This window comes from Manihot esculenta, chromosome 17 (genome assembly GCF_001659605.2).
Source record: "Manihot esculenta cultivar AM560-2 chromosome 17, M.esculenta_v8, whole genome shotgun sequence".
NCBI classification, from domain to species: Eukaryota; Viridiplantae; Streptophyta; class Magnoliopsida; order Malpighiales; family Euphorbiaceae; genus Manihot; species Manihot esculenta.
The window spans coordinates 17,120,010-17,192,098 of NC_035177.2; the positions used below are offsets into that span (position 1 = coordinate 17,120,010).

Here is a 72,089-nt window from a genome sequence, read left to right on the forward strand (position 1 = left end):
TCTCTGGAATACACTAAGATATCATCGATAAACACAATGACAAAGTGATCCAGAAACTCACTGAATACCCTGTTCATGAGATCCATAAATGCTGCAGGGGCGTTAGTCAACCCAAACGGCATCACTAAGAACTCATAATGCCCATATCTGGTCCTAAAAGCTGTCTTAGGCACATCTGCCTCTCTGACTCTCAACTGATGATACCCAGATCTCAGATCTATTTTCGAGAAACAACCTGCTCCAGCTAGCTGGTCAAATAGATCATCAATCCGAGGTAAGGGATATCTATTCTTGATAGTGACCTTGTTCAACTGTCTGTAGTCGATACAAAGTCTAAGGGATCCATCCTTCTTTCTGACAAAGAGCACTGGAGCACCCCAAGGTGAGGTACTAGGGCGGATGAAACCCTTATCTACCAAGTCCTGCAACTGTTCTTTCAACTCTGTTAACTCAGCTGGCGCCATCCTGTAGGGAGGAATAGAAATAGGTTTAGTACCTGGTAGTAATTCAATTTCAAACCCTATCTCCCTATCAGGAGGTAGTCCTGGCAAATCGTCTGGGAACACATCGAGAAACTCTCGAACTACTGGTACTGTGGCTGGTTCCCTCACCTGACTGTCTAGCTCTCTCACATGAGCTAGAAACCCCTGACAACCCCTCCTAAGCAAACGACGAGCCTGAAGGGCTGAAATCATACCTCTGGGTGTACCTCTCCTGTCTCCTCTGAAGACACACTCTGACCCATCCTGGTCTCTGAGACTCACTAACTTCTCTCGACAGTCCAACGTAGCACTATATGTAGATAACCAATCCATCCCTAGAATGACATCAAAATCCGTCAAATCTAGAACCACAAGGTCAGCTGGAAGGAATCTACCCTCAATAAACACTGGACTGAAACGACAGACTGACACTGCCACTGATGGGTCACATCTAGGTCCACTGACCCAGAGAGGATACTCTAACTCAGAACTGATCAAACCCAATCTCTCTATGGCTCTCGAAGCAATAAAGGAATGAGAAGCACCGGGGTCCATCAAAGCATACACATCTGAACACCCAATGATGAGATTACCTGACACCACTGTGTTCGACGTGTTCGCCTCCTCCTGTGTCACTGTGAAAATCCGTGCTGGGGCTATCAGATTTCCACCTCGGGAACCTGCTGCTGAAGTAGAGGCTACCCCTCTCCCTCTACCTCTGCCACTAGTCTGAGGCATGACTGGAGCTGCTGGCCGTACAACTGGCTGTACCACACTGCCTGAACTCATCTGCTGGGATGGTGCAAAAGTCATCTGCGGACAATCCCGAGCAATATGCCCTTCCTGTCCACATCGAAAACAAGCTGTAGATCCCAACCGACAAACTCCTCCATGTGGTTTTCCGCAGCGTCTGCAGACTGGAGCTGTGCCAGAGCTTGAGCCACTACCTATTCCCAGACCTGACTTGACTTTACTCCAGAACTTACTCTTTGTTCCTTTTGCTCTATCCCATCTTTTACTGCTTGGTGTGGGGACTTTAGAACCCGAAGCCTGTGCCTTTGACTGTTTCTGAATATTGGCACTAGCTTCCATTTTCCTGGCTGCATCTACTATGGTATGGAAACTCTCCTTTTCTGCTGGAAGAATCAAGGAAGCATACCTGGGATGCAGTCTCATAGTATATCTCCTTGCTTTCTTCTGATCAGTATCATAGGCTTGACCCACGTACTGAAGCAGATCCAGGAATTTATCTGTAAATTCATCAACACTCATCTCATCTGTCTGTCTCAATTGTTCAAATTCAATTACTTTCATCTCCCTCGAACTGTCAGGAAAAGCCCACCCTGCAAACTCATTGGCAAACTCTTCCCATGACATACTGTCCATTCTAGGTTCCACATAATTCTTAAACCATTCTCTGGCTTTCTTGCATTTTATTGTGAAACCTGCCATCTCAATGGCTCTCCTATCATCTGCTCCCAATTCACCGGTGATCATCCTAACTGCTCTGAGGTAATCAAATGGATCATCTCCCGTGTTATATTTCGGAGCATCCAATTTCAAGTACTCCGTCATTTGAACTTTACCTCCAAATGAGCTAGGTTCATGTCTGTCAACAACAGGGGCTACTGGTTCTGTTTGTGGTGGTGGAGGTACTGGTTCATTTATTTCTGGGTGTGCTGCACTTGGATGTATAGGGGAGGGTGGATACATAGGATATGGTGGATATGATGGGTAATAATGAGGATATGGCATATATGGCATGTATGTAGGATATGGGTCAAAGCGAGAGTACTCCGACATACCCTCCATCGGATACTCTGGATCCTGAAACACAGCTGGATAATCAAATCCTGAGGCCTGACCACCTCCCATAGATTCTCCCATACCTTCATCCATAGACGGATCAGTCTCCATAGCCTCCCTCTCTTCCTCTGATCTTCCTCCCCTAGCTGTTCCTCTTCTGCTCTCGTCGACAGACCTTCTCGGGTCTATTGACGTACCTTCCCTGCTAGATCTCTGAGACCTTGCCCTTGGCAATGCAGGAGGACGAGCAGCTGGTCTCTCATTCTCTGGTGGGACTCCAGTCAATCGAGCTGATCGACGAGTTCCTCGCATCTTTACTCTGGAAACATAACATATAACATACCACTTTAGCACATAAACATCACATATCAATCATACACATACAACACTCATAGCAAATCATAGCAGATAGGACTCAAGACCCTATCCTAGTGGACATGATTTCCTATTGTGCTTGACCACTTCTAACCTGTCTGAGCCCAACACTGTCTCTATAGGTCCGATCATGTGAACCTAGGGCTCTGATACCAATCTGTAACGACCCCAAAATGGACCGTCACCGGCGCTAGGATTCAGGTCGGCTTAAGGCCGCCAGAACCCGTAGCAAGCCTGCTATACTCTCTGTGTACCTGTAAATCTCATACATGATCATACATTTTTTGTGAAAATAAAACTCTTTTCTGAACCAAGGCTTAACCTGTGCATGCACTATCTCTGTACTCTGTACTCATGTACTCTGTACTCTGTATCCCTGACTAGAGCTTGCTCTAGATGGGTTACTCGTACCGGTTAAGCCTGGTTTTCACATACAGGAAAACATATATACATATACAGATCATGTACAAAACATACATCACTAGGTCACTAGGTCAAGCAACAACTATTACATCTCTTTAATATTACATGTCCACTCTAAGCTATTACAGATCTCTTTACTTTTCCTGTACTCTGCTGGACTGTCCCTGTACACTGTACACTGAACCTGCAAAACTGGGGGTAAGGGAGTGGGATGAGCTCTATAGCCCAGTGAGTAGAACAGTAAAACATCTCAGTAAAATATGATCTCATGGAATGCACCATATCACAGACAAGCCACATCAAGAGTAAACCTGTCACCACATAGTCCCAGTAACTCTGTGCCAGGGCGTAGAATCGAGCACCTGGTCTTCCTGTCATATATGTATATGTGTATATAACACCTCTATACTTACCATTGCCAGGGCGTAGTCAAAGGCTCCTGGACTTTGCTATACCTGCCAGGGCGTAGTCAAAGGCTCCTGGACTTCACTATACGTGCCAGGGCGTAGTCAAAGGCTCCTGGACTTCCTGTCTGAGACTATTGGATCATTCAGCATTTACTCACATCATCAAATAACAATGCAATGCAACATATTCGTGGACTAATGCAATCACCCTATGGCATAAACATGATGCATGAGATATGCTAAAAGCAATTTGTGGTTCAATTAAAAGTCATAAGTTTAGTTCCACTCACCTCCGGCTATCTGGACTGACTGACTCTGCAGGCTCTGAAACTCTGGAGCAGTACTCACTGCTGCTCTCTCTGGTTCCTCTGGTCTGTACCTATACAGATAGACTCAAATGAGGGACCAAACTACTGTATCAATACTTCTATATTAAACTCCCCAAGAAACCCCTGAAACTCACTTAACTAGCTAGGCAAAGCATGCAAAAGAAAAGCTGGACAGAACACTTTCGGCGGCAGGTTCGGCGGCCGAATGTCCTCTCCAGAGACGAAACTCAAGCACCTTCGGCGGCACCTTCGGCGGCACCTTCGGCGGCCGAATCCCCCAAACAGAGCCGAACATGCAAAAACACTCGGGGGCAAGCTGTGGCAACCAAGTCACCATGCAGGAGGTCGGCTGCCGAACCTGAGTTCATCCAGAACTCAGCTTCAACGGCAACCATCTCCTCCTTCCCTTGAACACTTTCTAACATGCATCCTTCACGACTTCAACACACATATACTCCAGTATATGTTCACAGGGGTCCAAAACTAGCTAATAACCCCAAACAACAAAACAAACATAACACATCAACATGTATACATACATAAATCATCAAAAACTACCATGACTAACCTAAGCATGCTTCTCCTTCCTTTAACCCTTCAGAAAACATCTAACCAAGGTCTAAAACTGCCCTTACCTCTGGAAACAAGAAGATACACACACTGAACAAAGGAAAAACAGATCAACCTCTCTTCAAACTCTCAAAATCTCAAAAGCGTAACTTTTGTTTCTCTCAACTCTCAACACCTTTGCAAGCACCTCAAACTGCTGTAAGAACAATCAAAAATATGGACAGATGAGTCATAAGAGACGTGGCCATTCCATGGCAAGAATCTGAGGCCAACACTTGTCAAAAAACATGACTCAGCTCACTAGCCAACTCAACCTCGGCTGCCCAATCACATGCAAGACCATGCAACGTTCGGGGGCCGAACTTGAACTTTGGAAGCCGAACATTGGGCACTTTCGGCGGCCGAACTTACCTTCGGCGGCCGAACTTGGCTCCTCTGCCTTGGCTCATTACAACTCAAACTATCACACTGTAAACCCAGAAAACACATCATAACACGTAGAAAACATAACTCCTACCCTTATATAGCATCCCAACACCCCGGATGCCATTAGACAACAGAAATTCCAGTGCCGGATTCTAGCCGGGTATTACACAGGTGAAGAAGAATCAGCAGGTGCAGAAAAATTTGCTGGTGCAGTAAATTCTGTAGCAGGGGCAGCAGCAGATCTATGAGATGGTGTTGCTGATGAAGATGGTCTTGAGGCTTGGTTCCTCAAATTTGCTTACTTCCTTAAGCTCTTGGCAGTGCGTTCTATCTCCGGATCGTAAAGAAGATTTTCTTTACGGCCAGCCCTGGTCATAAAGGAAAAATACGTTAGTTTAAATCAAGTCCCCGGCAACGGCGCCAATTTTTGATAGCGGTTGTCGAAGCCGTAAAAAATAAACCTATTAGACAATCAACAATTAATTTGCAGATAGTGGCAATAGGGTCGAACCACAGGGACTTGACACCAAAGATTTTCCTAATAATGACTAGGTAAATAAATAACAAATAAGTAAAAGAGGGGGGGTTTTGTTTTGATGATTAAATCTTAAAGAGCAAGACAAAGCAATAATTTAAATTAATGAGAATTTCCATGGGAGAAGGATTCTAGTTGAAGCATGGATCTATTTCAGTTTGTTCAGAATTGATCATTGATTGTTTAGTACTCCTATTTTAATTCAATAAACTAGTTTAGGATGTGGAAGACGCTTCTCACAATCCAAATTCCTCCTTAGTTCTAGTTCGATTAGGAAACGTTCGCTAATCAAACACTAATCAACAAATTGCCAAGGAACGTCCTTGGGGCATTTAGCATCGAACAACTGTTGACTGCATTAAGACTTAGAGAAACCCAATTCTATCCTTGCCAACCGCGTGGTCAAGTCTAGATTATGAAACTTGATTAAATGTGTGCTTAAATAATCTAAGCAATTACAGACCTAAATTATTCAAACAATTTATTACTCAAGCAATTTAAAAGCAATGGGCCCTTATTGATTATAAAAGCAAAGCAATAATTATAGAATGATCAATGTTGCATAAATATTGAAATCAAATAAGAGTTTAACAATGGAGTTTTAAATCTCCCAATTCATCACAAATATGAAATTTCCAACTTCAACTAGAAGATAATGGAGTTTAGCCACTCATGGTGGACAAAAATACACAATAGAATGAAGAAAGGAAGAGGAGAGGAGTATGCTGGATTTCTGCAGGTTTACCGAGAATGGCAGATGACGAAGAGATGCCCCTTGCTGGTTTGGAGGCTGCCCTTTTATAGCTGAAGAATTCCATCCTTCTAGGGTTTTGAAATCCCTTTTTAATTTGGCTTGTGATTCCTCTTTTGATGTTGAATTTAATTGCAACTGGAATTCCTTAGGTGAGAAACTCTTTCGTGGCTCTTGGAATTGTGTTGGTAGTGATTGAGTTGGATTTGGACTTCTGAAAATTCGAAATTCGGTTTCCTGCTGTTTTCCCGCCTCTACTGTCAATTTCTGCTGTCAAGGTGATTTGGGCAGATCACTTGCTCGATCTACCCCAATCGCTCTCTGGGATTCAGTCCAGTTTCTGTCTCTGTATCTGCGAGTGATTTGGCCAGTTTCTGCGAGTGATTTGGCCAAATCACTCTGACCCAATCACTTTTCCAGCTTTTTCTTCACTTTTTCTCCAACTTTCCAATTTCTTCCTTTTATGTAAAAACATAACAAAAACACAAATTAAGCTAGAAAAATGTGTAAATAAACAGTAATAAATATAATAAAAATGTGGTTAAATTATGCTTGATCAAAGCACGAGTTGAATTATCCCACCCATGACCTAGAGATGGCGGCAGTTATCTTTGCACTCAAGATGTGGAGGCATTACCTTTATGGGGTTAAATGCGAGATCTTCACAGATCACAAGAGTTTGCAGTACATCTTGAGTCAGAAAGAGCTGAATTTGAGGCAGAGAAGATAGGTAGAACTGCTCAGTGACTACGATTGTAGGATCCAGTATCATCCGGGTAAGGCGAATATTGTGGCAGACGCCCTAAGCCAGAAATCACTTGGCAGTTTGTCCCACATAGCAGCAGGGAGAAGACCAGTGGTGATGGAGTTTTATAAGTTCATCGACGAAGGGCTACAGCTAGAATTGTCTGGTACGGGTGCGTTGGTAGCATAGATGAGAGTGACACCAGTGTTTCTGGAGCAGGTGGTTCAGAAACAGCATGAGGACCCTGAGTTAGTAAAAATTGCCAGGACTGTTCAGTCAGGCAACAGTGCAGAGTTCAGATTTGACAACAAAGGGATTCTCCGCTATGGGAATCGACTATGTGTACCAGAGGACATCAATCTGAAAGAAGACATTATGAGGGAAGCTCATAATGCAAGGTACAGTGTTCACCCTGGAGCCACCAAGATGTATCAGGATCTGAAAAAGGTATATTGGTGGCCCGCAATGAAGAAAGAAGTGGCACAGTTTGTGTCCGCCTATGAGGTTTGCTAGAGGGTGAAACTAGAACATCAAAAGCCGGCTGGAATGCTTAACCCACTGCCGATTCCAGAGTGGAAATGGGAGAACATAGCTATGGATTTTGTAGTGGGCTTACCGGCAGCGTCCAACAGGTTAGACTCCATATGGGTGATTGTGGACAGACTGACTAAATCTGCTCACTTCATTCCTGTTAGGAGTAGTTATTCTATGGATAAGTTGGCACAGGTTTATGTGGAAGAGATAGTAAGGTTGCATGGAGTTCCAGTGTCTATAATATCAGATAGAGGACCTCAGTTCACCTCCAGGTTTTGGCGGAGTTTACAGAGTGCTATGGGCACAAGGTTGGATTTTAGCACTGCTTTCCATCCTCAGACTAATGGACAGTCAGAGAGGACCATCCAGACCATAGAGGATATGCTCAGAATGTGTGTGTTAGATTTTGGCGGTTCTTGGAGGCAGCATCTACCTTTGGTGGAGTTTGCCTACAATAACAGCCATCATGCTAGCATAGGGATGGATCCTTATGAAGCATTGTATGGGAGGAAGTGCAGATCACCTGTTTGCTGGGAAGAAGTGGGAGAGAAGGCTCTTGCAGGGCCAAAGTTAGTAGAGATTACCAGCAGAGTGGTGCCCATTATCAGAGAGAGAATCAGAACTGTTGTTAGCAGACAGAAAAGCTATGCAGATATCCGCCGGAAACAGATAGAGTTTCAGGAGGGGGATATGGTGTTGCTGAAGGTGTCTCCAATGAAGGGAGTGGTTCGTTTTGGGAGAAAGGATAAGCTAGCTCCACGATACATTGGACCCTTCGAGATCTTGCAGAAGATCGAAAATGTGTCGTATAAGCTGGATTTACCTGCTTCTATGGAAAGAATTCACCCGGTGTTCCATGTTTCTATGCTACGGAAGTTTGTGTCAGATCCGAGTAAGGTTCTTAGTGAGCCTGATGCAGAGATCCTTGGAGATATCACCTATGTAGAGCAGCCAGTGCGGATCCTAGACACGCATATCAGGCAGCTGAGGAACAAAGAAATTCTGATGGTGAAAGTCCTTTAGAACCACCACAACCTAGAAGAATGCACCTGGGAGACACGGGAGTCTATGCTCCAGCAATATCCATATTTGTTTTGAGGTTAGGTTTCCTCCTTTTATGTGTTTAATTGTTTGAGGAACATTCGAGGACAAATGTTCTTAAGGGGGGGAGAATGTAATACCCGGCTAGAGTCCAGCATCAGAATTCTACTTTCCGGTGGAATCTAGGATGTCGGAATCCGCTAGAAGGGTAAGAATTATGTTTTTCTAAAGTATTTTAGTGTGTTTTATAGTTTTAAAGTGAAAAGGAAATGAGTTTTTGAAAGAAAAGAACTAAGGAAGAAATGCCAGGTTAGGCCGCCGAAAGTGAGGTTCGGCCGCCGAACATGCATGAGTTTGGAATCACGATAGGCCGCCGAAGGTGGTCTGGCCAGCCACCTATAAAAGGCCCTCAGGCGGTGAATGGATAAGAATTACTTTTCATTTCACAAACAGAGGTGAGACCATGTCTTCCTTGGGTAATCTTCATTTTTTCTTCAAATCTTGCAAAGTTTTGATAAGTTTTAATGTTGTTTTGAAGCTTTTGAGCTAAAAACTCAAGTTTTGAAGTTTGGAGACTTTGGGAGAAAGTTGCTCCATATCTCCATGTTAGGATCGTCTATCCTCTCGTTTTTAAGAGGTAAGTGAAGATCCTTAACTTCTTTTCATGATTTGTGAAGGTTTTATGGAGTTTTATGGATAGAGATGCATGATTAGGTTAAATAGTTTTTTTGGTGGTTTATTGATGAAAGCATGTATATGTGTTGTGTTGTGTTGTTTGTTGGGGTTTTAAGGTAGTTTTGGACCCTTTTGTGCATATACTTGAGTATATGTATGCTTAAGAGTTGTGGTTTGCATGTTTGGATAAGGTTTGGAGGGGTTTGGCATGAGGCAGAGCAAGGTTATGCCTTACTGGAGAACCCAGTTTCGGCCGCCGAAGGAAGGTTCGGCCGCCGAACATCCTAAGGAGGTGGTTTCGGTTGCCTAAGCTTGCCCCCGAAAGTTTGGACTTTCGACTCTGGAGGGGGGTTTCAGCCGCCGAAGGTGCCGCTGAAGGTTAGGGACTTTCGGCCGCCGAACCTGCCGCCGAAAGTGCCCTGTTCAGCCTACTTTTGCATGTTTTACTTGATTGTTTTAGGATGTCTGAGGGGGTTTTTGGGGAGTATTATAAAGTTAGTTTTGAGTTAGTTTGGTCCCTCATTTGAGTCCACCTGTGTAGGAATGGACCAGAGGAACTGAAGAGAACAGCAGTGGGCACTGCTTCAGAGTTTGCAAAGTCAGTTCAGAGGTAGCCAGAGGTGAGTGGAACTAAACTTAAATCTTTTTAATTGAGAACTCGAATGCTTTTAGTATGTTTCATGCATCATGATTATGCAATAGGTTGATTGCATTAGAATTCACGAATATGTTGCATTGCATTATATGTTATTGATGTGGATGAGAGTGGATGATCCATTAGTCTCTGAGAAAGACCAGGTGCCCATTCTACGCCCTAGCACGGTATATGAGGAAGACCAGGTGCCCATTCTATGCCCTGGCACGAGTTATGAGGTAAGACAGGAAGACCAGGTGCCCATTCTACGCCCTGGCACGTGAGAGGCGTCGGGGCTATTGGTGACATGTTAATCCTTGCTGTGAATTGTCTGTGATATGATGCATTTCATTTGAGCATGTTTAATAACATGTTTTACTGTTCTACTCACTGGGCTATAGTAGCTCATCCCTCTCCCTTAACCCCAGTTTTGCAGGATCAGAGTGCAGGGGGAGTTTAGTGGAGGCATGAAGAGTAAAAGAGTTTTGTAATAACATAGTGTGGACATGTATTATTTGTAAAGCGATGTATGAGTATTGTATAGAGTTGAGTAGTGTGCTTGACCCATTTGTATTGTAAATCCCTTTTGTACACTTGGTCTGTTTATTTTTATGTAAATGTTTTGATGAGTGTGAAAAACCAGGCTTAACACAGTATGAATTTAACCCGTCTAGGGCATGGATGAGAGCTCTAGTAAGGGGTTACAGAGATAGTGCATGCACAGGTTGAGCCTTGGTACAGAGTACAGTTTTTTTATTTTTTTTACAGAAAATGCATGACCATGTATAGGATTTTACGGGTACTCAGAGAGTATAGCAGGCTTACTACGGGTCCCGACGACCTTAAGTCGATCCGGATCCTAGTGCCGGTGGCGGTCCGTTTTTTGGGTCGTTACAGATTGGTATCAGAGCCCTAGGTTCATATGGTCGTATCTATAGAGAGTGTCGGGCTCATAGAGGTTAGAGGAGGTCAAGCACAATAGGAAATCATGTCCACTAGGATAGGATGTTGAGTCCTGTCTATTTGATGTTGTGAAATGCCATGATGTATGCATGTGCATTGTTGATATGTGATGTTTTTATATGCTGATGTATGCTGTTATGTGTTGTTTTCCAGAATTAAGATGAGAGGAACTCGTCGATCTGCACGATTGACTGGAGTCCCACCATAAAGTGAAGGTACAGCTGCTCGTCCTCCTGCGTTGCCAAGGGCGATGTCTCAGAGATCAAGCAGGGAGGGTACGTCAAGGGACCCTAGAAGGTCTTTAGACGAGAGCATAAGAGGTACAGATAGAGGAGGGAGGTCAGATGAAGTGAGGGAGGCTATGGATGTGGATCAGTCAAGAGATGAAAGTATGGGTATGGACAGGTCTGAAGAGAGTATGGGAGAGTTTCAAGGAGGCGCTCAGGCCTCAGGGATTGGTTATCCACCCTTTCCACAGGGCCCGGGGTATCCGATGGGGGGTACGTCGGATTACTCTAGCTTTGCCCCATATCCTACTTACATGCCTTATATGCCTTATCCTCCATTTTATCCACCATATCCCATGTATCCACCTTCACTTTTCCATCCAAGTGCAGCATACCCAGAGCCAAGTGATACAGCACCTCCTCCACCACCAGAACCAGTAGCCCCTGTTGTCCAAGTACCTCAACCTAGCTTAGCTGGGGAAAGTAAAGTGAAAATGACAGAGTACCTGAAATTGGATGCTCCTAAATTCAATACAGGAGATGATCCATTTGAGTACCTCAGAATGGTGAAGATGATAACCGCTGAGTTGGGAGCTGATGATAGCAGAGCCATTGAAATGGCGGGATTCACACTGAAGTGTAAGAAAGCTCGAGAGTGGTTCAAGAATTATGTGGACCCCAGGTTGGACAGCATGTCATGGGGAGAGTTCGCCAATGAGTTTGCTGGGTGGGCTTTTCCTGACAGTTCCAGCGAGATGAAAGTCATAGAATTTGAACAGTTAAGGCAGACGGAAGAGATGAGTGTCGATGAATTTACAGATAAATTCATGGATTTGCTTCAGTATGTGGGTCAGGCTTATAACACTGACCAGAAGAAGGCAAGGAGATAGACTATGAGACTGCATCCCAGGTATTCCTCCTTGATTCTTCCAGCAAAGAAAGAGAGTTTCCACTCTATAGTGGATGCCGCCAGGAAAATGGAGGCAAGTGCCATCATTCAGGGGACAGTTAAACAGTCTAAGGCACACTCTTTAGGATCTAAGTTCGATTCCTCTTCTTAGAGTACAGCAGCTGCGGGCAGCAAGAGATGGGGAAAGGCAAAAGTTAAAAAGAACAAGTTCTGGAGCAAGATCAAGTCTGGTCTGGGAATGGGTAGTGGCTCAAGCTCTGGCACAGATAGTCCAGTCTGTATGAGATGTGGGAGATCACACAGAGGAGCTTGTCGGTTGGGATCTACAGCTTGCTATAACTGTGGATAGGAAGGGCATTTTGCATGGGAATGTCCGCAAGTGACCTTAATGGCACCATCCCAGCAGATGACTTCTAGCAGTGTGGTCCAGTCAGCAGCTTCAGCTATGCCTCAGAGTAGTGGCAGAGGTAGAGGGAGAGGGTTAGCCTCTTCTTCAGCAGCAGGTACCCGAGGTGGAGGTCCGGTAGCCCCAGCACGGATTTTCACTGTGACACAGGAGGAGGCAAACACGTCGAACACAGTGGTGTCAGGTAACCTCATCATTGGATGTTCTGATGTGTATGCTTTGATGGACCCCGGTGCTTCTCATTCCTTTATTGCTTCTAGAGCCGTGGAGAGTTTGGGTCTGATAATCTCTGGATTGGAGTGTCCTCTCTGGGTCAGTCAAATGTGACCCATCAGTGACAGAGTCAGTTTGTCGTTTCAGTCCAGTGTTCATCGAGGGTAGATGCCTTCCAGCTGACCTGGTGGTTCTAGATTTGACATATTTTGATGTCATTCTAGGGATGGATTGGCTATCTACCTTTTTGGTTATCCATAATTTTACAACTGTAGATAGTGGTAAAAGGATCGAATCCACAGAGAACTGATACTCACCTACTTTTTCTTATCAAGAATAAGTACATAAACTGAAAATAAATAAAAGGGGGGGGGGTTGAGTTTGATTAACTAAACTAGAATTAAAAATAGCAAAGTAAAGCAAATTATAAAGTAAAGAGAATTCAATAATGAGAAAAGCATGGTTGAAGAATTGGATCCACTTCAGTTGTTTGGGATTGATCATTGACACTTATATTCTTTTATTTGACTCAATAAATTAGTTATGGAGGTGGAAGACGCTTCTCACCACCATATCCCTCCTTAAGCATAGATTAACTAGGAAACGTTCTCTAATTAATCACTAACCAACAAGTTGCCAAGGAACATCCTTGGGGCTTTCAGCATCATACAACTGTCAATTGCATTAAGAAATAGAGAGACCTAATTCTAGCTACTCAAACGTATGGTGATCTTGCTAGATTATACAATTTCCTTGGTTTTGTAATACCCGGCTGGAGTTCGACATCGGAATTCTACCTTCCGGTGGAATCTAGGATGTCGGTCTTCTCTAGAAGGGTAGGATTTATGTTTTTCTAAAGTATTTTAGTATGTGTTATAGTTTTAAAGTGAAAAAGGAATGAACTTTGAAAGAAAAGAACCAAGGAAGAAATGCCAGGTTCGGCCGCCAAAAGTGAGGTTCGGCCGCCGAACATGCATGAGTTTGGAATCACGCTTAGGCCGCCGAAGGTGGTCTAGCCAGCCACCTATAAAAGGCCCTCAGGCGGTGGATGGATAAGAACGACTCTTCCTTTCACTGTCAAAGGTGAGACCATGTCTTCCTTGGGTTTTCTTCATGTTTTCATCAAATCTTGCAAAGTTTTGATAAGTATTAAAGTTGTTTTGAAGCTTTTGAGCTAAAAACCCAAGTTTTGAAGTTTGGAGACTTTAGGAGAGAGTTGCTCCATATCTCCACGTTTGGATCGTTCATCTTCTTGTTTTCAACAGGTAAGTGCAGATCCTGAGCTTCTTTTTATGATTTACGGAGGTTTTTATGGAATTATGGGAAGAGATGCATGATTAGGTTAAATAGGGTAGTTTTGGTGTTTTTGTGATGAAAGCATGTATATATGTGTGATGTGTTGTTTGTTGGGGTTTTAAGGTAGTTTAGGACCCCTTTGTGCATATACTTGAGTATATGTATGTTGAGAAGTTGTGGTTTGTGTGTTTGGGTGAGAGTGGAGAGGTTTGGCATGAGGCAGAGCAAGGTTCTGCCATACTGGAGAACCCAGCTTCGGCCGCCGAAGGAAGGTTCGGCCGCCGAACATGCTGAGGAGGTGGCTTCGGCTGCCTAAGCTTGCCTATGCTTGCCCCCGAAAGTTTGGACTTTTGGCTCTGGAGGGGGTTTCGGCCGCTGAAGGTGCTGCCGAAGGTTAGGGACTTTCGTCTCTGGAGAGGACTTTCGGCAGCCGAAGTGTCGCCGAAAGTGCTTGAGGTTCGGCTCTGGAAGGGACTTTCGGCCGCCGAACCTTCCGCCGAAAGTGCCCTGTCCAGTCCTCTTTTGCATGCTTTATGTGCTAGTTTTAGGATGGTTTAGAGGGGTTTTGGGGAATTTCATAGAGATGTTTTTGAGCTAGTTTGGTCTCTCATTTGAGTCCACTTGTGTAGGAACGGACCAGAGGAACCGAAGAGATCAGCAGTGAGCACTGTGTCTGAGTTTGCAGAGTCAGTTCAGAGATAGCCAGAGGTGAGTAGAATTAAACTTAATCTTTTTAATAAAGAAAGTGAATGCTTTTAGCATATTTCATACATCATGATTGTGCAATAGGATGCTTGCATTAGACTTCACGAATATGTTGCATTGCATTTATAATTGTTGGTGTAGGTGATGGTGGATGATCCAGTAGTCCCTGAGTAAGACCAGGACCCCACTCTACGGCCTGGCACGGTAGAAAGACCAGGACCCCATTCTACGGCCTGGCACGAGTTTAGGATGTCGGGACTATTTGGGGACATGATCACCTGAGATGATGTGAATTGTCTGTGTTGTGATGCATTTCATGAGAGCATGTTTATTAACATGGATTTTACTGTTCGACTCACTGGGCTATAGTAGCTCATCCCACTCCCTTAACCCCAGTTTTACAGGATCAGAGTGCAGGGGAAGTCTAGAGAAGGCTGGAAGAGTACAAGAGTTTTGTAATAGCATAGTGTGGACATGTAATATTTAGAAATCGATGTATAGAATTCAGTAGTGTGCTTGACCTATTTGTATTGTAAATCCTTTTTTATGCTTGGTCTGTTTATTTTATACAACTCTTTTGCTGAATGTGAAAAACCAGGCTTACTATATTGTGTGGACCCAACTAGGGCTTATGATGAGGGTTCTAGTAAGGGGTCTGTGCACAGAGTACTGAGTACAGAGTTCGTGCATGCACAGGTTGAGCCTTGGTACAGAGCAGAGTTTTTATGTTTTTACAGAAAATGCATGACCATGTATGGGATTTTACAGGTATTCAGAGAGTATAGGAGGCTTGCTATGGGTCCTAGCGACCTTAAGTCGACCCGGATCCTAGCGCCGGTGGCGGTCCGATTTTCGGGTCGTTACAGATTGGTATCAGAGCCCTAGGTTCATATGGTCGGACCTATAGAGAGTGTCGGGCTCATAGAGGTTAGAGGAGGTCAAGAACAATAGGAAATCATGTCCACTAGGATAGGATGTTGAGTCCTGTCTATTGATGCTGTGAAATGCCATGATGTATACATGTGCATTATTTGATATGTGCAGTTTATATGCTGATGTGTTATGCTATGTATTGTTTTCCAGAGTTAAGATGAGAGGAACTCGTCGATCTGCACGATTGACTGGAGTCCCACCAGAAAGTGAAGGTATAGATGCTCGTCCTCCTGTGTTGCCAAGGTCGAGGTCTCAAAGGTCAAGCAGAGAGGGCACGTCAAGGGACCCTAGAAGGTCTGTTGACGAGAGCAGAAGAGGAACAGTTAGAGGAAGGAGGTCAGAGGAAGTGAGGGAGGCTATGGAGGTTGACGAGAGCAGAGATGAAAGCATGAGTATGGACAGGTCTGAAGAGGGTATGGGAGAATCTCATGGAGGCGCTCCGGCCTCGGGGTCTGGTTATCCACCCCATTATCCACCCTTTCCACAGGGCCCGAGGTATCCGATGGGAGGTACGTCGGATTACTCTAGTTTTGCCCCATATCCTCCTTATCCTTCCTTTTACCCACCATATCCCATGTATCCACCCTCACCTATCCATCCAAGTACAGCATACCCAGAGCCAAGTGATACAGTACCTCCTCCACCACCTGAACCAGTAGTCCCTGTTGTCCAAGCACCGCAACCTAGCTCATCTGGGGGAAGCAAGGTGAAAATGACAGAGTACCTGAAGTTGGATGCTCCTAAATTCAATACGGGAGATGATCCATTTGAGTACCTCAGAACGGTTAAGATGATAACCGATGAGTTGGGAGCTGATGATAGTAGAGCCATTGAAATGGCAGGGTTTACTCTAAAGTGTAAAAAAGCTCGAGAGTGGTTCAAGAATTATGTGGAACCCAGGTTGGACAGCATGTCATGGGGAGAGTTCACCAATGAGTTTGCTGGGTGGGCTTTTCCTGACAGTTCCCGGGAGATGAAAGTCATAGAATTTGAACAGTTGAGGCAGACGGAAGAAATGAGTGTTGATGCATTTACATATAAGTTCCTGGTGTTGCTTCAGTATGTGGGTCAGGCTTATGACACGGACCAGAAGAAGGCAAGGAGATATACTATGAGACTGCATCCTAGGTATTCCTCCTTGATTCTTCCAGCAGAGAAAGAGAGTTTCCACTCTATAGTGGATGCTACCAGGAAGATGGAGGCTAGTGCTATTATTCAGGGGACAGTGAAACTGTCTAAGGCACAGTCTTCAGGATCCAAGCGAGAATCCTTTTCTCAGAGTACAGCAGCAGCGGGCAGCAAGAGATGGGGAAAAGCAACAGTTAAAAAGAATAAGTTCTGGAGCAAGAGTTAGTCTGGTCTGGGGTTTGGTAGTGGCTCAAGTGCTGGCACAGATAGTGCAGTGTGTCCTAGATGTGGGAGATCACACAGCGGAGCTTGTCGGTTGGGATCTACAGCTTGTTTTAAATGTGGGCAGGAAGGGCATTTTGCTCGAGAATGTCCGCAAGTGACCTTTATGGCACCATCCCAGCAGATGAGCTCAGGCAGTGTGGCACCGCCAGTAGTTTCAGCCATGCCTCAGAGTAGTGGAAGAGGTAGAGGGAGAGGGTCAGCCTCTTCTTCAGCAGCAGGTTCCCGAGGTGGAGGTCCGGTAGCCCCAGCACAGATTTTCACTGTGACTCAGGAGGAGGCAAACACGTCGAACACAGTGGTATCAGGTAACCTCATCATTGGGTGTTCAGATGTGTATACTTTGATGGACCCCGGTGCTTCTCACTCTTTTATTGCTTCGAGAGCCATAGAGAGGTTGGGTCTGATGATCTCTGAGTTAGAGTGTCCTCTCTGGGTCAGTGGACCCAAATGTGACCTTGTCGCTTCAGTCCAGTGTTCATAGAGGGTAGATGCCTTCCAGCTGACCTTGTGGTTCTAGATTTGACGGATTTTGATGTCATTCTAGGGATGGATTGGCTATCTACATATGGTGCTACCTTGGACTGCAGAGACAAGGTAGTTAGTCTCAGAGACCAGGATGGGTCAGAGTGTGTCTTCAGAGGAGACAGGAAGGGGACACCTAGAGGTTTGATTTCAGCCCTTCAGGCTCGTCGTTTGCTTCGGAGGGGTTGTCAGGGGTTTCTAGCTCATGTGAGGGAGCTAGATAGTCAGGTTAGAGAACCAGCCTCAATACAAGTAGTCCGAGAATTTCCAGATGTCTTCCCAGACGAGCTTCCAGGACTACCATCTGATAGGGAGATAGAGTTTGAAATAGAATTGCTGCCTGGTACCAGACCTATCTCTATTCCTCCCTACAGGATGGCGCCAACAGAATTAAAAGAGTTGAAAGAACAGCTACAGGAATTGGTAGATAAGGGTTTCATTCGCTCTAGTACCTCACCTTGGGGTGCTCCAGTGTTGTTCGTCAGAAAGAAGGATGGATCCCTCAGACTTTGTATCGACTACAGGCAGTTGAACAAGGTCACTACCAAGAATAGGTATCCCCTACCTAGGATCGATGATCTATTCGACCAGCTAGCTAGAGCATGTTGTTTTTCTAAAATAGAGCTGAGATCTGGGTATCATCAGTTGAAAGTCGGAGAGGCAGATGTGCCAAAGACAGCTTTCAGGACCAGATATGGGCATTATGAGTTCGTAGTAATGCCGTTCGGGTTGACTAATGCCCCTGCAGCATTCATGGATCTCATGAACAGAGTTTTCAGCGAGTATCTGGATCACTTTGTTATTGTTTTCATCGATGATATCTTATTGTATTCCAGAGATGCAGAGGAGCATGCCCAGCATCTGAGGATAGTTCTGCAGACACTGAGAGAGCATGGATTATATGCCAAGTTCTCGAAGTGTGAGTTTTGGTTAAGGAGCATTTCATTCTTGGGGCATGTAGTTTCAGCAGAAGGCATTGAGGTAGACCCCAAGAAGATAGAGACTGTAGTTAGCTGGCCTAGACCCACTTCAGTGATAGAGATTAAAAGTTTTTTGGGACTGGCAGGCTACTACAGGAGGTTCGTTCAGGACTTCTCAAAGATAGCTGCTCCGATGACCAAACTGACTCAGAAGAATCAGAGGTTCGTGTGGTCAGACCAGTGTGAAGAGAGCTTTGAAGAGTTAAAGAAAAGATTAACATCAGCACCGGTGTTAGCTCTGCCCGTCAGTAATGAGGACTTCACAGTGTTCTGTGATGCGTCTCGTGTGGGATTGGGTTGTGTTTTGATGCAGAGTGATAGGGTGATTGCTTATGCTTCGAGACAGTTGAAGAAGCACGAGTTGAATTACCCCACCCATGACCTAGAGATGGCAGCAGTTATTTTTGCACTCAAGATGTGGAGGCATTACCTTTATGGGGTTAAATGCGAGATCTTCACCGATCACAAGAGTTTACAGTACATCTTGAGCTAGAGAGAGTTGAATTTGAGGCAGAGAAGATGGGTAGAACTGCTCAGTGACTATGATTGTAAGATCCAGTATTATCCGGGTAAGGCGAATGTTGTGGCAGACGCCCTGAGCCAGAAATCCCTAGGCAGTTTGTCCCATATAGCAGCAGAGAGAAGACCGGTGGTGATGGAGTTTTATAAGTTCATCAACGAAGGGCTACAGCTAGAGTTGTCTGGTACAGGTGCGTTGATAGCACAAATGAGAGTGATACCAGTATTTCTGGAGCAGGTGGCTCAGAAACAGCTAGAGGACCCTGAGTTAGTTAAAATTGTCAGGACTGTTCAGTCAGGCAATAGTGTAGAATTCAGATTTGACAGCAAAGGGATCCTCCGCCATGGGAATCGATTATGTGTACCAGATGGCAGCAATCTGAAAGAAACGATCATGAGAGAAGCTCATACTGCAAGATACAGTGTCCACCCTGGAGCCACCAAGATGTATCAGGATTTGAAAAAGGTGTATTGGTGGCCAGCTATGAAGAAAGAGGTGGCATAGTTTGTGTCCGCCTGTGAGGTTTGCCAGAGGGTGAAACTAGAACATCAGAAGCCGGTTGGAATGCTTAACCCACTGCCGATTCCAGAGTGGAAATGGGAGAACATAGCTATGGATTTTGAAGTGGGCTTACCAGCAGCGTCCAACAGATTAGACTCCGTATGGGTAATTGTGGACAGACTGACTAAATCTGCTCATTTTGTTCCTGTTAGAAGTAATTATTCTATGGATAAGTTGGCACAGGTTTATATGGAAGAGATAGTACGATTACATGGAGTTCCAGTGTCTATAGTATCAGACAGAGGACCTCAATTCACCTCCAGGTTTTGGTGGAGTTTGCCTACAATAACAGCCATCATGCTAGCATAGGGATGGCTCCTTATGAAGCGCTGTATGGAAGGAAGTGCAGATCACCTGTTTGCTGGGAGGAAGTAGGAGAGAAGGCTCTTGCAGGGCCAGAGTTAGTAGAGATTACCAGCAGAGTGGTGCCCGTTATCAGAGAGAGAATTAGAACTGCTGTTAGCAGACAAAAAAGCTATGCAGATATCCGTCGGAAGCAGATTGAGTTTCAGGAGGGGGATTGGATATTACTGAAGGTGTCTCCAATGAAGGGAGTGGTTCATTTTGGGAAAAAAGGTAAGCTAGCTCCCCGATACATTGAACCCTTTGAGATCTTGCAAAAAGTTGGAAATGTGTCGTATAAGCTGGATTTACCTGCTTCTATGGAAAGGATTCACCCGGTGTTCCATGTTTCTATGCTACGGAAGTTTGTGTCAGATCCGAGTAAGGTTCTTAGTGAGCCTGATGTAGAGATTCTTGGAAATCTCACCTATGTAGAGCAGCCAGTGCGGATCCTAGACACGCAGATCAGGCAGCTGAGGAACAAGGAAATTCCAATGGTGAAAGTCCTTTGGAACCATCACAACCTAGAAGAGTGCACCTGGGAGACACGGGAGTCTATGCTCCAGCAATATCCATATCTGTTTTGAGGTTAGATTTCCTCCTTTTATATGTTCTTTTGTGTTTACTTGTTTGAGGAACATTCGGGGACGAATGTTCGTAAGGGGGGGAGAATGTAATACCCGGCTGGAGTCCGGCATCAGAATTCTACCTTCTGGTGGAATCTAGGATGTCGGTCTTCTCTAGAAGGGTAGGATTTATGTTTTTCTAAAGTATTTTAGTATGTGTTATAGTTTTAAAGTGAAAAAGGAATGAATTTTGAAAGAAAAGAACCAAGGAAGAAATGCCAGGTTCGGTCGTCGAAAGTGAGATTCGACCGCCGAACATACATGAGTTTGGAATCACGCTTAGGCCGCCGAAGGTGGTCTGGCCAGCCACCTATAAAAGGCCCTCAGGCGGTGGATGGATAAGAACGACTCTTCCTTTCACTGTCAGGGGTGAGACCATGTCTTCCTTGGGTTTTCTTCATGTTTTCATCAAATCTTGCAAAGTTTTGATAAGTATTAAAGTTGTTTTGAAGCTTTTGAGCTAAAAACCCAAGTTTTGAAGTTTGGAGACTTTGGGAGAGAGTTGCTCCATATCTCCACATTTGGATCATTCATCTTCTTGTTTTCAAGAGGTAAGTGCAGATCCTGAGCTTCTTTTTATGATTTACGGAGGTTTTTATGGAATTATAGGAAGAGATGCATGATTAGGTTAAATAGGGTAGTTTTGGTGTTTTTGTGATGAAAGCATGTGTAATACCCGGCTAGACTCCGGTATCGGAATTCCTACCGTCCGGTGGAATCTTGGATGTCGGAAGCCTCTAGTAGGGTAAAACCATGTTTTTATAAAAATGTTTTAATGTGTTTTATGATTTTAAGTATGAAATTAAATGAGTTTTTGCATGAAAAAATCCTTGGAGGAAAACCAGGTTCGGCCGCCGAAAATGAAGTTCGGCCGCCGAACATTACTTGCAGGCGGAGGCACGTTCGGCCCCCGAAAGTGGCCTGGCCAGCCACTATAAAAGGGTCCCTTAGGTCCGCACGGGCGAGCTTTTTCTCCCCCGTTGCCGGCCAAGGTGAGTCTCCGCCGCTCCTCCCTCGATCTTGAGTGTTTTCTTCAGATCTTTCATGGTTTTCACGGGTTTTAACTTCTGTTTTGAAGATTTGTGAGTAAAGAGCAAGTTTTGGGTACTTGGAGGTTCAAAGAGTTCAATCTCTCCATCTCCAAGCTAGGATCGCCTTTCCTCTCGTTTCTTCAAGAGGTAAGCTCGGATCCACCCTTGTTATGTGTTTTAAACAAGCTTTAAGTTGATTTATGGGTAGAAATGCATGTTTAGGCTTATTGATGAGTTTATGGGTTTTGATGCTTTGATGAACAATGTAGCTTGTTTATGTGTTGTTTGAAGTGTTGTAGATGGGGCATATGCTAGTTTGAGACCCCTAGGTGTAATGTATGTGAAGTATGCATGTTGTAGAGCAAGATTATGCATGATTAGAGGTTTTGGGAGGCAAGAGGTTCGTTTGAACCTAGTTTCTGCCCTTTGGCAGAAACCAGGTTCGGCAGTCGAAGGGAGTTTCGGCCGCCGAATCCCCTTTGTGGAGGCAGCATTCGGCTGCCGAAGTTGCCCCCGAAAAGAGACTTTTGTCTCTGTCTGGGTCTTTCGGCCGCCGAAGGTGCCGCCGAAAGTGCATGACTTTCGGATCTGTCCAGGACTTTCGGCCGCCGAAGGTGCCGCCGAAAGTGCCCTGTTCAGTCATTTCATGCATATCTTTATGTGATGTTTTCATGGTATTTTAAGGGGTTTTTGGGGAGTAGTTTAGAGTCATGTTCATATATGTTTGGTCCCTCATTTTAGTCCACCTGTGTAGGTTCGGACCCGAGGAACCGAGGACCCCAGCAGTGATAGCTGCTTCAGTGTCTGGTCAGAACTAGCCAGAGGTGAGTAGAATAAACCCTTAAGTTTTAAATTAATGAAATATAAATTTTCTAGCATGTTCATGCATCATGACTACCATGTGATATTATAGGTTGCTTGCATTAGATCTCACGAAGATGTTGCATTGCATTTTATGCTGTTAGATGCGGATGAATATTGAATGATCCATTAGCCCTTATGTACTAGGCATGGAAGTCCAGGTGAGCCTGCTCTACGCCCCTGGCATTATTCTATGGAAGTTCGGGTGTGCCTGCTCTACGCCCCCGGCATAATTGGTATGTATGATATGACATGGAAGTCCAGGCGAGCCTGCTCTACGCCCCTGGTAAAAATTAGACTTATGGAGGGCTATTTGGTGACAAGTTCATCCATGATGTGAATTGTTTGTGATGTGACGCATTTCATGAAAGCATAAAAATTTTAAGATATAATGTTTTATTATTCTGCTCACTGGGCTTTTTAGCTCACCCCTTTCCCCTAACCCCCAGGTGTGCAGGTACGGGATAGGCCAAGAGGTCAGGAAGAGTAGAATTATGCATGTGTTGTAATAGGTAGTTGTGGACATGATAAATGTTGTAATGTAAGAGTAATGTGAAAGTTATGTAATGTATAATGAGATTGAGGTTTAGAATTGTGCTTGACCATAGTGTATTGTAATCCCTTTAAATACATGATCTTCATGCTTATTGATGTTTATGTTTAACCAGCTCAACACAGGTTGCGCCACCCTTTGGGGGCATTGATGAGATCCCATAGAGGGGTCAATGTTATGTTATGATTATGTATAGGTTGAGTTTGGTTGATGTACACGAAAAGAAAAGTTTTAATTCTTATGTATGTTGTTGATCATGTTTGGGATAATACAGGTTTACAGGTTATGTCAGGCTTGCTACGGTTCCCGGCGGCCTTATGCCGATCTGGATCCTAGCGCCGGTAGCGGTCCGGATTTCCAGGGCGTTACAGCATGTATATATGTGTGATGTGTTGTTTGTTGAGGTTTTAAGGTAGTTTAGGACCCCTTTGTGCATATACTTGAGTATATGTATGTTGAGAAGTTGTGGTTTGTGTGTTTGGGTGAGAGTGGAGAGGTTTGGCATGAGGCAGAGCAAGGTTCTGCCATACTGGAGAACCCAGCTTCGGCCGCCGAAGGAAGGTTCGGCCGCCGAACATGCTAAGGAGGTGGCTTTGGCTGCCTAAGCTTGCCCCCGAAAGTTTGGACTTTCGGCTCTAGAGGGGGTTTCGGCCGCCGAAGGTGCCGCCGAAGGTTAGGGATTTTCGTCTCTGGAGAGGACTTTCGGCAGCCGAAGTGCCGCCGAAAGTGCTTGAGGTTCAGCTTTGGAAGGGACTTTCGGCCGCCGAACCTTCCGCCGAAAGTGCCCTGTCCAGCCCTCTTTTGCATGCTTTATGTGCTAGTTTTAGGATGGTTTAGAGGGGTTTTGGGGAATTTCATAGAGATGTTTTTGAGCTAGTTTGGTCCCTCATTTGAGTCCACCTGTGTAGGAACGGACCAGAGGAACCGAAGAGATCAGTAGTGAGCACTGCGTCTGAGTTTGCAGAGTCAGTTCAGAGATAGCCAGAAGTGAGTAGAATTAAACTTAATCTTTTTAATAAAGAAAGTGAATGCTTTTAGCATATTTCATACATCATGATTGTGCAATAGGTTGCTTGCATTAGACTTCACGAATATGTTGCATTGCATTTATAATTGTTGGTGTAGGTGATGGTGGATGATCCAATAGTCCCTAAGTAAGACCAGGACCCCATTCTACGGCCTGGCACGAGTTTAGGATGTCGGGACTATTTGGGGACATGATCACCTGAGATGTTGTGAATTGTCTGTATTGTGATGCATTTCATGAGAGCATGTTTATTAACATGGATTTTACTGTTCGACTCACTGGGCTATAGTAGCTCATCCCACTCCCTTAACCCCAGTTTTGTAGGATCAGAGTGCAGGGGAAGTCTAGAGAAGGCTGGAAGAGTACAAGAGTTTTGTAATAGCATAGTGTGGACATGTAATATTTATAAATCGATGTATAGAATTCAGTAGTGTGCTTGACCTATTTGTATTGTAAATCCTTTTTTATGCTTGGTCTATTTATTTTATACAACTGTTTTGCTGAATGTGAAAAATCAGGCTTACTATATTGTGTGGACCCAACTAGGGCTTATGATGAGGGTTCTAGTAAGGGGTCTGTGCACAGAGTACTGAGTATAGAGTTCGTGCATGCACAGGTTGAACCTTGGTACAGAGCAGAGTTTTTATGTTTTCACAGAAAATGCATAACCATGTATGGGATTTTACAAGTATTCAGAGAGTATAGCAGGCTTGCTACGGGTTTTGGCCACCTTAAGTCGACCCGGATCCTAGCGCTGGTGGCGGTCCGATTTTCAGGTCGTTACAGGTTTTTACATCAAGAGTTACTTGTGTTTGAATAATTCAAGCAATTACGGACTTAAAACTCTCCAGACTAATAAATTTTTACTTTGCAATCAAGAATCAATGGACCCTATTGATCTAAATAACAAAGCAACAATAGAATTACGCATGAAATTGCATAAATATTGATAAATAAAAGATAAACAATTTATATTCAGATCTCCCAATCCATAAACAAACTAAAGTTTCACCTAATTTTCAACTAGAAAAAGAGGATTCAGCCACTCATGGCTGAAACTAACATAAAATAAAAGAAAGAAAACAAGAAAGATGAAGAAGAAGGGCCGGCGGCAATGGCATGCGGCTGCTGGTGTAGTTTCTGTCGATGATGGAGCTCCCCACTTGCTGGTTTGATCCTTTATTTATAATTGATTTGAGCAGCCCTAAGTTTTCTTGTTTGGATTGGATTTCTTTTCTCAGTTGGAGTTGGATTCTTTGAAGGCAATTGGATTTTTTTGAGATTTGGCTTCCTAAATATGCGGGATAGAGTGCTGAGGAGTCTTGAAGATTTGCTGAGCTGTATTCACGTGTTTGGGAAGGAAAAGACTTATTGAAGATTTGAAATTTGAATTTCCCGCGATTTTGCTATCTGCTGTCGCAGACTCTGTTTGCCCGGGTTGTTTGGGCAAACAACTCGGTCAAACAGTCTATCCTGGTGCTGTCTGTCACTCTACCTTTATTCTGCGGGTCTGTTTGCCCAATTTGTTTGGGCAAACAGTCTGGTCAAATAGCAAATCATCCTTCTCCCATTTCAGTTGTAGCTTGGTTTGGGCAAATGGACTTGGGCAAACCAGGCTTGATCTTTTTCTACTCTCTTTTGGGCAGTTTTAAGACCATTTTTACTAAATTACCCTTTTACACCATTTCCTGCAAAATAAGGTCAAAACTACAAAATTAGGTAGAAAATGTGTAATTTAACATAAATAATAATATAAAAAATGGGTCTAAATTTGGCTTGATCAGAAGTCTATTTATGATGAAATACAAGCAAGGAAGGAATCAAAGACCAAGTCAAATTGGAGTTTCAACTCATAAAGTACTGATCTAGGGTTTCTCACCTATAAAAGGGTAGCAAGCAGCAACAGCACCACATCTTCTCCTTTTCTTCTTTCTTTTCTCTTTATGTATTCTTTGCCCACCATGAGTGGCTAAACACATCTTCCTCTAGTTGAAGTGGGGGGAAATTTCAGTTTAATTATGAATTGGAAGATCTAAAACTCCATTGTCAAACTTCTATTTTTTCAGTATTTATGCAACTTGTTCTTCATGTTATTATTGCCTTGCTATTAGAATCAATAGGGCTCGTTGCTTTTAATTGCGAAGTAATATATTGTTAGTTTTGAATGATTTAGGTCTGTAATTGCTTAGATTGTTTGAACAAAAGTAACAATAGGTTGGATGACCTAACTAAACCACACAGTTGGCAAAGTTGGAATTAGATTTCTCTATTTCATAAAGAAGTTAACAGTTGAAAAGTGAAGAACCCCAAGGATGTTCTTGGGCAACTTGTTAACTAGTGTTTGATTAGTGAACATTTTCTAATCAAACTAAACTTAAGGAGGAATTTGGTTGTGTGGAGCGTCTTCCACAACCTAAACTAAATTATTGAAATAAATAGAAGAATCAAAGTATCAATGATCAATTCCAAACTGAAATGGATCCTAAGCTTCAACTAGAGTCTTTTTATTATTGATTTACTCATCTTTAATCATTGCTTACTACTTTAGTTTTAATCTTAAGGATATCAACATCAAAAACCACCCCCTTTTATTTTACTTTTATTATTAATTTGCCCAAGTCATTGTTAGGAAAGTTCTTAGTATCAAATCCCTATGGATTTGACCCTATTACCACTATCTGCAGTTTTTAATTGTTGATTATTAATAGATTATTTTTTACGGTTTCGACAACCGCTATCAGACACCCACACATGGAATAAATAAGTCCTTGAGAGTAATTTTTCACCTGAAGATGTTCGTTCTATCCTCTCCATTCCTTTATCCCTCTTCAGGCGAGAAGACTCTCTAGCATGGCATTTCATAGGGAGGGCCTCTACATAGTTAAATTTGGCTATTACATTACCCATCACATTCTCTCCAGCAACTATGCATCTAGTTCTAATCTGAATCCTTCTAACCTTGATATTTGGAAATAACTCTGGAAGATTCCCTTACGTACTAAACTTTCAATCTTTCTTTGGATGTTGTTGAGAAATCGCCTGCCTATTAATGATCTCCTTTATCGTCGGCTTCCCCATATTTATCCTCCTTGTAAATGGTGTGGTGAAATAGAAACTGTCATGCATCTTTTCTTCCTATGCCCCAAAGCTATTGCGGTATGGATCAATTCTCCTTTACGTCTACGCTCTAGTCTTTTCGATCCCGTGGATATTATCTCCTACTGGTCTACAATTGTCTCCTTTTTCGATAACCAGCGTCAGGCAAAACCTTTGATTTAGTTCTTTGTTTTTATACTATGGCACATCTAGAAAAGTAGAAATGCTTTTCTCTTTAGTGACCTAAGGGAGTTAGCTTCCTCCATCATCTCAGCAGCTCCTAAGTACTATAAGGATTTTAATGAAGCTAATGTTGTGCAACATCCTGCTCCCAGTTTACCAGTGTTTATCCAATGGCACCCTCCCCCTCATGGTGTCGTTAAGTTTAATTTTGATGCATCTGTTAAAAAGAAGGATCTTGGAGGTGCCACAATAGTGATTGCACGAGATGAGAATGGCTCCTCAATAATATAGCGATACAAGATTTTCAAAGATTTTTTTGATCCTCTCATGCTAGAATGTCTTGCTTACAGAGAAGCAGCCCTCTTAGCTTATCATGGTGGTTTCTCGGAGGTTATTTTTGAAAGAGATTCCTTGATAGTGATCCAAGCTATTACTGGTCACATTAGTCCTCTGTGCTTACAGGGTTTGATCAAGGATATTAACGATTTATGTGTTTCTTTTTCTTCTATCTCCTTTAACCATGTTAAAAGGGATGGAAATCATGCTGCCCACTCCTTAGCTTCTCAAACCATCACCGATTCAAATTTTCATTGTAATTTGATGGTTCAAAACTCCTTTGTCTTTGGCAAAATGCCAATTTGATTTCTTAATGAATTACATCACCTTTAGAAAAAAAAAAAAGTATTTTTTAATTGAGTTCTTTTTATATGCATGAATTGATCGTGTTAGTAAAATTCACTGATTGCACGTAGATTTGAGTTCCCACATCTCCATTTTTCATTTTTTGATATAGTAATGAATTTGTAATGAAATTGTAATTTTTTTAAAATTGTTTTGAATGGTTTTCCTTCAAAGTAGAAGAATGATGGAAATGAGATCATATGGATAGGAAGCATGCTTAATTGAGGAGGAATGTAAAGTTCTGTTTTTTTTTTTTTTTTTCTGTATATATGCGTATGCCCTTTGAAGACCTACAAGAATAACTTTTTTAGGTTCAATTCTCCGGGTGTCTAATTTCACTATAATTCAAATTATAAAATTATTTTGGAGATCCTTTTCATATTTCTTACATCAATAAAATTCATTTTACTTAATTTCAATAACCTATAAATATTTTATGGTTTAATTTTTAATTTTAAATTTCGATTACAATTACATAATTTAAGTTTGAATTCATATTTAGAAATATTGAAATAAGAAACCTTCTCAGAGTTTGTAAAAATGTTAGAAATACATAAAATATTGAATATTTTTTTAGGTCTGTGTCTGTACTTTTCATTTAGACTAAAAATTGTCTTATTAGATGCGGATAGAATTTCTTTAAAATAAAAATATTTTTACGAAATTCATAACAATACAAGTAAGTGCATATCATTAATTTATTAGAAAGATGGCTTTAAAATCATAGTAAAAAATATTACAAGATTAAGAGTAGTAAATAAACAAATTTAATTATCGTTATAAATGACCATAATATTTAATGAACTAACAAATTAACTAATAAATTAAAAGTATTAATACAATATTTCATTTAAAAAATTCAGCTGGGTACAGTGGTAAATTTATGAAAATTACATATATAGATATACATGTAGGTCTTAGTAGATTCAGTTTTTATATATTTGCTTAAAATATATTTTTTTCCTTACTTATTATTAGTTGACTATACTATGTTTTCATTCTACATTTAGAATTTTATAAAATACTCAGATGCCAATTATAATTAGAGCTAATAATCATATAATAGCACAATTAGCAATTATAATTAGAGCTAATAATCATATAATAGGACAATCGCCAATTGTAATTAGAGCTAATAATCATATAATAAAAATTGACCACAAATTAACTTGCTGTTTTTATTTAAATTAAAATGATATTTTTGTGTTGAAATACTGAATAAATACAAATGAAAAGTAGTTTGTTTTCTACTTTACCACTTTCAATTTCTTGTGGTATTTTAATAAATTTCAAATTTTATTAAATTCTCCAAACACAAAAATTCAAAATTATTTTGAGTAGTTACATTTATAACAAATTTTCCCTTCTTAAGTTATAAAATAAAATCCTTATATTTAATAAATTTATAAGTGATATTATACAATTATCATTAAAAAAAATCATATATTGACATTCGAAGAAAAGACCACGTAATAAGAGTATGATCAGATGATATTTGATCCCACTGAGGAACAAGAAGACCCAACCATCTTGTTAGAACTCAGCCCTCTCAACTACAATATGAGAATCCATAAAAAGTTATCGTTAACGGTTACAATCCAATAGATTTCTTTACGTCTCTTTACGTCTGTGATCACGGATTTTTCGATCAATTAGCCAGCGAGATTTTTTATTAACAAGCCAACTACATTATTGCTAAATTTCTAGAAAATACTATAATTAATCTCACATTCTTATAATACAAAAGTTAAGGATTACGGAGACAAAAGCATGCAAATTCTTATCCAATTACTCTTGAATTTTAAGTATTACAATTCTCTCGCCCCTCTTTTCAGTTTACTGACTTGAGCGTCGGGATGACTGTCATAAACATGAATCATTGCATCTTCTCTTTTTTGCAGGATTAATCAATCACAACACAACTCTATTTTCTGATCGCATCAATAAATTTCAATAAACTAACTTCTTAACTATATAAAACTTTAAAAAAATAAATTATACATGAATGTTAGAGTAAATGCTATATATAAATATATAATTTGATGTGAAAAATTAAATTCATTGTTTTTTAAATAATTTTTACTAACCCGCATAAACTGTAGTAAATTGTGTACATTTTTCATTTTTTAAAGATAAATATTTCAATAAAACGATTTATTTTCAAAAAAGGAAAAAAAAAAAGGAGAGAGAGAGAGAAATTGGTCCAATTTTCATTCAGGTTCAGCAGAATAAAACTGAGTAGCGTCTTCCGCAGTGTCCAAATTTCTGAAACTACTGCTCAGGAGACGAGTGATTACCTTGATCTCCAAGTTTAATATATAAATGGATCTAATCTCCGATAGAAGATGAATGCAGAGAATATCAAAGATGGAAGGACTTCCACCTGGGTATCACTTCTGACCAACGGAAGAAGAACTCGTCTCCTTTTATCTTGGAAGAAAGGTGGAGGGTAAGCCAGTACCTCTCCAAGAATGCAATCTTTATGGTGATAAGAATCCATGGAAGTTGTTTGATGAGAACTCCAGTGGATCTTTTGTTAAGTTATCCTGACACGGAACAACTAGTCTTAAACTTTACAGCAGACTTAAATTGGGTCTAACTTTTTGCTGCCGACATCTGATGGAGACCCACGATAGTTTTTGGAAAAGGAATTTTCGAGACGCATGACTTTTAAAAGTGTGATGAAGGCTATGTTGGATATTTAACAAATTATTTCAAAAGAATCATAAAAATATTTTGAAATAAAGTTACATATTTTAAGTTGGTTAAAAAGATTTTTTCCACTTTAAATTATTTTAGTCTTTATCCTAACTAAATCAGATTTTTTAGCTGATATTGTGAATATCTTAAATCTTTATCTTAACTGAATAATATTTTTATCTGATATTGTAGATTTGAATAACGATAAGCACTATAAATAGCAGTGCATTTATGTGTTATGGGGTACACACAAAAATCAAATACTTCTCTTTTCTCTATACTGCTTCTTCTCTATTTCTGGGTAATTAATAATTGCTGCTGTTCTTGCTCCTGGGTTACTTGTAATTCAGAAGGCTTGTTGAATCCTGAAGGATACGCAACCGTAAGCGAATTATCCTTAAGGACAGTGATTATTATCACGCCTCAAGCAATATTCTGCTTATCTTTCATTTATTTTCTATATATTTTTCTACCATTTTCCAACAATCTTAAGGATAATGGCTGAAATTACTTCTCCTAACAATACTTCCATTACTAGACCTGCTGATCCTTCTGCCACTGGCATTCCAAGTGGTGTTCCTACTGCTTTGATGCAACCTGCCATGACAATGTCCAAGCCATTTCCAGATGTCTCCAAAATTGAACAGTTCAATGGTGACAATTTCAAACGCTGGCAGGAACGTGTATTTTCAGTTCTTGATATGCATGGAGTTGCTTTTGCTCTCACTGATGCAAAACCTGCAGAAACTTCCAACAAACAATGGGAATTATGGGTTCATGCTAATAAGGTATGTAGGTACACTATTATTAGCACGTTATCTAACGATCTCTTTGATGTTTATTGCTCTTATAAAGAAGCAAAACAAATATGGGAGTCCATAATTGCCAAATATACTGCTGAGGATGTTGGGAAACAGAAATTTACTATTGGCAAATTTTACAAATGGGAGATGGTGGATGATAAAGATATAAAGGCACAAATCAATGAATACCACAAATTGATTGAGGACCTGAAATCAAAAAATATAACACTTCAAGAGGAGCTTGTTGCTGGTTTGCTAATTGAAAAATTACCAACTTCGTGGAGCGATTACAAGCAACAACTCAAGCATAAACATAAGCAGCTGTCCCTTTCTGAGCTTATCACTCATATCATCATAGAAGATACAAACAAGAAAGAGGTCAAGAAAGCTAAGGAAAAAGAGATCGCTGCCAACGCCAACTTAATCCAAGACAAGCCACACTACCAAAACAAAAAGGTATGAAAAGAAATATGATTATAAACCAAAAATTAATAATCCTACTTTTAAGAAAAAAGGTAGTTGTTTTGTGTGTGGCAAGCCAGGCCATAATGCACCTCAATGCAGGAAAAGAATGGGGAGAAATGACAATACTGCGAAACCAAAGGCAAATTTGGTGGAAGCAGATGACATAATTGCTGCGGTCATTTCTCAAGCCAATCTTGTGGCTAACGTGAATGAATGGGTCATAGACTCAGGTGCTACGAGGCACATTTGTGCAAATAGAAGTGCTTTTTCATCCTACACTCAAGCTAGTGCAGGAGAAGATTCTGTGTTTCTTGGTGACTCAAGGACTATACAAGTTCTAGGAAAAGGCAAAGTGCTTCTTCGTCTCACATCTAGCAAATTTTTGAAACTGAATGAGGTGCTACATGTCCCTGAAATTTGAACTAATCTGATTTCTGTTGCTCTGCTTGGTAAAAATGGAGTGAAAGTTGCATTTGAATCTGACCAAGTAGTTATAACTAAAAATAACGTGTTTGTAGGTAAGGGATATTGTAATAATGGACTGTTTGTATTGAATGTTTCCAAGATTGTTAATGATGAAAATATTGATTCTTTTGCTTACTTGATTGATTCTTTTAAATTATGGCATGATAGGATGGGTCATGTAAGTTTACCTTATATTAAGAAGATGCATGCAATTGGACTTATATCTAATATTAATTATTCATGTTTAGATAAATGTGAAGTATGTGCTGAATCAAAACAAATAAAGAAAACTTGTGCTTCTATTTTTAGAGAAACTGAATTATTAAATTTAATTCATACTGATTTAGGAGATTTAAAACAAACTATGACTATAGGTGGAAAAAGATACTATGTAACTTTTATTGATGATTTTTCTAGATATACTAAAGTATATTTATTAAGAATAAAGATGAAGCCTTTGACATGTTTCTTGCATATAAAAATGAAGTAGAAAATCAATTAAATAGAAAAATTAAAAGAATTAGATTAGATAGAGGTGAATATGTCTTAATGATTATTGTGAAAAACATGGCATAATCCACAAAATTACCCCACCATATTCACCTGAATCAAATGGGATAGCAGAAAGAAAAAATAGAACTTTAAAGGAAATGATGAATTGTTTACTTGTTAGTTCTAATGCACCAGATAATCTATGGGGTGAAGCCATTTTATCTGCATGTCACTTACAAAATAAAATTCCTTATAAAAAAAAACTGGTATTACACCTTATGAATTATGGAAGGGTTATCCTCCAAACTTAAAATATTTAAAAGTGTGGGGGTGTTTAGCCAAAGTTATTGCTAGATCAACCATGGAATCAGAGTTTATTGCTCTAGATTTGACTGGTAATGAGGCCGAGTGGTTAAAAAACTTCTTGGCAGGCATTCCATTGGGAATGAAACCAACACCTTCTGTGTCTATTCATTGTGATTGCCAAGCTGCAATAGCCATTGCAAAAAATAAAACCTTTAATGGTAAAAATAGGCACATTCGGTTGAGACATAATGTGGTAAAGCAGCTGCTAAAAGATGGAGTTATATCTATTGATTATGTGAAGTCAGAAGTGAATTTGGCCGATCCTCTGACTAAACCCTTGGAAAAGAAATTAATAAATGAAATATCGAGGGGTATGGGACTACAGCCTGTTGGAGGAAGTCAACAATGATGGTAACCCAACCTATATGATTGGTGATCCCATGAAATAGGTTCATATAGGTAATAACAAATCATTAGTTGATTTATATTAAGCACTTTATAAAGTCCTACCTATGGTGTTAGTGCTAAAACTACAAAGAAAGTGAGGTTGAGTTAAAACTCTTAATTATTTCCATATCCTTTATAGGTGGTGTATAATCTGCAGTATACACTTGATGGAATGACCTATATGAGAGTGGAGTGGAGCCGCTCCTATGAAATTGAAGGCAAATTTCTAGAGCTCTCATGAACTTCCAGGCACGCGCATGGCTTATTAGCACAACACCGCGTCAAACAGCAGAATTGTGAAAGTACATTGTGATTGGTGAAAAGTTTAATTTATACTAAGAATTGTTTAGTTCATAGAAGTTTAAACTTCACTAAATATTCAGTAAATTATCTTTCACTTAATCAAATTTTGGTTCATAATCCAAAAGGCACCAAAATTAATACATTGTACTATACCTAGAAAATATTTTACTTAAATTTATGATCCAATTCTTTTTAAATAAGTGGGGGATTGTTGGATATTTAACAAATTATTTCAAAAGAATCATAAAAATATTTTGAAATAAAGTTACAGATTTTAAGTTGGTTAAAAATATTTTTTCCACTTTAAATTATTTTAGTCTTTATCCTAACTAAATCAGATTTTTTAGCTGATATTGTGGATATCTTAAATATTTATCTTAACTGAATAATATTTTTATCTGATATTGTGGATTTGAATAACGATAAGCACTATAAATAGCAGTGCATTTATGTGTTATGTGGTACACACAAAAACCAAATACTTCTCTTTTCTCTATATTGCTTCTTCTCTATTTCTGGGTAATTAATAATTGCTGCTGTTCTTGCTCTTGGGTTACTTATAATTCAGAAGGCTTGTTGAATCCTGGAGGATACGCAACCGTAAGGATAGTGATTATTATCACGCCTCAAGCAATATTCTGCTCATCTTTCATTTATTTTCTATATCTTTTTCTACCATTTTCCAACAGGCTATAGGCTGGTCACAAAGTTCGATATGGAAATTCCATCGTTTAGGGGTCAATTTTACATTTTAATTATTTTTTTAGATATTTTTATAATTTTGCATATTAGGGTTTTTTTTTCTATTATAAATAGCCTTTCCTTAGCTATTTGAAACTCGCTTTTTCAATTTTTAAAGAATTTCAATAAGACTTTTCAGCTTCTAGCCTATCTTTCTTTCATATCGTCTTAGCCAAACGATATTGTTTAAAACTCCTGACAGAGTCTAATCAGTCCTTTATCATATTTGTATCAAAGTGAAGTTCGTCCATGGCAGACAAGCAAGAGGTGCGACTTGCTACAATTAAGGCATCTTTGGCAGAATTGAGGGAGATAATCGGACAGTTAGCCCTGTAGTAAGGAATCAACCAACCCGCCGCCGCCGAACGCCCCCAGCCAGTTCCAAATCCTGTGGTTGCCAATCCTATATCTACAAATCCCTAACAGCATTATCAAGAAGGTTACAAGATAAAGATAGACCTTCAAAACTTTTCTAGTTTGTTGGATGTAGAATCTGTTCTTGATTGGTTGGCGGAGGTTAAACGTTTCTTCAAAATTATGAATGTGAAAGAGGATCAAAAGGTTCCGATTGTGACCTATAAATTAAAAGGGGGTGTAGTATCCTGGTGGAATTCGATTCAAAACGAATGCTATCGGAGGAGGCTGGAACCCATACGAAACTGGATATTGATGAAGCAGATGATTGAACAACGGTTCTTGCCTAGTGATCACACTCAGGTTTTGTATAACTGATATCATGACTGTGTATAGGGAAATCGAAGGGTGGATGAATATACCGAGGAGTTTTTGAGGTTGCAGGCGAGGTATGAAAAACTATGAGAACGAAGCCCAATAGGTTGCTCATTATCAGAGGGGCCTGAATCACAAAATTCATTATATGATGGGAGTAGCTGCGATTTTTACTTTGGCGGATGCCATTGAGATGGCAAAAAGGGCAGAAGAGTGTGTTGATTGGTAGCTACGACAACAGTATAACTGGAATTTTAATTATAGAAATTATGGTTCAACAAGGACGCAGCAATATAGAGGCAATTACGGCTGGCAGCCTCCTAAGGTTGTAAATTCTTGCAATCCTTAGAATACTATGGAAGAAAAGAGAGACAGTAAGGGAAAAGCAGTCGCCACTACAACAAAGAAATGAGGCAAAACCAATCCTTATCAGAAGCCAACGGGAGACATTTGTAAATTCTTGCAATCCTCAGAATACTATGGAAGAAAGGAGAGACTGTAAGGGAAAAGCAATCGCCACTACAGCAAAGAAATGAGGCAAAACCAATCCTTATCAGAAGCTAACGGGAGACATTTGTTACCGCTGTCGGCAACCTGGTCATCGATCGAATAATTGTCCAGAATGTAGAGGACTTAATAATGATTGCCGATATGTTAATGTGGTTGAGCAGGTGGCTAAATCTGAGGAGAAAATGGATGATGATGACGGATCTATTGCTGGTTCTGAAGATAGAGAGGTCACCTATGTGGTGAAGAAATTCTTATGCTCGACAAAACAGGAAAATGAGATGCAAAGGAGGAAGATTTTCCAGGCAAAGTGTTGAGTAGGAGAAATAGTTTGCAAGCTAATTATAGATAGCTGCAATTGTGAGAAATTGATAGCTACACAATTGGTGGAGGAATTGCAGTTGCCTACACAGCCGCATCCTTCCTCATACAAAGTCGGAAGGATTAAGGAAGGTCCGACAATTGAGGTCAATAGAATCTGCAGCGTGCCTATTTCAGTCGGTAAATCTTACACTGAACCTGTTAATTGTGATATTGTGGATATGGATTGCTGTGGAATTTTGCTAGGTCGCCCTTGGCAGTTCGATGTTGATGCTCTGCATAAGGGGAAGGAGAATTCATACATGTTTCACATGGGATCGAAAGAAGATTACTATTTTGCCTTCTGGTTCTGTGAAACATGCTAAAGTGGAAGGGAAGAATATTATTGTTGTTTCCACGGGAGTACAAAGGCTATCAGGCATAGTTGAGAAATCTAGGGGCATACTGGCTTTATTGGTAAGAGCAATAGGCACAGTGGAGGATGCCCCATCTTTACCACCACCCGTTAAAGAACTGTTGAAGGAGTTTCCCAGGATAGTGGAGGAATCCTCCAAGCTGCCACCTCTGTGGGATATCCAGCATCAGATTGATCTCATTCCTGGATAAAAATTACTGAATTGCCTCATTACAAAATGAGTCCAAAGCATAGTGAAATCCTCCAACAACATGTTGAAAAATTACTGAAGAAGGGGCATATTCGGGAGAGCATTAGCTCCTGCGGAGTACCTGCCCTATTAGTTCCAAAGAAAGATGGGACTTGGAAAATGTGCGTGGATAGCAGGGCCATCAACAAAATTACAATTCAGTATCAATTTCCTATTCCACGACTGGATGACATGCTAGATTAGCTATCCGGATCTAAAGTCTTCTCTAAGATCGACCTTAAAAGCGGCTATTACCATGTTCGAATTAAGGAGGGAGATGAATGAAGACAGCCTTCAAGACTAAGGAAGGCTTGTACGAGTGGTTGGTTATGCTCTTTGGTTTGATGAATGCACCTAGCACTTTTATGCGAGTTATAAACCAGGTTTTGTGTCATTTCTTACGCAAATTTATGGTTGTTTATTTTGATGACATCTTGATTTTTAGTCGCAACGAAGAAGAACATTTTTAGCACCTTCGTCAAGTCATGACAGTCTTAAAAGAAAGTGAGCTGGTTATTAATCTAAAAAAATGCATTTATATGACAGAGCACGTTCTATTCCTGGGATTCATTGTTAGTGCAGAAGAGATACATGTTGATGAGAATAAGGTAGAAGCAATATGGAATTGGCCCAATCCCAAAACTATTTTTGAAGTTTGTAGCTTTCATGGCCTTGCTACTTTCTATTGACGGTTTATCAAAAATTTCAGCAGCATCGTTACCCCTATCAAAAATTGTTTGAAGAAAAAGAGAGTGCAGAAATTTGCTTAGACTAACACTGCCAACAAAATCTTTGAAGAAATTAAAGATAAGCTTACTTCTGTCCCTATTCTTGCTTTACCCGATTTTGATAAACTATTTGAGGTTATTGTGATGCTTGTGGAATTGGGATTGGTGAAGTGCTATCACAGTATAAAAGGCCTATTGCCTTATTTAGTGAGAAATTGAATGAAACTAGGAAGAAGTGGTCTACTTATGAGCAGGGCTTATATGTAGTATTTCGGGCTTTTAAAACTTGGGAGCAGTATCTGATGGGGCGAGAGTTTTTTATTCACACAGATCATCAATCTTTGATCCACTTTAAAACTAAAAAACATGTGAATAAGATGCATGCTCAATGGGCAGCTTATTTTGGAGTCTTTCATTATGTCATAAAACATAAGACTGGTCATAGTAATAAGGTGGCAGATGCTTTGAGTAGGAGGGCTGCTCTATTGATTACAGTTAATCAGGAGATTGTAGGTTTTGAATTTCTAAAGGATTTATATGCTACAAATGATGACTTTACTGATATATGGGCTAAAGTCCAGGCTCACCAGTCTGCTAATGGATTTTTGATACATGATGGCTTTCTTTTTAAGGAAAACAGGTTATGCATTCCTCGATTTTCTCTGCGGGAAAAACTAATTTGGGAGGTCCATGGAGGAGTTTTGAGTGGTCATTTGGGACGAGATAAGACTATTGTTGGGTTGAAGGAGCGTTTTTATTAGCCACAATTAAAAAGGGATACAAGTCGGATGGTCTAAAAGTGCCCAATTTGTCAAACTCAGAAGGGTCATTCGCAGAATACGGGCTTATACACTCCACTGCCTATTCCAACATATCCTTGGGAGGACTTGTCTATGGATTTTGTTCTTGGTCTTCCACATACTTAACATGGACCTGATTCCATTTTTTTTTTGTTCACAGGTTCTCCAAAATGGTGCATTTCATTCCTTACAAGAAAACTAATGATGCTTCTCATGTTGCAAAACTATTTTTCTAGGAGATTATTTGCTTACATGGCGTCCCTAAGACCTTTACTTCTGACAGAGATGTGAAGTTTCTAGCTCACTTTTGGGTGACTTTATGGAAACATTTTGGAACTGAAGTTTGATACAGTAGTGCTGCCCATCCCCAAACTGATGGACAAACTGAAGTGGTGAACTGCAGGCTTGGCAATCTTCTGTGCTGCATCTGCAGTAATAAGAAAACTGCTTGGGATCTTGCTCTTTTCCAACCAGAATTTGCTTATAACAGTGTTGTCCACAGCTCCATAAAAATGTCACCCTTTGCAGTTATGTACAGGAAAGTCCCAGCGCATACAATTGATCTTATTGCCCTTCCTACAGATTCTCACAACAGTATTGCAGCAAGCAACTTGGCAAAGCAGCATGTGGATGTTTTCAAACAGGTACAACAATGCCTTGCAAAAGCCAATGGCAGATATAAAGCTACAGCTGATAAACATAGGCATTTCAAGTCCTTCAATGTCAGTGGCCAAGTGATGGTGTATTTATGCAAGGAACGTGGTGGAGGACAGAAAAAGCTTAACTCCAAGAAGATTGGTCCATTCTAGATCATTCAGAAGATTAATGACAACGCCTATGTTCTTGACCTCCCAAATGAGATGAAAATTTCCAAGACATTTAACGTGGCGAATTTATTTCAGTACTACCCTGCTGATGACAATTCGAGGTTGAGTTCTTTACAAGTGGAAGGGAATGACACGGAGCAACTAGATTTGGACTTTATGGCAGACTTGGACCGGGCCTAAATTTTGCTACCGACGTCCGATGGAGACTGTAATACCCGGCTAGACTCCGGTATCGGAATTCCTACCGTCCAGTGGAATCTCGGATGTCGAAACCTCTAAAAGGGTAAAATAATATTTTCATAAAATGTTTTAATGTATTTTAAGGCTTTAAGTTAGCAAGAAATTGAGTTTTGAATGAAAAAGACCATGGAGGCATTTCCAGGTTCGGCCGCCGAACATGGGATAGTTTAGGGGGGCAAGTTAGGCTTCCGAATGTGGCTCATGTTCGGCCGCCGAACATGCATGCGTTTTGGAGTCGCCTTCGGCTTCCGAAGGTGGCCTGGCTAGCCACCTATAAAAGGACCCATGGCCGAAAATGGGCGAGCTTTCTCCCCTATTTTCGGCCAACGGTGAGTCCATGCCCTCCCGTGGTTGATTTTGATGATTTTTCCTCAAATCTTTCAAGTGTTAACAAGCATTTACTTGGTTTTTGAAGATTTATGAGCTTAGAGCAAGTTTTTGGAGTTTGGAGGCCCAAGGAGCTAGATCTCTCCCACCTCCGAGTTGGATCGCCTCTCCTCTCGATCTTCAAGAGGTAAGAGTAGATCCTCACCTCATTTAATGTTTTAAACAAGTTTTTTATGAAAGTTTATGGGGTAGAAATGCATGTGTAAGTTAGTTGTTTGTTGTTAGGATAAATGTTGAGTTTTTGGGTAATGTATGTTGTTTGAGTAGCCTTATGTGTTTGTGTTGGGGTTTAGGATAGTTTGAGACCCCTAAATGCTGATTTACTTGTGTATGCATATTCTAGAATAGCTAAATCCATGTTTGAATGGTTTGGGAGGTAAAAGGTGCATGTGGAGGCTGAGTTCTGCCTTTTGGAAGAACTCAGGTTCGGCAGCCGAAGGGACTTTCGGCCGCCGAACCTGCCTGTGGAGGCAAGCCTTTGGCTGCCGAACCCTGCCCCCGAAAGTTGGACTTTCGGCTCTAGAGGGGAGTTTCGGCCGCCGAAGGTGCCGCCGAACATGCATGAGTTTTGTCTCTGGAAGGGACTTTCGGCCGCCGAAAGTGGCTGAGTTTCGGCTTTGGAGGGACTTTCGGCCGCCGAACCTGCCGCCGAAAGTGCCCTGTTCAGTTTTCCTTTGCATGATTTCTATGATTGTTTTAAGGTGTTTTAGGGGGTTTTTGGGGAGTAGTTTAGAGTCATGTTCATGTATGTTTGGTCCCTCATTTGAGTCCACCTGTGTAGGTTCAGACTCGAGGAACCGAGGACCCCAGCAGTGAGATAGTTGCTTTAGTGTCTTGTCAGAGCTAGCCTGAGGTGAGTAGAATGGGCCTTTATTTCCAAAGTAAATAAATAAAATTAAGCATGTTCATGCATCACGAATGCCATAAGATATATTAGGTTGTTTGCATTAGAATTCACGAATATGTTGCGTTGCATATTATGTTGTTGATGTGGATGAATGTTGGATGATCCTTTAGCCCTCACTATGATGAGATATGATATGATGAGATATGGAAGTGCAGGTGTGGCCTGCACTACGCCCTTGGCACAATGTAAGAGAAAGTCCGGGTGTGGCCTGCACTACGCCCCTGGCACGAATGGATATGTATGATATGATATGTGTAAGAGAAAGACCAGGTGTGGCCTGCACTATGCCCCTGGCATGATTGGATTATTTAGAGGGGTATTGGTGACAAGTTCATCCTTAATGTGATTTGTTTGTGATGTGATGCATTTCATAAAAGCATGAATGTTAAATTTAATGTTTTACTATTCTGCTCACTGGGCTCTAGTAGCTCACCCCATTCCCTTAATCCCCCAGGTTTGCAGGTACGAGGAAGTCCGGGAAGTTAGCTAGAGTAGGGAGTTTTGTGTATGTAATAGCTAGTAAGTGGACATGAGAAAGAATATGATGTAATGAATAGTATTGAACAGTCATGTAATGTAATGATGTTTATTGAGGTTTAGAGTTGTGCTTGACCCTAGCATGTATGGTTAATCCCTTTGCGTATACATGATCTACGTAATGTGTTAATGATGTTTATGTAAACTAAGCTTAATGTATGATATGTTACCCCATTGGAGCATTTGATGAGAGCTCCAGTGTGGGGTTTAATGTTTATGATTATGAGTTGTGCATGCACAGGTTAAGCTTGGTGAATGAAAGAAAGAAAGTTTAATGTTTTTATGTAAATGTTGATCATGTATGGGATTAAACAGGTATACAAGATGTATGTTAGGCTTGCTACGGGTCTCGGCGGCCTTAAGCCGATCTGGATCCTAGCACCGGTAGCGGTCCAGTTTCCGGGTCATTACAGATTGGTATCAGAGCCCTAGGTTCATATGGTCGGACCTAGAGAGTGTCGGGCTCATAGGTGTTCTAGAAGGGCAAGCACAATAGGAAAAATCATGTCCACTAGGATAGGATGTAGAGTCCTGTCTTGAATAATGATGTGAAATGCCATGATATTATGCATGCGCATTAATGATATGATATGTATGTGATATATGTGATGCGGGTTCATATGTTTCCACATGAACCAATTGATGCTAATGTTCTATGTGATGTGTGCTGTTTTCAGTAAGCAAGATGAGAGGAACTCGTCGATCTACACGATTGACTGGAGTACCACCTCAGGATGAGGGCACAGATGCCCGTCCTCCTGCATTGCCTAGGGCAATGTCCTGCAGGTCTAGCAGGGAGAGAGCGTCAAGGGACCCTAGAAGGTCTTTTGATGTGAGCAGAAGGGGAACAGTGCAAGGTGGAATATCAGAAGATATGGGAGATGATATGGATGTGGATCAGAGGAGGGATGGCAGTCTTGGTGTGAGCATGTCTGAAGAGGGCATGGGAGAGTCTCAAGGAGGAACTCAGGCCTCGGGGTTTGTTCAGCCACCCAAGTACCCACCCTTTTCGCAGAACCCCGGGTATTCGATGGGAGGTACATCGGATTACCCCAGTTTTAACCCTTACCCTTCTCATATGCCATACCTACCTTTCTACCCACCATACCCACAGTACCCTATGTACCCACCTCTATCCTTTTATCCAGGTACAGCAAACCCTACTTCGGGGAATGTTGCACCTCCTCCACCACCAGCAGAACCTATGGTCCCAGAAACCCAAGTACCTAAACCTAGCTCATCTGAAGGGAACAAGGTCAAGATGACCGACTACTTGAAGTTGGATGTTCCTAAGTATAAAACAGGTGATGACCCATTTGAGTACCTCAGGACGGTCAAGATGATTACAGATGAGTTAGGGGCTAATGATAGTAGAGCCATTCAGATGGTTGGGTTCACACTGAAGTGTAAGAAGGCCCGAGAGTGGTTTAAAAATTATGTGAACCCGAGGTTGGATAGTCTTTCATGGGAGGAGTTTGCTAATGAGTTTGCTGGATGGGCTTTCCCTGATAGTTCAAGGGAGTTGAAGATGACTGAGTTCGAACAGCTAAGGCAGACGGAGGAAATGAGTGTAGATGAGTACACAGATAGGTTCTTGGAGTTGTTGCCATTTGCAGTGCAAAATCTAGATTCTAACCAGAAGAAGGCAAGGAGGTATATCATGAGGCTTCATTCCAGGTATTCCTCCTTGATCCAGTCAGCAGAGAGGGAGAGTTTCCATGCCATAGTGGATATGGCCCGGAGAATGGAGGCTAGTGCAATAATCGAAGGAAAAGTCAGGCAGTCAATGGCACAGCCTTCTGGTTCCAAGACCCCCGGCGGGGGAAGGTTAGACTCCTCTTCTCTGAATGCAGCAGCTTCAGGTGAAAAGAAAAAGTGGGACAGAGGCCTTAGGAAGTCCAAGAAGAACAAGTTCTGGAACAAGATCAAGTCAGGTCTGGGTTTAGGAGGTGGCTCGAGCTCAGGTGCAGATAATGCAGTATGTATGAAGTGTGGGAAGCCGCACAAGGGAGTATGTCGGTTTGGGACGACAGCCTGCTTCAGATGTGGGCAGGAGGAACACATGGCACGGGAGTGTCCGAAAGCAGCTTTTATGGCACAGTCCCAGCAGACAGCTTCTGGTAGTGTGGCTCAGCCAGTAGCTCCAGCCGCGATGCAGGCCAGTGGCAGAGGCTGAGGGAGAGGGGCAGCCTCTTCTTCAGCGGGTTTCAGGGGTGAAGGTCCATCAGCTCCAGCGCGGATCTTCACCATGACACAGCAGGAGGCAAATGCATCAAACACCGTGGTGTCAAGTAATCTCATCATTGGTTGTTCAGATGTTTATGCCTTAATGGACCCTGGTGCATCTCATTCTTTTGTTGATCTGAGAGCCATCAAGAGGTTGGGTTTGATGGTCTCTGGGTTAGAGTGCCCCCTATGGGTCAGTGGGCCCAAGTGTGACCCATCAGTGGCAGAGTTAGTCTGCCAGTGTAGTCCAATTTTTGTTGAGGGGAGATGCCTTTCAGCCGACCTTGTGGTTCTAGATTTGACAGATTTTGACGTCATTCTAGGGATGGATTGGCTATCTACCCATGGTGCTACCTTGTACTGCAGAGACAAGGTAGTCAGGTTCAGAGGTCAGGATGGGTCAGAGGTTGTCCTCAGAGGAGACAGGAGGGGTACACCTAGAGGTTTGATATCAGCCCTACAGGCTCGTAGGCTGCTTAGGAGGGGTTGTCAGGGTTTTCTAGCTCATGTGAGAGAGCCGGATAGTCATGTCAGAGAGCCCGCCTCAGTGCCCGTGGTCAGTGAGTTTTTAGATGTCTTTCCAGACGAGCTGCCAGGTTTACCACCTGCTAGGGAGATAGAGTTCGAGATAGAGTTGATGCCTGGAGCCAGACCGATCTTTATCCCTCCCTACAGGATGGCACCAGCAGAGTTGAAGGAGCTTAAGGAGCAGTTGTAAGAGCTGGTAGATAAGGGCTTCATCCGACCGAGTACGTCGCCTTGGGGTGCTCCAGTGCTGTTTGTGAAAAAGAAGGATGGATCCCTTAGACTTTGTATCGACTACAGGCAGTTGAACAAAGTCACTACCAAGAACAAGTACCCGCTGCCAAGGATCGACGATCTATTCGACCAGCTAGCAGGAGCGGGTTGTTTCTCCAAAATAGATCTGAGATCTAGGTATCACCAGCTGAGGATAAGAGAAGAGGATGTGCCGAAGACGGCATTCAGAACCAGATATGGGCACTATGAGTTCCTTGTGATGCCGTTCGGGTTAACCAATGCCCCTGCAGCATTCATGGACCTCATGAGCAGAGTTTTCAGTTAGTATCTGGATCACTTTGTTATTGTCTTCATAGATGATATCTTAGTGTATTCCAGGAATGCAGAAGAGCATGCCCATCATCTGAGGATAGTTCTGCAGACCTTGAGGGAACATGGCTTGTATGCCAAGTTCTCCAAGTGTGAGTTCTGGCTGAGGAGCATTTCATTCTTGGGGCATGTTGTGTCAGAGAATGGGATAGAAGTAGACCCCAAGAAGGTGGAAGCTGTAGCTAACTGGCCTAGACCCACTTCAGTGACAGAGATCAAGAGCTTCTTGAGTTTGGCAGGATACTACAGGAGGTTCGTTCAGGACTTCTCTAAGATTGCAGCTCCTATGACCAGACTGACTAAGAAGAACCAGAGGTTTGTATGGACTGACCAGTGTGAAAAGAGCTTTAAGGAGCTAAAGAAGAGGTTGACTTCAGCACCGGTGTTAGCTCTGCCAACTAGTAATGAAGACTTCACAATGTATTGTGATGAGTCCCGTGTGGGACTGGGTTGTGTGCTGATGCAAAATGCAAGGGTGATTGCTTATGCTTCTAGGCAGTTGAAGAAGCACGAGTTGAATTACCCTACACATGACCTAGAGATTGCAGCAATAATCTTTGCACTCAAGATGTGGAGGCACTACCTCCATGGGGTTAAATGTGAGATCTTCACAGATCATAAAAGCTTGCAGTACATCTTGAGTCAGAGGGAGTTGAATTTGAGGCAGAGAAGATGGGTAGAGCTGCTTAGTGACTATGATTGCAAAATTCAGTACCATCCAGGTAAGGCGAATGTTGTGGCAGACGCCTTAAGCCGGAAATCACTTGGCAGTCTATCCCATATCACAGCAGAGAGGAGGCCGGTGGTGAAAGAGTTTCACAAACTCATTAATGAAGGTCTACAGTTAGAGTTGTCTGGTACAGGTGCTTTAATAGCCCAGATGAGAGTGACACCTGTGTTTCTGGAGCAGGTGGCTCAGAAACAGCATGAGGACCCAGAGTTAGTGAAGATTGTCAGGACTGTTCAGTCGGGCAAGAACGAAGAGTACAGATTCGACAGCAAGGGGATCCTCCGCTATGGGAATAGATTGTGTGTACCAGATGACGTGAGTCTGAAGGGGGACATTATGAGGGAAGCTCATAATGCCAGATACAGTGTTCACCCTGGAGCCACCAAGATGTACCAAGATCTGAAAAGAGTCTATTGGTGGCCAGCTATAAAGAGAGAAGTGGCACAGTTCGTGTCAGCCTGCGAAGTATGTCAGAGGGTGAAGCTGGAACATCAGAAGCCGGCTGGAATGCTTAACCCACTGCCGATTCCAGAGTAGAAATGGGAGAATATTGCTATGGACTTCGTGGTGGGGTTACCGGTGACGTCCAACAGATTGGACTCCATATGGGTGATTGTGGACAGACTGACCAAATCTGCTCACTTCATCCCTGTCAGGAGTGGCTATTCTGTGGACAACTTGGCGCAGGTGTTTGTTGATGAAGTTGTCAGGTTGCATGGGGCTCCTGTTTCAATAGTGTCTGATAGAGGACCCCAGTTCACCTCCAGGTTTTGGCGGAGTCTGCAGAACGCTATGGGTACCAGGTTGGATTTTAGCACTGCTTTCCATCCTCAGACTGACGGACAATCAGAGAGGACCATCCAGACAATAGAAGATATGCTCAGGATGTGTGTGCTAGATTTTGGCGGTTCTTGGAGGCAGCATCTACCTCTGGTGGAGTTTTCCTACAATAACAGCTATCATGCTAGCATAGGGATGGCTCCATATGAAGCTTTGTATGGAAGGAAGTGCAGGTCACCGGTCTATTGGGAGGAAGTTGGAGAAAGGGCCTTAGCAGGGCCTGAGCTAGTAGAGATCACCAGCAGAGTGGTGCCTATAATCAGAGAAAGGTCAAGACTGCTGTGAGCAGGCAAAAGAGTTATGCAGATATCCGCAGAAGGCAAGTAGAATTTCAGGAGGGGGATTTGGTATTGCTCAAAGTGTCTCCGATGAAAGGGGTGATTCGGTTCGGGAAGAAAGGTAAGCTAGCTCCACGGTACATCGGACCCTTTGAAATCTTGCAAAAGATTGGGAATGTATCGTACAAGTTGGACTTACCTACTTCAATGGAGAGAATCCATCCGGTTTTCCATGTTTCCATGTTACGAAAGTTCATGTCGGATCTGGGCAAGGTTCTTAGTGAGCCTGATGTAGAGATCCTTGGAGATCTCACCTATGTTGAGCAGCCGGTGCGGATCCTAGACACCCAGATCAGAAAGCTAAGAAACAAGGAAATCCCGATGGTGAAAGTCCTTTGGAATCACCACAACATCGAAGAGTGTACCTGGGAGACACGGGAGTCCATGCTTCAGCAGTATCCTCATCTCTTCTAAGGTTAGTGTTATGTGAATTGTATGTATGTTCATGTTTGATGCTATGCATGCTTGTTTGGTGAACATTCGGGAACGAATGTTCTTAAGGGAGGGAGATTGTAATACCCGGCTAGACTCTGGTATCGAAATTCCTACCGTCCAGTGGAATCTCGGATGTTGGAAACCTCTAGAAGGGTAAAATCATGTTTTCATAAAATGTTTTAATGTATTTTAAGGTTTTAAGTAAGCAAGAAATTGAGTTTTGAATGAAAAAGACCATGGAGGCATTTCTAGGTTCGGCCGCTGAACCTCAAGTTCAGCCGCCGAACATGGGATAGTTTAGGGGGGCAAGTTAGGCTTCCGAATGTGGCTCATGTTCAGCCGCCGAACATGCATGCGTTTTGGAGTCGCCTTCGGCTTCCGAAGGTGGCCTGGCTAGCCACCTATAAAAGGACCCATGGCCGAAAATGGGCGAGCTTTCTCCCCTATTTTCAGCCAACGGTGAGTCCATGCCCTCCCGTGGTTGATTTTGATGATTTTTCCTCAAATCTTTCAAGTGTTAACAAGCGTTTACTTGGTTTTTGAAGATTTGTGAGCTTAGAGCAAGTTTTTGGAGTTTGGAGGCCTAAGGAGCTAGATCTCTCCCACCTACGAGTTGGATCGCCTCTCCTCTCGATCTTCAAGAGGTAAGAGTAGATCCGCACCTCATTTCATCTTTTAAACAAGTTTTTATGAAAGTTTATGGGGTAGAAATGCATGTGTAAGTTAGTTGTTTGTTGTTAGGATAAATGTTGAGTTTTTGGGTAATGTATGTTGTTTGAGTTGCCTTATGTGTTTGTGTTAGGGTTTAGGATAGTTTGAGAGTTTAAGACCCCTAAATGCTGATTTTCTTGTGTATGCATGTTGTAGAATAGCTAAATGCATGTTTGAATGGTTTGGGAGGCAAAAGGTGCATGTGGAGGCTGAGTTCTGCGTTTTGGAAGAACTCAGGTTCGGCAGCCGAAGGGACTTTCAGCCGCCGAACCTGCCTATGGAGGCAAGCCTTTGGCTGCCGAACCCTGCCCCCGAAAGTTGGACTTTCGGCTCTGGAGGGGAGTTTCGGCCGCCGAAGGTGCCGCCGAACATGCACGAGTTTCGTCTCTGGAAGGGACTTTCGGCCGCCGAACCTGCCGCCGAAAGTGCCCTGTTCAGCCTTCCTTTGCATGATTTCTATGATTGTTTTAAGGTGTTTTAGGGGATTTTTGGGGAGTAGTTTAGAGTCATGTTCATGTATGTTTGGTCCCTCATTTGAGTCCACCTGTGTAGGTTCGGATCCGAGGAACCGAGGACCCCAGCAGTGAGATAGCTGCTTCAATGTCTTGTCAGAGCTAGCCTGAGGTGAGTAGAATGGACCTTTATTTCCAAAGTAAATAAATAAAATTGAGCATGTTCATGCATCACGAATGCCATAAGATATATTAGGTTGTTTGCATTAGAATTCACGAATATGTTGCATTGCATATTATGTTGTTGATGTGCATGAATGTTGGATGATCCTTTAGCCCTCACAATGATGAGATATGATATGATGAGATATGGAAGTCCAGGTGTGGCCTGCACTACGCCCCTGGCACAATGTAAGAGAAAGTCCGGGTGTGGCCTGCACTACGCCCCCGGCATGAATGGATATGTATGATATGATATGTGTAATAGAAAGACCAGGTGTTGCCTGCACTACGCCCCTGGCATGATTGGATTATTTAGAGGGCTATTGGTGACAAGTTCATCCTTAATGTGATTTGTTTGTGATGTGATGCATTTCATAAAAGCATGAATGTTAAATTTAATGTTTTACTATTCTGCTCACTGGACTCTAGTAGCTCACCCCATTCCCTTAATCCCCCAGGTTTGCAGGTACGAGGCAGTCCGGGAAGTCAGCTAGAGTAGGGAGTTTTGTGTATGTAATAGCTAGTAAGTGGACATGAGAAAGAATATGATGTAATGAATAGTATTGAACAGTCATGTAAGGTAATGATATTTATTGAGGTTTAGAGTTGTGCTTGACCCTAGCATGTATGGTTAATCCCTTTGCGTATACATGATCTATGTAATGTGTTAATGTGTAAACCAAGCTTAATATATGATATGTTACCCCATTGGAGCATTTGATGAGAGCACCAATGTGCGGTTTAATGTTTATGATTATGAGTTGTGCATGTACAGGTTAAGCTTGGTGAATGAAAGAAAGAAAGTTTAATGTTTTTATGTAAATGTTGATTATATATGGGATTAAACAGGTATACAGGATGTATGTTAGGCTTACTACAGGTCTCGGCGGCCTTAAGCCAATCTGGATCCTAGCGCCGGTAGCGGTCCGGTTTCTAGGTCGTTATAGAGACCCACAATAGTTTTTCGGAAAGGAAATTTTGAGACGCATGACTTTTAAAAGTGTGACAAGGGCAACAGACCTGTCACAAAGTTTGATATGGAAATTCCACCTTTTAGGGGGTTAACTTTACATTTTAATTATTTTTTTAGATATTTTTATAATTTTACATATTAGGAGTTTTTTTCTATTATAAATATTCTTTCCTTCACTATTTGAAACTCACTTTTTTCAATCTTTGAAGAATTTCAATAAGATTTTTCGGTTTCTAGCCTATCGTTTCTTTTATATCGTCTTATCCAAATGATATTAGTTAAAACTCATACAGAGTCTAATCAGTTCTTTATCATATTCAGTGGTTTCTTTTACCATTTCACGAAGCTGAAGAAGAAGAGTAAAGCTAGAATCAAAAGAACAGTCAGTTCAGGGACGTGGAAGGGTCGGTCTGTAAAAGAAAAAGCTAATTCTATAGGGAATATTAAATGGTTGAGGAAAGATTTTGTCTTTCAAATCGGCAAGAAGAAAGGTTCTGATTCTTCAGATAGCAATGGGCATTGGATTACGATAGGGTTTTCACTGAAGAATGCAGGGTGAGTTGTCTTTGTTTTGATGGGTCTCTCTGTTTTAGGTTATTGCCCTAATTGTTCTGATTTCTTTATTTTCCCTTTCAGGATAATAGCTTTGTATTGTGTAAAATTTGGAGAAACGACAAAAAGAAAATGAATTTTCATCTGATGAAGAATGTGATAAAGCCATAAAAAGGGTATGAAGCAGCCCAATTCTCCTTACAGAGGAAGCTTCAATTGCTGATTGTGTAGTCTCACCTCAAGAAGTTGATTCCTATCTTGATTACTTACTTTTAAACTTGCTTGAAGAACTATTGCGTACGTGAAGGAATCAATTCTTGCATGTCAGCTGCAGAAGAATCTGATCGTAGAACAACACCATGCTCCAAAAGCATAGTAGGATGGAATCCCATTTTTGTAGGATTATTTTTAACTGAGTACCATGTAGAACTTATTTGGACTAATAGTATATATGATTCTCTTTGAAGAAAATTCAATGAAAAATTAATAAATAGTGTTGTTGGTTATGGTTCTCATAAAAATATGTAATATTCATTTATTCCTGCATGATGATTGAAGAATTCAGGAGATGCCTTCTTTTTCCACTAAAATATTCATTTATTCTATAGATTGAGCTTTTATTACTGTGATGAAAAAATCAACATAAAACTTTGATTCGTTCTCAAATATACAACTATAGACTGTGAATCAGATTGTAACAAGTTACAAGTTTACTATCATTCTATTTCTTGGTAAGTTAAGTTAGCCATTTTTCTATCGATGATCTTGCTATATTTTTAGAAAGTTTACTATTTATTTACCTGTAATACCCGGCTAGACTCCGGTATCAGAATTCCTATCGTCCGGTGGAATATAGGATGTCGGAAACCTCTAGAAGGGTAAAACCATGTTTTCATGAGATGTTTTAATGCATTTTATGGTTTTAAGCAAGAAAGGAAATGAGTTTTGTATGAAAATAGCCTTGGAGGAAGACCCAGGTTCGGCCGCCGAACCTCAAGTTCGGCTGCCGAACATGCATGCGCTTCGGGAGTACTTTAGGCCCCCGAAGGCATAAGTGAGGGAAGTCCAGGTTCGGCCGCCGAACCTTATGTTCGGCCGCCGAACATGGCATGCATGCGGAGGCACGTTAGGCCCCCGAAAGTGGCCTGGCCAGCCACCTATAAAGGGGTCCCCATGTCCGAACGGGTGAGCTTTTCTCCCCGTTTTCGGCCAAGGTGAGTTCTCCGCCGTCCCTCATTGATTTTAAGCTTCTTCCTTCGAATCTTCATGATTTTCTTATGAGTTTTCACTTGGTTTGAAGATATTTGAGCAAAAGAGCAAGTTTTGGAAGCTTGGAGACCAAAGAGTTTATTTCTCCCCATCTCCAAGCTAGGATCGTCTTTCCTCTCGATCTTCAAGAGGTAAGCTTAGATCCAACCTTCCTTCTATGTTTTAAACAAGTTTTATGAAGATCTATGGGGTAGAAATGCATGTTTAGGTTATTGTTGAGTTTATGGGTTTATGTTATGTTTATGAGCAATGTGGATTGTTTGATGTGTTGTAGTTGGGGTTTAGGATAGTTTGAAGCCCCTAGAAGCTTATATGCTTGAGTTGCATGTTGTAGACTAGGTAAATGCTTGATGGAATGGATTGGGAGGCATTTGTGCATGTTGGAGCTGAGTTTCTGCCCCTTTGGGAGAACTCAGGTTCGACAGCCGAAGGGACTTTCGGCCGCCGAACCTGCCTATGGAGGCCAACTTTCGGCTGCCAAACCCTGCCCCCGAAAGTGGACTTTCGGCTCTGGAAGGGAGTTTCGGCCGCCGAAGGTGCCACCGAACATGCATGAGTTTCGGCTCTGGAACCCACTTTCGGCCGCCGAAGGTGCCGCCGAAAGTGGCTGAGTTTCGGCTCTGGAGGGACTTTCTGCCGCCGAAAGTGCCCTGTTCAGCCTTCCTTTGCATGATTTATGTGATTGTTTTAAGGTATTTTAGGGGGTTTTTAGGGAGTATTTTAGAGTCATGTTCATGGATGTTTGGTCCCTCATTTGAGTCCACCTGTGTAGGTTCGGACCCGAGGAACCGAGGACCTCAGCAGTGAGATAGCTGCTTCAGAGTCATTAGAGCTTCAGCCAGAGGTGAGTGGAATAACTCTTTATGTTTACAAGCAAATAAATAAACTTTGAGCATGATACATGCATCACGTATGCCATGAGATATACTAGGTTGTTTGCATTAGAATTCACGAATATGTTGCATTGCATAACTTGATGATGATGTGGATGGATGTTGGATGACCCTGTAGTCCTCGTATGTTATGGTATGATGATGATACGGTACGGTTAGCCAGTGAGGCCCATTCTACGCCCCTGGCACTATGTTAAGAGAAAGACCAGTGAGGCCCATTCTACGCCCCTGGCACTATGGAATGTTATGTTATGCTATGTTATGTTAAGAGAAAGACCAGTGAGGCCCATTCTATGCCCCTGGCACGATTGGACTATGTAGAGGACTATTGGTGACAAGTCCATCCTTGATGTGATTTGTTTGTGATGTGTTGCATTTCATGAAAGCATGAAATTTAAATTGAATGTTTATTTATTCTGCTCACTGGGCTTTATAGCTCACCCCTCTCCCTTAACCCCCAGGTTTGCAGGTACAGGGTAGACCAGGAGGTTAGCAGGAGTAGAGTCATGTAATATGTAATAGTTAGATGTGGACATGAATATGATGTAATGTAAAAGTATAGTTTAGAAATGTAATGTAATGATGCTTATGGAGGTTTAGAGTTGTGCTTGACCATAGTATGTTGTTAATCCCTTTCTAGTGCATGATCTTAAATGTTTAATGATGATTATTGTAAACCAAGCTTAATGTATGTTATGATACCCCATTGGAGTATTTGATGAGGACTCCAGTGAGAGGTTTTATGTTATGATTTGTGCATGCACAGGTTAAGCTTGGTGAAAGAATGAAAGAATGAATGAAAGAATAAATGAAAGAATGAATGAATGAATGAATGATTAAATGAGAAAGTTTTAATTTTTATGAAATTGTTGATCATGTATGGGATTAAATAGATATACAGGATGTATGTTTGGCTTGCTACGGGTCTCGGCGGCCTTATGCCGATCTGGATCCTAGCGCCGGTAGCGGTCCGGTTTCCGGGTCGTTATATTATCGGTGTTTATCATTAATAATAATTTGATCCATGTATTGGAAAAAGGTTAAACTATTCACTAGTTATATGATTCGTTTAGATTTTTTTTTTTAAAGAAAAAAAAAAGCAAGGGGTCAACTAAAAATTAGTCTAGTTCAGAAATAACAGAAGCGTCATTCAACAACAAGAATCTCAAGCTGGTAGATGGTTGCTCCAAGATTTCAAGCGAGACTCTAATGCGCGATGTAAACAAAAATCTCAAGCTGGTAGATGGTTGCTCCATAGCAAACCTACTATATATTATGTCATATCTGATATAATCCCAAATATAATCTTAAAAATATACAAAAATATTTTTATCTCATCAACCAAAACTCTATATGTGCATACAAAAATAACTGAAAATATAAATCCATACTAGAGCTCTCATCAAATGTTCCTGTATGGTCATCATTATATACCTTAGTTTGGTTCAAACATAACTTAAACTTAAACTTTTTGTACAAAAAAATCATAAATCAAGGATTATAAAAGAAAAATTCGGACAAAATACAATTCTAAACCATTGTATTACATTTCCGCAACTATAACTACTACATCAGAACTATACCATAAAACACTGCTAACCTCCCGAGCTAGTTCTAGTCCTATAAACCTGGAATTAGGAGAAAATGATAAGCTAGTAGAGCCTAATGAGCAGAAACATTATCATAAAACAGTTTAATAAAATATATGATCGAATGAATGCGTCATAACACAAACAATTTACATCAAGATGAACTGGTCACCAGTAACCCTTCATAATTCTAATAATGTCTGGCCCACAACGGGTACTCCTTAGGACTTCCTCTTAAATATAACATAACATATCCATAGTCTTAGGGGCGTAGAATGGGCACCTAATTTTTCTCTTACATAGTGCCAGGGGCATAGAATGGATCACAACCTGAACTTCCATATTCATCATAACATATCATAACATACTCGGCTAGTGGATCATCCAACATCCATCCACAACAATAATTAATTATGCAATGCATCATATTTATGAATTCTAATGCAAAAGAATCTAATCATATATACTTGGCATTCGTGATGCATGAGCATACTTAAAACGTTTACTTTCTTTAAAATAATAGTTTAATTTAGTTCTACTCACCTCTAGCTGATACAAGCTTAGCTTTGAAGCAATTGTCTTACTATTGGCCTTTAAGGTCTCCCAAGCCCAATCCTACACAGATGGACTTAAATAAGAGATCAAACATGCCTTGTATACCTCTTAAAACTACCCCAAGGAACTCCTAAATTTATATAAGAAAACATGTGGAAAATGAGCTAAAATTAGCTGGACAGAGGACTTTCGATAGTAAGTTCAGCCTAAAGTCCTTCTACAGATCCGAAGTTAAACTTTTAGAGACACGTTAGGCAGTCAGAAGGGCAGTCAGAAGGGCAGCCTTCACAGGCAAGTTTGACGACTGAATCTGCCTTCGGTAGCCAAATCTGGGTTCTTCTGCAATGTAGAACTCGATTCTACCTCAGCCAACAACCCTCAAAATGCAACCAAACTCACATACAACAACTCAAAACTATACATTTACAACTCAAAACACAAAGAATTAGAACTAACTTAAACTTCAACATGCATCATCAAAACAGGAAATCATTCAATATCTACAATTTTGAGAACTTAAACCCCAAACTTGCAATGGAAACAGTTTAAAACAACTTTCAAATCTCTTAAGAATTTCAAACCGAAAAGAAAGTAAGAGTTTCAACTTACCTCTTCGAAGAAAACACAACCATAGCAAGTGCGAATTTGAAGAAAAGGAAGGGATGAGCTCCGAAGAGTCCCAAAAGTTAAAACTTGAAAATCAAACTTGATTTTTCAAAATAAAGGTAAAAATCTATGAGAAAACTGGTTAAAAGATGGATTTGTGAAGGAAATGTGTAGTAGACTCACTTTTGCTCGAAATGGAGAAAAACCTTTCTCCCTTTCGAGTTGAGACCCTTTTTATAGGTGGGTCTGTTAGCCAACATTCAGCGACGACCGAACACTATTTTTTTTAAAAACACATCACTATAAAAATTTAACAAAATACAAAAAAGAATTTACAAACAGATACAAATCCTTTTGTAATTGTTACAGATTCACAAAAAAAATAATAAAAGTCTTTTTTTCTAATAAATGAGTTATACGTCCGTTTGTGAATCTGTTTGAATCCATTTAATTTTATAAACTGTTTATATATTTTTTTATAGTCTTTTAATTTTACAAATGGATTACACATCCGTTTGTAAATCCATGTGTATCCATTTAATTTTACAAACGGTTATATTTCTGTTTGTAAATCCATGTGTATCCATTTAATTTTATAAACGGATTATACATCCATTTGTAAATCCTTCTGTATTCCATTTAGTTTTACAAACAGATTATATGTTTGTTTGCAAATCTATATGTATCTATTTAATTTTACAAATGGTTATATTTTTGTTTATAAATGTGTTTGTATCTATTTAATTTTACAAATGGATTACAAGTACGTTTATGAATCCATTTATATTGTATTTAATTTTACAAATGACAGACTCGTCCGTTTGTAAATCTATTTGAACTATTTAATTTTAGAAATAGATTACATGTCCATTTACAAATCTATTTGTATCTGTTTAATTTTACAAACAGTTACACTTTGATTTGCGATTCTGTTTGTATATATATTTAATTTTACAAACAGCTCAAACATTTATTTGTGAATCTATTTATACCCATTTAATTTTATAAACAACTCAAACATTTATTTGTGAATCTATTTATACCCATTTAATTTTATAAATAAATTGCACGTTTGTCTGCAAATTCATGTGTATCTATTTAATTTTATAAATGATTATACTTCTATTTGTAATTCATTTGTATCTATTTAATTTTAGAAATAAATTATAAGTCTGTAAGTTTGTTTGCAAATCCTTTTATGTCCAAACAGATTAGACGTCTTGATGACTGCCGGGCTTCATGCGCCCCAGATTGGGCCAAGCCCAAAAGAGATGAAACTAGCCTAAGACTCCCAGAAGCCCATCTCGTTAGGTCGGCCTAACACCTTTCAGACTTGACTTAGACCCAGAGAATAAATCGGACCACCCATGGGCCCAGGTCTCACAAGAATGAATCCAGCCCGGTGACGTGACATGAGGAACGACATCAGGTCCAGTCACTTCACAGCTCTGCCCGCATGCGCGCCGGAGGATTTAAATGGCGTCTGGCATGGAAAGGGCGCCTGACACTTTCGTACGTATGGACTTGCAGGACAGATTCAGATGGGACTGTAGCAGAGAGACCGTTAGGCGTCACTAGCAGAAAAAGGGAAGGAATAAGAGGAGAGGAACTCCCTCCTCTCCAGCCAAACTTAGACAACTACTGTAAACCCTATTCTCTAGATCTCAAAACATCACGTCTATTTAAGAAGATATCTGTAGCCATTTAATTTTACAAACGGATTACACGTTTATTTGTAAATTTTTCTGTGTCTGTTTAATTTTAGAAATGATGTACGCGTTCGTTTGTGAATCTTTTTGTATTCATTTAATTTTATAAACGACTTACACATCCGTTTGTAAATTTATTTTGTATCTATTTAATTTTACAAATGAATTATATATCCATTTGAAAATCCTTGTGTATCCATTTAAGTTTACAAACAGTTACACTTTTATTTGTAAATCTATTTGTCTTTAATTTTACAAACAGTAATTGAAACAGAATATATATTTATTGTGAATCTATTTGTATCCATTTAATTTTACAAATAGCTAATACATCCGTTTATAAATCTATTTGTACCTATTTAAATTTACAAACGGCTTACATGTCATTTGCGAATCCGTTTATATCCAATTAATTTTACAAACATTTTACACATTCGTTTGTAATTTGTTTGTGATAATTTAATTTTACAAAGCTGAGCAGTTCCATTGGCGAGAAGCATTGCACAGACCACCTTTAGACAGTATATTGTTTTTGGGCAATTTAAAAAAATTAAAATTATATATTGGATCTTTATTGAATTTATATTTTAATTAATTTTTAATTGAATTTTAGTGTAATACTAAATAATAATTTTTAATTTTAATTTCAATTCATTTTATACCCAATTATATTTCAAATTTAAATTTTATAAATTTATCATTTAATTTAATATCTAACATTATTATTAAAATTTTACTTCAATCTTTATTTTAAATTTTGATTAAAAATAAATAAAAAAAATTAATAAGCCAAAATAAACATCCATCAGCTGTAATTTGTGTTCCAACGTGTTATGCCTTCTGTTTCACTACCCATCTCCATAGCCAACCCATAATATTATGAGACCTTTTGCCAATTTGGAGTTGGGAAGAAAAAAATTTGTCAATTTAGAATTGGGGGAAAAAATTTTACGGATTTGAGGTTTGACCGCAACGTGGCGGTCAGAACCTGTCCCTAGTGTGCTCGCTCTTCAAAAGAGTGTCAGGTTGAATTGAAATTTTTTTTTTTTAAAGCAGCCTAGCTTATTACATAAGCGCCGGGTTGAGTCAGCTGGCAGAGAATCTCTCTGACTGTTAAGAAATTCAGAAATTTACTGCAACCCAAACACGCAGCGAAAAAATTAAAATCTCTTTTTCAACGAACACCCGCTATGGTATCCACACGAACGTCTCTTATCCTTTTAGAGTACTAGCTCTCTCTGATAGATATGCTATGGGTTTCAATCTGCAGCTTCAAAATGAATTCTAAAAAAAAACGTCTCCCCCACAATTCGCAGCAAGAGTTATATACGTTTTAAATCTTTCAGTTTTCCCACACTTCTTTTTGCAAAAGAGTTGTGTGTATAACCCACTATCACAATCTCACAAATACTCTAATATCTTACGTGATAGTTTATTTTAATAAGGAAAACCGAAGAATTTTTTATCTGTAACAGTTACAGATAGACTGCAGATCTTTTAAATATTATTATCTCATAATAATATTTAATATTAATAATAATAACATCTTTATTATTATTAATTATATTAATGGGCTTTTAGCCCATTAATATAATACATCAACAACGTTCTTTTGTGTGTAACCTAATAGGCTCATATTAATTGGCAATAGGCCCAGTCCCACAAGGCCCATAAATCATAAGCGGTCTCTAAGAACACATTATGACTACTCAATTAATATGAGGATCGATAGTCGATAAAGCCTATTAAATAGAACATGTATTAATTCCTTTGTCACACGATATCTAGTTTGAACATAAGTCATAGTCAATGTCAAACTTATAATATTCAAACTTATGATTTCTCGATCTCTAAGTAGACTGATAAATTCAAATGATATTGATCACACTATTAATTCATTTGAGCACAGCCATACATTTCTCAGTTTCACTTATTGAGGGGTCCAAAAGATATCTCTCTCAAAAAGAGGGACAAATTCTATCTTGATTGTTCAATATCCTCTACATAATTTCTATTATGCTCAATCATAACATTTATGATTGTCTGATTAAAGACAATGTTTGGTTATGTCAAAACATAACAGTCCTTATGTTGGAAACTATGACAATCTCAATGTAATACCCGGCTAGACTCCGGTATCGAAATTCCTACCGTCCGGTGGAATCTCGGATGTCGGAGACCTCTAGATGGGTAAAACCATGTTTTTATGAAATGTTTTAATGCTTTTGATGATTTTAAGTAAAAAGGAAATGATTTTTTGCATAAGAACAACCATGGAGGAAAGCTCAGGTTCGGCCGCCGAAACTCAAAGTTCGGCCGCCGAACATGCATGCGTTTCGGGTGAGCCTTAGGCCCCCGAAGGCATAAGTGAGGGAAGTCCAGGTTCGACCGCCGAACCTCAAGTTCGGCTGCCGAACATGGCATGCATGCGGAGGCACATTCGGCCCCCGAACGTGGCCTGGACAGCCACTATAAAAGGGTCCCTTAGCCGAAAACGGGCGAGCTTTTCCCCATTTTCGGCCAAGGTGAGCTCTCCGCCGTCCCCCACCGATCTTTGATGTTTTTCCTCTATATCTTTCAAGTTTTTCATTTGTTTTAACTTTGTTTTGAAGATTTGAGCTTTTGAGCAAAGTTTTGGAGCTTTGAGGTTCAAGAACTCAAATCTCTCCCAACTCCAAGTTTGGTCGCCTCTACTCTCGATCTACAAGAGGTAAGAGTCGATCTCTAGCTTATATTACGTTTTAAGTAAGTTTTATGAAGTTCATGGGGGTAGAATGCATGTTTAGGTTATAGTTATGTTTATGGGTATAAATGTATGTTCATGAACAATGTGGCTTGTAATGTGTGTTTGATGTGTTGTAGTTGGGGTTTAAGGTAGTTTGAGACCCCTAGAAGCTTGTATGCATGTTTTGGTTGAGCTAAATGCATGTTGGTTTGAGTTTGGAGGCATTTGTGCATGTTTGAACCTAGTTTCTGCCCTTTGGGAGAAACCAGGTTCCGCAGCCGAAGGGACTTTCGGCCGCCGAACCCTCTTATGGAGGCAGCCTTCGGCTGCCGAAGCTTGCCCCCGAAAGGAGACTTTCGTCTCTGTCTGGGAGTTTCGGCCGCCGAAAGTGCCGCCGAACATGCATGATTTTCGCCTCTGTCTGGGAGTTTCGGCCGCCGAAGGTGCCGCCGAACCTGCCTGACTTTCGGCTCTGGAGGGACTTTCGGCCGCCGAACCTGCCGCCGAAAGTGCCCTGTCCAGCCTTCCTTTGCATGTTCTTGCATGGATGTTTTGAGATGTTTTAGGGGGTTTTTGGGGGATGTTTTTAGAGTTATGTTCTAATTGTTTGGTCCCTCATTTGAGTCCACCTGTGTAGGTTCGGACCCAAGGAACCGAGGACCCCAGCAGTGAGTCAGCTGCTTCAGTCAGTGTCAGAGCTAGCCTGAGGTGAGTGGAATAACTCTTATGCTTTTAAATAAATAAATCAGTTTTGAGCATGTTCATGCATCACGGATGCCATGTGATATTTTAGGTTGCTTGCATTAGAAATCACGAATATGTTGCATTGCATAAAATGTTGTTGATGTGGATGAATGTTGAATGATCCATTAGCCCTCATATGTTATGACATGATGATATGATATGGAAGTCCAGATGTGGCCTGCACTACGCCCCTGGCACTATGTAAGAGAAAGACCGGACGTGGCCTGTACTACGCCCCCGGCACCATGGAATATGTATGTTATGTTATGTTATGTATAAGAGAAAGATCAGGTGTGGCCTGCACTACGCCCCTGGCATGACTGGATTATGTAGAGGGCTAAATGGTGACAAGTTCATCCTTGATATGATTAGTTGTGATGTGATGCATTCCATGATAGCATGTGTTTTAAATGCTTTATGATTCTGCTCACTGGGCTCCTGTAGCTCACCCCTCTCCCGAATTCCCCAGGTTTGCAGGTACGGGTTAGACAGAGAAGTCAAGAAGAGTAATGAAGTCATATGTATGTAATAGTTAGAATGTGGACATGACAGATTGTATAATGATGTATAGACATGTAATGTAACGATATTGAGGTTAGAAGTGTGCTTGACCATAGTATAATGTAATCCCTTGTTGAAGCATGATCTTAATGTTATTGATGTCCATGTTTAGCCAACTCAACACTTGTTATGCCACCCATTGGGGGCATTGATGAGATCCCACAGAGGGGTCAAGTTTATGATTATGTATAAGTTTAGTGCATGCACAGGTTGAGTTTGGTGTATGATAGAATGTATGAAAGAAAAGTTTTAAATTTTTATGTATGATTGTTGATCATGTATGGGATTAAACAGGTTTACAGGTTTCATGTCAGGCTTGCTACGGGTCCCGGCGGCCTTAAGCCGATCTGGATCCTAGCGCCGGTAGCGGTCCGATTTTCGGATCATTACAGAATGGTATCAGAGCCCTAGGTTCATATGGTCGGACCTAGAGTGTCGGGCTCATAGATGTTATAGAAGGTCAAGCACAGTAGGAAAGATCATGTCCACTAGGATAGGATGTGGAGTCCTGTCTTACATGATGATGTGAAATGCTATGATATGAATGATATGCTATGATGTGTGATGCGGGTTCATGTGTGCCCACATGAACCATATGATGCTAATGTTTATGTGATGTGTACTGTTTTTCAGAAAACAGGATGAGAGGAACTCGTCGATCAGCAAGATTGACTGGAGTACCACCCGAGGATGAGGGCACGAGCGCCCGTCCTCCAGCATTGCCTAGGGCAATGTCTAGTAGGTCTAACAGAGAAAGAGCAGTAAGAGACCCTAGAAGGTCTTTGGATCTGGGTAGAAGCAGATCAGTCAGAGGAACAGTTCAGGGAGGAGCATCAGAGGACATGGGGGATGATATGGATGTAGAGCAGAGGAGGGATGGCAGTTTGGGAGTTAGCATGTCAGAAGAAGGAATGGGAGAATCCCAAGGAGGCACTCAGGCCTCGGGATTTGTTCAGCCACCCTACTACCCACCCTTCTCACAAAACTCTGGGTATTCGATGGGAGGCACATCGGACTACCACAGTTTTAGCCCTTATCCCACACAGATGCCATACCCACCCTACTACCCACCATATTCACAGTACCCAATGTATCCACCTCCACCTTACTATCTAAATCCAGCAAACCCTACCCCAGGGGATGCTGCACCTCCTCCTCCTCCAGCAGAACCAGCAGCCCCAGTTACCCAACCTCCTAGACCTAGCTCAGCCAGTGGGAGCAAGGCCAAGATGACTGACTACATGAAGTTGGGTGCTCCCCAGTATGAAAAAGGGGATGACCCGTTTGTGTATCTGGAGAGGGTCAAGGTGATCACAGATGAGATTGGGGCTGATGATAGTAGAGCCATTCAGATGGCTGGGTTCACACTTAAGTGCAAAAAGGTACGAGAGTGGTTCAAGAATTATGTGAACCCGAAAGTGGATAGCATGTCTTGGGAGGAGTTTGCAAACGAGTTTGCAGGATGGGCTTTCCCAGATAGTTCAAGGAAGCTGAAGATGATAGAGTTTGAGCAGTTGAGGCAGACTGATGAGATGGGTGTAGAGGAGTTCACAGACAGATTTTTGGAGTTGTTGCCATTTGCAGGGCAAAACCTTGACTCAGACCAGAAAAGGTCAAGGAGGTATATCATGAAACTCCACTCCAGATATTCCTCCTTGATCCAGTCAGCAGATAGGGAGAGCTTCCATGCCATAGTGGATATGGCCCGGAAAATGGAGGCCAGTGCCATCGTTCAGGGGACAGTTAAACAGTCAGTGGCACAGCCTTCTGGTTCTAAGACCCCAGGCTCTTCTTCAATGAGTGCAGCAACTTCAGGTAGCAAGAAGTGGGACAGAGGTCCCAGGAAGTCTAAGAAGAACAAGTTCTGGAACAAGGTTAAGTCCAGTCTGGGACTAAGGAGTGGCTCAAGCTCGGGTGCTGATAATGCAGTTTGTGCAAGGTGTGGCAAGCCACACAGGGGAGTATGTCGGTTTGGGATGACAGCATGTTACAGATGTGGTCAGGAGGGGCATATGTCTCGAGAATGTCCAAGAGCAGCCCCGATGGCACAGTCCCAGCAGACAGCTTCAGGTAGTGTAGCGCAGCCAGCAGCTCCAGCCACGACTCAGGCCAGTGGCAGAGGCAGAGGGAGAGGGGCAGCCTCTTCTTCAGCGGGTTTCAGAGGTGAAGGTCCATAAGCTCCAGCACGGATCTTCACAATGACACAGCAGGAGGCAGATGCATCTAACACCGTGGTGGCAGGTAACTTAGTCATTGGTTGTTCAGATGTGTATGCCTTGATGGACCCTGGTGCATCTCATTCTTTTATTGCTCTGAGAGCCGTCCAGAGGTTAGGGTTGATGATCTCTGAGTTAGAGTGTCCTCTCTGGGTCAGTGGACCCAAGTGTGATCCATCAGTGGCAGAGTCAGTCTGCCAGTGTAGTCATGTGTTTGTTGAGGGAAGATGCTTGTCTGTCGACCTTGTGGTTCTAGACTTGACAGATTTTGACGTCATTCTAGGGATGGACTGGTTATCTACCCATGGTGTTACCTTGGACTGCAGGGACAAGGTAGTCAGGTTAAGAGGTCAGGATGGGTTTGAGGTTGTCTTCAGAGGAGACAGAAGGGGTACACCTAAAGGTCTGATATCAGCTCTTCAGGCTCGTAGGTTGCTTAGGAAGGGATGTCAAGGGTATTTGGCTCATGTGAGAGAGCTTAGCAGTCAGGTTAGAGAGCCTGCCTCGGTGCCAGTGGTTAGAGAGTTTCTAGACGTCTTCCCAGACAAGCTGCCAGGTTTACCACCTGCTAGGGAGATAGAGTTCGAGATAGAATTGATGCCTGGAACCCGACCAATCTCTATCCCTCCCTACAGGATGGCTCCAGCCGAGTTGAAAGAATTGAAAGAACAGTTGCAAGAGCTGGTAGACAAGGGCTTCATCCGACCGAGTACCTCACCCTGGGGTGCTCCAGTCTTGTTTGTCAGAAAGAAGGATGGATCCCTTAGACTTTGTATCGACTACAGACAGTTGAACAAAGTCACTACCAAGAACAATTACCCTTTGCCAAGGATCGACGATCTATTCGACCAGCTAGCAGGAGCGGGTTGTTTCTCCAAAATAGATCTGAGATCTGGGTACCATCAGCTGAGGATCAGAGATGAGGACATGCCAAAGACGGCTTTCAGGACCAGATATGGGCATTTTGAGTTCCTTGTAATGCCGTTCGGGTTAACTAACGCCCCTGCAGCATTCATGGACCTCATGAACAGAGTGTTTAGTCAGTACCTGGATCACTTTGTTATTGTCTTCATAGATGATATCTTGGTGTATTCTAGGAATGCAGAGGAGCATGCCCATCATCTGCGGTTGGTTTTGCAGACCTTGAGGGAACATGGCTTGTATGCCAAGTTCTCTAAGTGTGAATTCTGGCTGAGGAGCATTTCGTTCTTGGGGCATGTAGTGTCAGAGAATGGGATAGAGGTGGACCCCAAGAAGACAGAAACTGTGGCTAACTGGCCTAAACCCACTTCAGTGACGGAGATCAGGAGTTCCTTGGGTTTGGCAGGTTACTACAGGAGGTTCGTTCAGGACTTCTCGAAAATAGCAGCTCCTCTGACCAGACTAACCAGGAAGAATCAGAAGTTTCTGTGGACCGACCAGTGCGAAGAGAGTTTTGAAGAGCTTAAGAAGAGGTTGACTTCAGCACCAGTTTTAGCTCTGCCATCTAGTGATGAGGACTTTACCGTCTTTTGTGATGCGTCCCGTGTGGGACTGGGTTGTGTACTAATGCAGAATGAGAGGGTGATTGCTTATGCTTCTAGGCAGCTAAAGAAGCATGAGTTGAATTACCCCACACATGACCTTGAGATGGCAGCAGTAATCTTTGCACTCAAGATGTGGAGGCACTACCTCTATGGGGTAAAATGTGAGATCTTCACAGATCATAAAAGCTTGCAGTACATCCTGAGTCAAAGAGACTTGAACTTGAGACAGAGGAGATGGGTGGAGCTGTTGAGTGACTATGATTGCAAGATTCAGTATCATCCGGGTAAGGCGAATGTCGTGGCAGACGCCCTAAGCCGGAAGTCACTAGGCAGTCTATCCCACATCACGGCAGAGAGGAGACCAGTGGTGAAGGAGTTTTACAAGCTCATTGATGAAGGTCTACAGTTAGAGTTGTCTGGTACCGGTGCTTTAGTGGCCTAGATGAGAGTGACACCTGTGTTTCTGGAGCAAGTGGCTCAGAAACAGCATGAGGACCCAGAGTTAGTGAAGATTGCCAGGACTGTTCAGTCAGGCAAGGACAGTGAGTTCAGATTTGACAGTAAGGGGATCCTCCGCTATGGGAGTCGATTGTGTGTACCAGATGACATAGGGCTAAAAGGAGACATTATGAGGGAGGCTCATAATGCAAGATACAGCGTTCACCCCGGAGCCACCAAGATGTATCAAGATTTGAAGAAAGTTTATTGGTGGCCAGCGATGAAGAAAGAAGTGGCACAGTTTGTGTCAGCCTGCGAAGTGTGTCAGAGGGTGAAGCTGGAACATCAGAAGCCGGCTGGGATGCTTAACCCGCTACCTATTCCAGAGTGGAAATGGGAGAATATAGCTATGGACTTCGTAGTGGGGTTACCGGCGGCGTCCAATAGATTGGACTCCATATGGGTGATTGTGGACAGACTCACCAAATCTGCTCACTTCATCCCTGTCAGGAGTGGCTACTCTGTGGAGAAGTTGGTGCAGGTATATGTGGATGAGATCGTCAGGCTGCATGGGGTTCCGGTTTCGATAGTGTCGGATAGAGGGCCCCAGTTCACCTCCAGGTTTTGGCAGAGTCTGCAGAATGCCATGGGTACTAGATTGAATTTCAGTACTGCCTTCCACCCCCAGACGGACGGACAGTCGGAAAGGACCATCCAGACTATCGAGGATATGCTTAGAATGTGTGTGCTGGACTTTGGCGGTTCTTGGAGGCAGCATCTACCTTTGGTGGAGTTTGCCTACAATAACAGCCATCATGCTAGCATCGGGATGGCTCCATATGAAGCTTTATATGGGAGGAAGTGCAGGTCACCTGTTTGCTGGGAGGAAGTTGGAGAAAAGGCCTTGGCAGGGCCTGAGCTAGTAGAGATCACCAGCAGGGTGGTACCCATAATCAGAGAGAGAATCAAGACTGCTACAAACAGACAGAAGAGTTATGCAGACATCCGCAGAAGACAGGTAGAGTTTCAGGAGGGGGATCTGGTATTGCTCAAGGTGTCTCCAATGAAAGGAGTGGTTCGTTTTGGGAAGAAAGGTAAACTAGCTCCACGATACATCGGACCCTTTGAAATCTTGCAGAAGATTGGGAATGTGTCGTACAAGCTAGATTTGCCTGCTTCAATGGCAAGAATCCATCCGATTTTCCATGTTTCAATGTTGAGGAAATTTGTGTCAGATCCGGGCAAGGTTCTTAGTGAGCCTGATGTGGAGATCCAAGAGGATCTCACCTATGTTGAGCAGCCAGTGCGGATCATAGACACCCAGATCAGAAAGCTGAGAAACAAGGAAATCCCGATGGTGAAAGTCCTATGGAACCACCACAATATGGAAGAGTGCACCTGGGAGACACGGGAGTCCATGCTCCAACAATACCCTTATCTTTTCTAAGGTTAGTTTCTTATATGTTTCATGTGTTTTATGTGTATGATATGTGTATGCCATGCTATGTGTTAGTTGAGGAACATTCGGGGACGAATGTTCTTAAGGGGGGGAGAATGTAATACCCGGCTAGACTCCGGTATCGAAATTCCTACCGTCCGGTGGAATCTCGGATGTCGGAGACCTCTAGATGGGTAAAACCATGTTTTTATGAAATGTTTTAATGCTTTTGATGATTTTAAGTAAAAAGGGAATGAGTTTTTGCTTAAGAACAACCTTGGAGGAAAGCTCAGGTTCGGCCGCCGAAACACAAAGTTCGGCCGCCGAACATGCATGCGTTTCGGGTGAGCCTTAGGCCCCCGAAGGCATAAGTGAGGGAAGTCCAGGTTCGGCCGCCGAACCTCAAGTTCGGCTGCCGAACATGGCATGCATGCGGAGGCACATTCGGCCCCCGAACGTGGCCTGGACAGCCACTATAAAAGGGTCCCTTAGCCGAAAACGGGCGAGCTTTTCCCCATTTTCGGCCAAGGTGAGCTCTCTGTCGTCCCCCACCGATCTTTGATGTTTTTCCTCTATATCTTTCAAGTTTTTCATTTGTTTTAACTTTGTTTTGAAGATTTGAGCTTTTGAGCAAAGTTTTGGAGCTTTGAGGTTCAAGAACTCAAATCTCTCCCAACTCCAAGTTTGGTCGCCTCTACTCTCGATCTACAAGAGGTAAGAGTCGATCTCTAGCTTATATTACGTTTTAAGTAAGTTTTATGAAGTTCATGGGGGTAGAATGCATGTTTAGGTTATAGTTATGTTTATGGGTATAAATGTATGTTCATGAACAATGTAGCTTATAATGTGTGTTTGATGTGTTGTAGTTGGGGTTTAAGGTAGTTTGAGACCCCTAGGAGCTTGTATGCATGTTTTGGTTGAGCTAAATGCATGTTGGTTTGAGTTTGGAGGCATTTGTGCATGTTTGAACCTAGTTTCTGCCCTTTGGGAGAAACCAGGTTCGGCAGCCGAAGGGACTTTCGGCCACCGAACCCTCTTGTGGAGGCAGCCTTCGGCTGCCGAAGCTTGCCCCCGAAAGGAGACTTTCGTCTCTGTCTGGGAGTTTCGGCCGCCGAAAGTGCCGCTGAACATGCATGAGTTTCGCCTCTGTCTGGGAGTTTCGGCCGCCGAAGGTGCCGCCGAACCTGCCTGACTTTCGGCAGCCGAACCTGCCGCCGAAAGTGCCCTGTCCAGCCTTCCTTTGCATGTTCTTGCATGGATGTTTTGAGATGTTTTAGGGGGTTTTTGGGGGATGTTTTTAGAGTTATGTTCTAGTTGTTTGGTCCCTCATTTGAGTCCACCTGTGTAGGTTCGGACCCGAGGAACCGAGGACCCTAGCAGTGAGTCAGCTGCTTCAGTCAGTGTCAGAGCTAGCCTGAGGTGAGTGGAATAACTCTTATGCTTTTAAATAAATAAATCAGTTTTGAGCATGTTCATGCATCACGGATGCCATGTGATATTTTAGGTTGCTTGCATTAGAAATCACGAATATGTTGCATTGCATAAAATGTTGTTGATGTGGATGAATGTTGAATGATCCATTAGCCCTCATATGTTATGACATGATGATATGATATGGAAGTCCAGATGTGGCCTGCACTACGCCCCTGGCACTATGTAAGAGAAAGACCGGACGTGGCCTGTACTACGCCCCCGGCACCATGGAATATGTATGTTATGTTATGTTATGTATAAGAGAAAGACCAGGTGTGGCCTGCACTACGCCCCTGGCATGATTGGATTATGTAGAGGGCTAAATGGTGACAAGTTCATCCTTGATATGATTAGTTGTGATGTGATGCATTCCATGATAGCATGTGTTTTAAATGCTTTATGATTCTGCTCACTGGGCTCCTGTAGCTCACCCCTCTCCCGAATTCCCCAGGTTTGCAGGTACGGGTTAGACAGAGAAGTCAAGAAGAGTAATGAAGTCATATGTATGTAATAGTTAGAATGTGGACATGACAGATTGTATAATGATGTATAGACATGTAATGTAACGATATTGAGGTTAGAAGTGTGCTTGACCATAGTATAATGTAATCCCTTATTGAAGCATGATCTTAATGTTATTGATGTCCATGTTTAGCCAACTCAACACTTGTTATGCCACCCATTGGGGGCATTGATGAGATCCCACAGAGGGGTCAAGTTTATGATTATGTATAAGTTCAGTGCATGCACATGTTGAGTTTGGTGTATGATAGAATGTATGAAAGAAAAGTTTTAAATTTTTATGTATGATTGTTGATCATGTATGGGATTAAACAGGTTTACAGGTTTCATGTCAGGCTTGCTACGGGTCCCGGCGGCCTTAAGCCGATCTGGATCCTAGCGCCGGTAGCGGTCCGATTTCGGGTCGTTACACTCAAGTCAAAGGATTAAGACATAACTACTTTGAGATTCACTTATGACAATAACCCATGTAGTGATCTCAGTATGGGTCCATCCAATACTTTGTTCTCTAACAAATATCTATGATTATTGAATTATATCAACATATACATAATCATCTCATGATTATCAATCAATAACCATACTAGTTATATTTTATTATTATCAACATAATAATAAGTAACCAGGGATGTTAATCATTATTATGTAACATGCAAATAAATAATAATGATAGTAAAAATCTCTTTTATTTATAACCAAAACGATATACAAAAAGTTCCAAGATAATGGCCTAGGGCAAATACACTAACACTGACAGCTTCTAAAGAAGAGCTGGTGCTTTTGTATGAAGTGCCAACTCTCACTTGGTGCTTCTTTAAGGAGCACCAAGTTTGAACTTGACACTTCTCAAAGAAGTTGTTTTGATTTTAGGAGAGAAACGCATGAAAATAAAAGGCATGAGAAATGTGAAAATAGAAAGAAGAAAAATTAGACTTGTATATTTTCTCTTTGGTTATGTTATCTTTATATACAGAACGAGATCACTTCCAACTCAATTAACTTTCTAACTAATTTTTTTCCTCTCTTTTCTTCAAACAGATATACTTTACATCCCCTTCAAGATGGAGGTGGTGATAAATCAACCAATCCCATCTTGGACAATAAGAAAGAAAATACATTGCCAGAAAGTGCCTTGGTGAAGATATCCGTGAGTTGAAGCTTAGATGGCATATGTGAAGTGTTGTTGAATCCCACTTACAATTGATTCCTTATAATGTGACAATCTATCTCCAAGTGCTTGGTACGTTCATGGAATACAAGAATGGCAACTGCATGCAATGCTGCTTGATTGTCACAGTTCAAAGGAATTGGGAGAGAAATAGAGATCTACAGATCTTCTAAAATATAAGCGATCTATTGGAGCTCACAAATGATACTAGCCATGCTTCTATATTCTGCTTCTGTGGAGGATTTTCTCATACTAGGCTATTTCTTTGATTTCCAAGAAATGGGAGAGGATCCCATAAAGATGCAAAATCCAGTGATAGACTTTCTTGTGATAGAACAAGTTGCCCAGTCAGCATCACTATAAGCTGTGAGCTATAATGTGTTGTTAGCTGAGAAGAAAATTCCCTTTCCTAGGCAGCCCTTCAAGTACCTAAGAACATGATGTGCAACATCCATGTGTCCTTGGCAAGGTGACTGCATGAATTGGCTCAATTGTTGTATTGAGCATGTGATGTCAGGTCTAGTTAGGCTTAAGTATAAAAGCCTTCCAACCAATCTTCTATAGACTTCTGGATCTTCTATTTTCTTTCCAGTGTCTGGTAGTAGCTTATGACCTTTAATAATAGGGGTTGGTGCAGAGTGGCATTCTATAATCCAAATTCATTGATGATATCTAAAATGTATTTTCTTTGACATATATATATTCTAGATTCTGATCTGGCAATTTTAAGACCAAGGAAAATTTTGGCAGGACCTAGGTCTTTGATTGTAAACTGAGCATGCAAGTAAGTTTTGACATCTTCCACTGATTTCTCACAGACACTAGTGACCAAGACATCATCAATATACGCCAATAAGGCTAAGAAATCTGAATCGGAGCCTTTTACGAATAGACAATGATCATGAATGGACTGAATAAAGCCATAGTCCTTCAATTTAGTAGTAAATTGCTTGTTCCATTGCCTCCCAGCCTGTTTAAGACCATAAAGGGACTTCTGTAGCTTGCAAACTTGACATGGGGCAGCCTTAAAGTATCCTTTAGGTGGAGACATGTATAATTTTTCATCAATAAATCCATGTAGGAACGCATTATTGATATCAAGCTGGTGTAAGAACCATCATTTGGTTGTTGCAACTACTAGAAGAATTCTTACAGTAACTAATTTTGTAACTGGTGAAAAACTGTCTGCAACGACCCGAAAATCCGGACCGCTACCGGCGCTAGAATCCAGATCGGCTTAAGGCCGCCGGGACCCGTAGCAAGCCAAACATACATCCTGTGAACCTGTTTAATCCCATACATGATCAACATCATACATAAAAATTTGAACTTTTCTTTTTCATTCAAGAACCAAACTCAACCTGTGCATGCATTAACATAGACATTAACATTAACCCCACCTTGGAGTCCTCATCAATGCTCCAATGGGGTGACATAATCATGCATTAAGTTTGGTTAAACATAATCATCCATAAACATTTAAGATCATGTATCTAAAAAGGGATTTACAACATACTATGGTCAAGCACACTTCTAAACCTCAATATCATCATTACATTACATAACTCAACATTACATTACAATATCCATCATGTCCACTACTAGCTATTTCATAACCAAGACTTTACTCTATCCGACATCCTGCTCTATCCTGTACCTACAAACCTGGGGGTTAAGGGAGAGGGGTGAGCTAACAAGCCCAGTGAGTAGAACCATAAAAACATATTAACAAACATGCTCATATGGAATGCATCATAACTCAGACAATTCACATTAAGGGTTGGGTGAACTTGTCACCAAATAGTCCCAGCATCATTTCGTGCCAGGCCGTAGCATGGGGTCCTGGTCTTCCTGTCATATCATACATTACTTACCATTTCCCCAGGGCCTCCTCTGGGCACCTGGTCTTCGAGTCCCATATCCGTGCCAGGCCGTAGAATGGGGTCCTGGTCTTTCATTTCCATGCCAGGCCGTAGAATGGGGTCCTGGTCTTTCCTCAGGGACTACTTGGGTCATCCAACATTCACCCACATCAACAACAAAGAATGCGATGCAACATATTCGTGAAATCTAATGCAATCATCCTATTGCATAAATATGATGCATGGAACATGATAAAAACATTTAATTTCTCATTTTAAAAGATTAAGTTTAGTTCCACTCACCTCTGGCTGACTCTGACAAACACCGAAGCAGCTGAACTCACTGCTGGGGTCTTCGGTTCCTCGGGTCTGAACCTACACAGGTGGACTCAAATGAGGGACCTAACATACATAAACATAACTCTAAAAACATCCCTCAAAAACTCCCTAAAACACCTTAAAACAATCATAGAAAACATGCAAAGGAGGGCTGAACAGGGCACTTTCGGCGGCAGGTTCGGCGGCCGAAAGGCCCTCCAGAGCCGAAAGTCATGCACCTTCGGCGGCACTTTCGGCGGCCAAAGGTTCCCTCCAGAGACGAAACTCATGCATGTTCGGCGGCACCTTCGGCGGCCGAAACTCCCTTCCAGAGCCGAAAGTCCACTTTCGGGGGCAGGGTTCGGCAGCCGACTCATGCTACCACAGGCAGGTTCTACGGCCGAAAGAGCCTTCGGCTGCCGAACCTGGTTTCTCCCAAAGGGCAGAAGCTTGGTTCCAACATGCACAAACGCCTCCCAACTCATTCAAACATACATTTTCCTATTCTACAACATGCATACTCAAGCATACAAGCTCCTAGGGCTTTAAACCATCAAAAAAACCCCAACTACAACACATCAAACAACCCACATTGCTCAAAAACATACATAAACCCATAAATATAACAATAACCTAAGATGCATTTCTACCCCATAGATCTTCATAAAATTTGTTTAAAACATGCAAGAAAGGTTGGATCTAAGCTTACCTCTTGAAGATCGAGAGGAAAGACAATCCT

The 72,089-nt window shown here is 41.6% G+C and overlaps 1 protein-coding gene across 1 annotated transcript; it reads left to right on the forward strand.

Moving 5' to 3' along the window:
* Positions 1 to 24,913: 24,913 nt before the first annotated feature.
* LOC110604834 lies at positions 24,914 to 27,743 on the forward strand. Its single transcript, XM_021743142.1, has 4 exons — positions 24,914 to 24,991; positions 26,808 to 27,083; positions 27,132 to 27,342; positions 27,436 to 27,743. The coding sequence occupies exons 1-4, from the start codon at positions 24,914 to 24,916 to the stop codon at positions 27,741 to 27,743; spliced, it is 873 nt and encodes a 290-aa protein (XP_021598834.1).
* Positions 27,744 to 72,089: the final 44,346 nt, after the last annotated feature.

What these genes read in the sequence shown, in the direction of transcription:
- LOC110604834 (XM_021743142.1), top strand. Translation starts at nt 24,914, where the DNA reads ATGAAGAAGAAGGGCCGGCGGCAATGGCATGCGGCTGCTGGTGTAGTT. An exon ending in ATGGAGCTCCCCACTTGCTG is followed by an intron (nt 24,992 to 26,807) that starts GTTTGATCCTTT and finishes TAACTCTGGAAG; the next exon opens with ATTCCCTTACGTACTAAACT. An exon ending in TAAAAAGAAGGATCTTGGAG is followed by an intron (nt 27,343 to 27,435) that starts GTGCCACAATAG and finishes CTCTCATGCTAG; the next exon opens with AATGTCTTGCTTACAGAGAA.